The 72,089-nt window shown below is 32.3% G+C and overlaps 1 protein-coding gene and 2 long non-coding RNA genes across 3 annotated transcripts; 1 reads left to right on the forward strand and 2 right to left on the reverse strand.

The window, feature by feature from the left end:
• Positions 1-23,402: 23,402 nt before the first annotated feature.
• LOC139863135 (uncharacterized) lies at positions 23,403-24,851 on the forward strand. The gene is made up of 2 exons (XM_071851783.1): positions 23,403-23,768; positions 24,816-24,851. Exons 1-2 carry the CDS (start codon positions 23,403-23,405, stop codon positions 24,849-24,851), a joined length of 402 nt encoding a protein of 133 aa, XP_071707884.1.
• Positions 24,852-30,473: 5,622 nt separating this feature from the next.
• On the reverse strand, positions 30,474-33,106 carry LOC139861190 (uncharacterized). The gene is made up of 3 exons (XR_011763679.1): positions 32,879-33,106; positions 31,234-31,292; positions 30,474-30,665 (listed from the first exon to the last, which is right to left on the reverse strand). It is a non-coding gene; the product is annotated as an uncharacterized lncRNA (long non-coding RNA).
• Positions 33,107-36,683: 3,577 nt separating this feature from the next.
• Positions 36,684-39,381, reverse strand: LOC139861264 (uncharacterized). The gene is made up of 3 exons (XR_011763698.1): positions 39,148-39,381; positions 37,428-37,486; positions 36,684-36,859 (listed from the first exon to the last, which is right to left on the reverse strand). It is a non-coding gene; the product is annotated as an uncharacterized lncRNA (long non-coding RNA).
• Between the last annotated feature and the right edge of the window lie 32,708 nt (positions 39,382-72,089).

Below are 72,089 nucleotides of genomic sequence, written 5' to 3' on the forward strand. Positions count from 1 at the left end.
TTGAACACAGATTGTAATCGTTAATATACATTTGATGTTCTAACGCAGTTTTGAAGTCAAAATATAGCTTGTGAAAGATGTAAGGATCTAAGAGTGATGATTTTGGTCATATCTCAAGTTGAATTTTGAGATTTCAAAATCAGAATATGTAATTAAATTTTGAATGAGTATGGTTGTTTTGATTTCTATAAAAGAATGTATATTGTTGTGAAAGTAGGGAGTATAATGGATGATTTGCTGAATCAGATTCGAAGAATGTAACATATTAATTGTGAATTTATATATCTCTCGGGTATTACCTACCCGTTAAAAAAAAATTTCACAATTAATATTTTGTACAAAAGAATTTTATTACAGTCTTTATGAAAATATATATATGTATATTTTCTTCAGATGTAACATAGATTTAATGAGTTAATGTTAAATTAAACTCATTTGATTTACGGTTGAAACTAGAATTGAATAATCCCTAAAGGCTTTAAAAAGTACATAACTTTTACGCAGTATTTCTTTAATGACATTGAAATTATGAATCAATACTTCGTTATTTGTTGATGTATGATGTTCGGTTCGTGGAATTCTTGTGAATTTCGCAAAGTACGAATGATGTTATCTGAAAAGTTTCGGGTACATCGATGATGAAAGTGTAAAATCAAATATATACTTGATTTATTATGAATTGGAATTTGTTGAATTGCGACAGAGATTGTAGTTAACGCTGGTTAAGTTGCGGCCGAAGGACGTACATTATTGCATATTTGTAATATGAATTAACCGAGTTGTTAAGATTCACACACAATAGCTTAGCACGGAAAGATTTATTTCAAAATATATATATATATATATATATATATATATATATATATATATATATATATATATATATATATAAATATACATATAATTTCTTCAGAGGGAATGAGTTAATTCTTCATAACTCGTTGATACAATATACACGTTATTGATTCGTAATGATGTCCACAGTGATTCTTGAACTGACAGAGTTTGTGATGTTATCGGTGTTGTTGATTCGGATGTTGACTGTACTGACGATGCTGGTAACGCTGATGGTACTGTTGATGCTGTTGGTAAAGCAAGTTTAGCTTGTTAATCACACACCATTTTTGTCAGGGTTTCTACTCTTCCTTCTATCATTTTGGTTCACTTAACTGATTTATGGTTAGGGCTAGATTAGATAATCTCTAAGACTTTAGAGATTACATAATTGCCGCGGAATGTTTCTCCAATGAAGTTATGAATTAATACTTCGTCAGTTATTGTTGTTGGTACTCCTTGGTATCTAAGGTGCGTATGACGTTGATGCTCGTGGGACAGATTGTGAAGTTGAGGTTTACGACGCGGTTGTGGTTGGAGGTGGTAATGGTACTGTTGGCGTTGATGATGGTGGTACTGGTTATGCTGCTGATGCAGCTGCTGGTGTTTGTAATCTCTGCACCATATTCTCCAAAGCCACTACCCGAGCGCGAAGCTCATTGACTTCTTCTATTACACCGGGGTGATTGTCGGTTCGGACGAGCGGATAAATAAAATCTAAAATTTGATGTAATATATAATCGTGACGAGATACTCTGGAAATGAGCGAGAAAATGGTGTTTCGAACAGGTTCGCCGGTAAGTGCTTCAGGTTCTTCGTCAAGAGGGCAATGTGGTGGATGGAAGGGATCACCTTCTTCTTGTCTCCAATGATTGAGGAGGTTACGAACCCATCCCCAATTCATCCAGAATAGGTGATGACTGATTGGTTGATCTATTCCGGTCACACTGCTTTCGGAGCTTGAATGGGATTCCATTTCGGAATCTGAGTGACTTGAACTGATGACGAATTCCATTTCGTACGATTGGATAAAGGATTTTTTTTCGATATGAAATGATTTTGGCTAACGGATGGTATTCTAATTATATATATATATATATATATATATATATATATATATATATATATATATATATATATATATATATATATATATATATATATATATATATATATATATATATATATATAGATCAAAAGATTTCGTAGATTACGGAGGACTTTGCGGGATATGTCAGGCAGAGTTTAAAGTAACAGATACGATAAGATATGATTTAGCAGATATGCTAAGATACGAATTTTTGTCTATACACTATTCATGCAATCAATGCAGCAAGACGTGTCTTAGACTAAAAATGATAAGCAGGTAATTTCCTGAGGATGATAAGTAGTTAATTTTTGACACAAAATGATAAACAAAACTTTTGACATGCAGACACGGTCGAAGTCCAGACTCACTAATGCATCCTATCGACTTATCAGTTAGACACATTAATGCAGACCTGGTTCGCTAAGACCACCGCTCTGATACCAACTGAAATGACCCGTTCATATACATTATAAACGATTCACAATAGTTGATTACATTGCGAGGTATTTGACCTCTATATGATACATTTTACAAACATTGCATTCGTTTTTAAAAGATAAAATTTCTTTACATCGAAAATGGACAGGCATGCATACCATTTCATAATATCCACTATCCAACTATAAATTGATTTAATAATAATCTTTGATGAACTCAATGACTCGAATGCAACGTTCTTTGAAATATGCTATGAAAGACTCCAAGTAATATCTTTAAAATGAGCAAATACACAGCGGAAGATTTCTTTAACACCTGAGAATAAACATGCTTTAAAGTGTCAACCAAAAGGTTGGTGAGTTCATTAGTTTATCATAATCATTTATTTTCATCATTTTAATAGACCACAAGAATTTCATTTCCAGTTCTCATAAATATACGTCCCATGCATAGAGACAAAAATAATCATTCATATGGTGAACACCTGGTAACCGACATTAACTAGATACATATAAGAATATCCCCTATCATTCCGGGATCCTCCTTCGGACATGATATAAATTTCGAAGTACTAAAGCATCCGGTACTTTGGATGGGGTTTGTTAGGCCCAATAGATCTATCTTTAGGATTCGCGTCAATTAGGGTGTCTGTTCCATAATTCTTAGATTACCAGACTTTAATAAAAAGGGGCATATTCGATTTCGATAATTCAACCATAGAATGTAGTTTCAATTACTTGTGTCTATTTCGTTAAACATTTATAAAAGCGCATGTATTCTCAGTCCCAAAAATATAAAGGGTAAAAAGGCAAATGAAACTCACGCATATAAATATTGTAAAACAGTTAATAAAGCATTTGCATGTATTCTCAGCCCAAAAATGTAAAGAGTAAAAGGGGATCAATGAAACTCATCATACTGTATTTCGTAGTAAAAATACATATAACATCATTGAACAAGTGCAAGGTTGGCCTCGGATTCACGAACCTAAATTAATTATATATAATTATGTGTTGGTCAATATTTGTCTAACAAATTAGGCCAAGTCATAGTGTACCACAATCCTAATGCTCGAGACTAATATGCAAAAGTCAACAAAAGTAAATTTGACTCAAAATAATTTCCAAAAATCTATAAATGATTAATATATAGTTTAAATATCGTCGTTTTATATTTTTAAATATTTTTAAAATATTTATTAGAGTAAATAATATAATTTATTTATTAATAAATAAAATTTTATATTAAATTTATATAATATAATATACTTATATATATATTAAGTAATAATATTTATAGGGTTCATTTAATATCATAAAGATAATATGATAGGTATTATTAAAGTAAGTTATTACACGTAGTAAAATATGTTTGTATCACATATTTATTTGATAAAATAATATCTATAATGATAGTAAGTAAAAGTTGTATTATTTTGTAATAATAATAATTATTATAAAAATATCAATATTTATAATTACTAAGATGACATTATGATAAAACGATAATTCTAATTATGATAACTTTAATATTTACGATAATTTTTAATATTATCTTTAAAATAATAATTCTATTTAAAATAATAATAATAATGATATTTTATAGTAACAATGACATTTCTATTAAAATGATAATTTTTGTTAAAATGATAGTTTTAATACTAACGATATTTTTAATAATAATAGTAATGATAAAAATAATAAGAACGATAATTTTATCTAAATCAATATCTTATAATATTTTAATTTCATCATGATACTCTTACTCATTATTTCATAATCGTTTCGTTTAATAGCTTTTAATCGTCTTTTATATCGTGTTCATAATAATGATAATAATAGTAATCAAAATAATTAGGTGTTACAAATATTTGTTTTAATTACACTAATATTAATAATGATAGTTACTATAACATTTTTAACGATAATACTAATAATTATCTTAATGATAATATAGTAATAATAATAATAACAATGACAATATCCATTTTTAAATAATGATATATATATATATTAATAATGATAATAATAATAATAATACTAATAATAATAATACTAATAATTGGATAATAATAACAATAATACTAATTATAACTTTAACGATAATAACGATAGTAATAATAAAAAAAATAACAATTTTTAATGATAAATCCCTTTTATTGATAAAGATAATAATAATGATAATAATAATGATAATAATAAGATAAAACTAGAACGATGATAAAAACGACGATAATAATAATCATTTTTAATAAAAATATCGAAAATTCAATTGATTATAACTTCTAATCCGTTCATCGAAACCATTCGATATCTAAAGGAAAAGTCCTTAATTTTTCGCTAGCTTTCCAAGGACATGCATATCTTATACCTTATCTCAACCGCAAGTGTAACTAATTCAATATTCAACCTAACCTGTCTAAGGGAAATATCAAAAGTACAAGCATGCATAATCCTAAATACTCGAGCACTAGTCAGGAATACACTATTAGTATGTAAAAGTTAAATTATGAGTACTCACGTATCAATATTGAGATTCAATATTGCAGGAAAGGTACGTAGATGCAACGGAAATGATAAACACTATATTGACCTCACGAGCATACCCATGAACCATACTCAATCACCTCCATAGCTATAACCCATAATTTCCTTAATCCTATCCTACTCGAAAAACAATTTCGAAATCACTCGGACAGCACTCCGTCGTAATATTTTATGTATACTAATAATATCTTGAGATAATACAGAGTAAATATATATATGTAAATCGATTGAGAGAGTTTAGAGAAAAATATTTTCAAGTTTCTATGAAATAATGAAACCTATTGATACCTATTTATAATAGATTTTTGAATTATTAAATTATGAATTATTAAAGTGAATTATTAAAGTATGAATTATTAAAGTGAATTATTAAAGTATGAATTATTAAAGTGAATTATTAAAGTATGAATTATTAAAGTGAATTATTAAAGTTAAAGTAAAGTAAAAATAAAGTAAAGGTAAAGTTTAAGTATAGTAAAAGTATAAACTATGTACGTATAATACGCGTATAAATATATATAATATTAATTTAAATCGTTATATATATTTAATAAAATAAAATATAAATATCGTTATCTTTATCATACTAGTTAAGTAATGAGTTGTCAAAAGTGGTTCTAGATATTTATAAAAGTTATATACGTTTTAATAATAAAGTTCTTTTTAAACTGAAAACGTTTTTGTACGTTTGAAACTAAATAGATCAATCGAGTCTTTATGAGATTCAATCTTCCACTATCCTTTGTCTAGTTCTCAATGATTGACAATTTGTTCTTATTTATAAATCACTTTACTATTTTCCGAATATTGTTAAAACGGAAAGATTTCTCAAATCAACGTGGGCCTTTCAACAGAGACTTGTAATCATAATTCAATATATCTGATAATTCAATCATTTGATCTTATCTTTTAATTCCATTGATAAATATTTTGAAACAGATACAATCATATAAAGTATTTAATCTAATATTTTGTTTACGTTTCAAGTTATAATATATATACACATATACATATATAATCATATTCGTTTAATGGTTCGTGAATCGTTGGAACATGGTCGAGGTTGAATGAATGTATGAACATAGTTTAAAATTCTTGCAATTTAACTTAACAAATATTGCTTATCGTGTCGGAAACATATAAAGATTAAAGTTTAAATTTGGTTGGAAATTTCCGGGTTGTCACAATATATATATATATATATATATATATATATATATATATATATATATATATATATATATATATATATATATATATATATGTATATATATATATATATATATATGTATATGTATATATATATATATACATATATATATATATACATATATATATATATATATATATATAAAGTATACATATATAATTCTTTAGGAAGAATGAGTCAATACATCTTAACACCTTATTACTAATATTCCTAGGGGCATATGATGTTGATGTTTGAGGTACAGATTGTGGTGTTGAGGCGTGGAATGCGGATGTTGTTGTTGGTGAAGCTGATGATGTTGGTGGTGATGTTGAGGGTACTGGTGGTACTGGTTATGCTGCTGGTGCTGCTGCTGGTGTTCGTAGGTTTCGCACCATATTCTCCAGAGCCACCACTCGAGCGCGAAGCTCGTTGACTTCTTCTATTATTCCGGGATGATTGGCGGTTCAGACAAGTGGATGAATAAGATCTAGAATTTTAGATATTATATATTCGTGACTGGATATCCTGGAAATGAGGGTGAAAATAGTGTTCCGAACGGGTTCGCCAGTGAGTGCTTCAGGTTCTTCACCAAGAGGTGAATTCGGTTGGTGGAAGGGATTACCTTCTTCTGGTCTCCATTGATTAAGTTTACTACGAACCCATCCCCAATTCATCCAAAATAGATGATGGCTGATTGATTCATTTGTTCCGGTTACACTGTCTGTGGAGCTCAAGGAATCAAGTGAGAAATCCATGTTATGTGTTTGGAATTAGGGTTTTTGATACGAGTGGGTGTTGAATATTGAATGATATATTCGTCTCCTCGAATTGTATATATGGCAAAAGGATTTTCGTAATTTACGGAGAAAATTTAGGAAAAGTTTTAGACAAAGTCTATTGAGATAGATATGATAAGATATAATAAGATATGATGTGTCTATACTCCAATAATGGCAGTATGACGTGTCTAGATGATAAGTATGTAATTGGATACCCTTTTGATTAAAGATTTTCAATTCGCAATGGCCTATTCAGGTCTAGGGGCTTGAGCGATAGGATCCTTTAAATCGGTAATCCAAATCCTTCTATTTTAGAGTTTCGTAGACGCCATCCGTCAAAAAAATTCAATGATCAAAAATAACGAGAAATCAAAGATTTAAAAGTAATGAATATGAGTAGTGATTATAATGTCTTTGAGATTCTCAATAACTCAATGACATTTTCCGGTTCGCAAATCGATGCATAAAGGCAGGAGGCATATAGGTACGTGATATAACAGGAAGTTATATACGTTTTAGTATGAATAGTAACAAATATAGGAGTTTCAAAATTCATGGATAATATTTTATGTAATACATATGTAATACACAAACCATGATATATGACTTAGGAATGTCAAGAATTTCAGAAATCATAGTGTCGCATTTAGATGCTGTGGCATAATTGGATAATACTTAGGGGAATTAGCAGAGTTCTTAGATTGGCTCGGCATTCTAAGATAAGTAAAGTTCCTAAAGTATAGTGTAGTATTTAACAATTAATGGCAACAATTAAAGGCACTATAGTCAAGGAAAGTTGTAGTCCTACATTACTAAGGTACCTAATTGTATAAGGCACACTTAAAATGCAATCCTGGTTCTCTACAACAACCTGCTCTGATACCAATCTGTCACACCCCCAAATAGGGCCTGGGGTATTTGTGACTAATTATATCAAATCACAGTTGTATAAACGAGAATGACTCTATATGAGACGTTTTATTGAGTTTTGCAGCGGAAGATAAATAGATTACATTGTATTTAATAAACAACGCATTAAATGTCTTTAACTGATATGATATGTAATGAAGACTTCAAGCATAGCAAGCAATCATCATCAAATTAGCAAATGCAAGTCCTTCAAATTATCCATGAATGACTCGTTGAAATGTTGCTTTCAATTAGCAAATTCACAGCTGAAGCATTATGTAGAACCTGAGAATAAACATGCTAAAGAGTGTCAACCAAAACGTTGGTGAGTTCATAGGTTTATCATAAATAATGATTTCAATAATAGTGTTAGACCACAAGATTTAATAAAGTTGATATAGAAATATCAATATAAAGTGTTGATTGATATATAAATACCAATCTAAAAGTAATGCTGAGTTTGTAATATCGCGACTAAACAAAAGTTACCCCGTGACACTTATTATTCATGTCGTTGAATCATTATTATGTAGCCAAAGACCAACGGTCAACTGACTAGAGACGTCACTCTCAGTAGCGCTACTCACAATAACTAAGTTTGCATCTTATACCTCAGCAATTAACGATATTACGGTAGGGATTTAGCATGACAAAGCATGTATATAGCATAAAAGTTTGAGTACTTATGTCTAAATGTAAAACAGTTATAAAAGTTGCGCATGTATTCTCAGCCCAAAAATATATATATAAAAAGGGAGGTATGAAAACTCACGATACTGTATTTCGTATTTCGTAGTAATTACGCATATGATGGCACTAAACAAGTGCAGAGTTATCCTCGGATTCACGAACCTATATCAAGTATATATATTAACACGTATACTTGTAATCGAATAAGTTTGTATATATTATTTCAATTGTTATATATATTTCTATATATATATATATATATATATATATATATATATATATATATATATTCCATATATAAGTATTTGTTTGATAAAATGATCTTAATAATGATAATGAATAAATAGTTGTATTATTTTGTAAAAACAATAATAATACTAGTGGTAAAATGATAATAATCATAATAATGTAAAAATAATAATAATAGTAAAAATTAAAGTTCTTATAATACTATATGTTTACAATAGTAATGATATTAATAATTTTTGTAATATCTTAAATAGTAATAATAATAATAATGATATTAGTAGTGAAATAATAACAATAATAATAATTATTATAATGATAGTAGTTTTTAATGAAAATTATAATAATAATAATAATAGTTCTTAATAATAAAAATACTCATTTTAACAATAAAGTGATAATGAAAATAATAATTTGTGATAATAATACTTGATACTAATAATAATAATAATAATAATAATAATAATAATAATAATAATAATAATAATAATAATAATAATAATAATAATAACTATAATAATAATAACATAATAATAATAACTATAATAATAATAACAATACTTAATGATAATACTAGTAATGATAATAATGATAATTATAATGATAATACTAATATTTATAATGATACTTTTAATAATACTAATAATACTAGTAACAATAATTATAATAATGATTATAATTAATAATAACAATAATAAATATAATAATAATAATAATAATTTTGATAAAGGAAAACTACCTCAAAAAGCTTTTTCAAAAAAAAAAAATGCCATGGCCGGGACTCGAACCCGCGACCCCTCGCTCACCCGAACACCCCTTAAACCATTCTTCCATTTATGTTTTCCTAATTAAATACCCATTTTAATTTTATTTAACCCTTTTAAATTTTCTGTTCCATAGCTTCTTTTTCTCCTGACCACTTTAATCGACCCAGAACCAAAACTAGAATCATAACAGCTGATTTGTATTGTGTAATTTAAACAGAGATGAATGTATGTGAGTATTAAATGATCAACAGAAGAAAAAAAATAAAAATAATAAAAAATGCTGCTGCTGTTATGCCGTCGGTTTAAAAAAAATATAAAACTTGATTTAAATTTTGAGAACGTTTGAGACCTTGATGTCTAAATGAAATATCTTCTAAATCATCAATATAATGTACTAGAATCATCAATTTAACTGAAAACATATCATATAACTCGAATTTGATCAAAGAAAAATGTTTGACTTTTTGAATTCATAACTTTGACTCGAGAATTAGAAGTTGCTATGAGGAATTGAGATCTCAATCTTTGCAGAAAGTTTGAATGAAGGATTACTAACAAAACTGTATTTGTAGATTTTGAAATGGAAATCGAAATAAAATTTTGGCAAAAATCCTCAAGAACAGAGGTGTAGCGAACTGTAAAAAAATAGATTAATTGATATTGATAATTGATAATGTAAATTCGTATGGTATCTCTTAACAACTGGAATAGATGTATTTATGATAATGGAATTCGTTAGAGACAAGATCATAACCAGTAGAGATATTAAAAAAATAAATCACGATTGATAATAAAAAAAAGAAAAGCAGGCTTTTGATCCAATAATGCAGATTAAAATATATCAGGAAATTAATTAAATAAATAAAAAAATCTGCTCGTGATTAAAAAAAATAAAAGTAGATCTGAATCTATAAAAAAAATAAAGAAAGCAGATAAAAAATATATAAATCGTGGTCTGATCTTGACTTCTATATTTATTTATTTATTATTTTTTTAATTATTAATAGATATATTAATATAATAATAATAATACTAATAATAATAATAATAATAATAATAATAATAATAATAATAATAATAATAATAATAATAATAATAATATTAATAATAAGTTGTATTTATATTAATCTTATCACTTTTAGTGAAAGTGTTAATATTAATGATATGAATGTTATTAAAAATTATTAATAATAATAACATTAATAATATTTGTAGTAATAATACTTGTAACTAATGATTAGATATATATTAAAAAGTGATATTAATAATAATATCAATATAAGGAATTAATATTAATGAATAATGGTTCGTGAATCGTCGAAATTAGTCGAGGTTAGGTTTAAATTTAGTCGAAAATTTTTCGGTTGTCACACAGTCAAAGCTGGTAATGTCGTTTTGTAGTGTGTTGTACAGAATACAAGGTCCCGGGTTGGTGATTAAGTGTGTTCTGCAACGACCCAAATTGGGTGTCAAGAAGGTCCAGTTGATCTAGTTTCAGCTCTTGATTGTGAAGGTTATGTGTCTTTTGATGTTATTAAAAAAATATGGCAACAAAGGTAAATCGACATGTCGTTAGGAAAGAAAAACACGTGAATTTTTTGGAGCCAATTTTTTCTGAAAATTACCTTTTCGGACGACATGTTGTCGTCCGGCAAATTTGGTCAACATTTTAGGAAAAAGTGGGGTTGAAAAGAAATTTTTTTTTGTCGTGTAGTCTACTTTCTCGGACAACATATGTCGTCCTGAAAGGTGTCGTCTCGAATAAACGATTTTCTAGTAGTAGTAGTTGTCGCCCAGATTGAGCCGAAAAGAAATCTGAGACGACTTTCAATTCAAATAGTGGAAGAAATTCTTGTACGTGCTTCAACCCGTCTTGTGAAGGTTTTTTTCGAGTTTGATATCAATTATATAAAGGAAAGTCGAAGATTGTTGGTGATACGGCGTTGGGTTTGGGCAAAAAGAAGGCCCCAAATACAAAGTTGGGTTCGTTGTCTTTGCACGAAAACGATGATGATATTGACTTCGGCGATACGATACAAAATTGTTCGATGATGTTTGTGGAAATCTCAGGGGTAGTTCTTCGGATTGTATTGGTTACTCTACGGGTGCGCATAGTGGCTCGACAAATGTTGGGTTCTTCCAAAGTCTTCAAGATCGTGGCTTGATGGCTCCCTCTACAACGACAGTAACCGGTGACGGGTCCTCAAACATCTTCTCTTATACTTTTAAGAATCGGGCAGGCAAAAGAATTTTTTAAGGAATGGTGGACAACAAGTTGAAAAAGTGGTCCAATAGGTTGTTTTTGTATTTTGTGTGGTTATACTCGTGCTCTGATTGCTAGGTTTCGTTTTAGTGTGTGGTATCATTTTTATTGTTTATGGTTATTTTCGGTTATGTAGACGTGGCTTGGTGGTAGATGGTCGCTTTCGTTTATTTGTAGCCTTATAAGTTCGAGTCACATCCCGTTCTCCCCCTTTTGTATCCCGGTTGTTGGTGTTTTAAAATACTTTTTACATAAGTTCTCGTCTTTTTGGCCTAAAAAATAAGTTAAATTTACAAATCATCTTTGTATTTTAATGGCAGTTTTAAGAGTTATCATTATTTTTCAATCAAAACTTTAAGTGGACCTTTCGTTCAATAGATGACACATGGTTATACATATTTTTATCTATGTTTAGTCTGGTATGTGAATGAGTCGTAGAGGATTAGATAATTAAAGTATTTATCAAAATAATGAAAACTGTTATGAACTTGTCAAAAGTGATGGCTGCCAATTATCATAAGAATCCAAAGTCGAACAGTAATTATATGTACTATAAATATGTACCATGTGATATTACATAAGATACACTTCTGATATATATTTTCATATGTACTCTCTTTCTCTCTATCTTCTAATAATTATTAATAGTCCACGGTCAAGAGCCAGGTCATTAAGAAGGTAGTTATAAACACCAAATTATTAATAGCCCAAACCAGGGTACTGTTGGTGGTTCTAAAAGAAAGTCAGAATCAAGTGGAAGTGGTGCTAAGAAGAAAGCTAAGGAGTGATTGATGGAAGTGGAAGTGGAAGTTTTTTTTTTTTTGAAGTACTGTTATATATGTATGCAATGATGGTGAACAATTAGTTTAAGTCTTTTTTTGTTGTTTTTGGTATGTATGTATGCAATGAAGGTGAACAATCACTTTAAGTCTGTTATTTGGTGATTGTGCTTTGCATACACTTTTTGGTGAACAATCAGTTTAAGTAATGATATATGGTAATGTTTATCTTTATTTGAGTTTGTATTCAAGTTGCATACTTTATTGACCACATTGAAAGATGCATACTTATAAGACCATGTTTTGACCTCATAACCACCTCATGACCTTTATTGACCATATTGAAAGACCATTTTGACTGAATTTCATACCCATTTTGACTGAATTTCATACCCATTTTGACAAACATGTTAAAGTCTTATTTTGGTGTTATGTATGCAATGTTAATACCTGCTGTTAAGAACATGTGTTACAAACTTCATACTAACTTTAACAAACTGCATACTATAAGACCATTTTGACTGCATACTAACTTTACAAACTGCATACTAACCTTAACAGACTACTAACATAAACATATCATTATAAGAAAACAAATAACAGATCATTTCAATGCAATAAGAAAACAAATAACTGCCATTTCATTGCAATAAGATACTTGATACAACCTTGACTAAAAGCATACAACATGGTTCATCAATACAACATAGTTCAAACACCACAAACTGCACTACTATTTTTTTTTCCACAGTGCTTCATACAAACAAATTGAACAAACAAAAAATACAAATCATAATTAACCCAATTATAATTAACTTCATCTTCTTAACTTCTTTTTCTAATCTGTTCTTAGCCCTCAATAATTCGGGTATTATGGCGACAGCTCGATCACCCATTGGAGGATCTGCCTAATCAATAAAGCTTCGATTACAGAACTGCAAAAAAAATACAGATAAAAGCAATTAGTGCTCGTTTTGGGTACAATTGCACGATTTAACAAAAATAGGGTTAGGAAAAATTACCTTGTTGGGGCACGAATAAAACCTTCTACCAAGATTTGTGTCGGTCCAAGCTGTAACCTTTACTGCTCGTGCTCCACACCAACAATCGGCCATTAAAATTTTGATGGGGTGTTACGAATTGAACTAGGGTTCTATGTGTGAGATACTGTGCGTGAGAAAGGGGAATTAGATCTTGACGATGCAGATGACAAACTTCGTATTAATAAGAGGAGAAAAATTGAAAGCTATTGGATGATTATACCCTCACGTGTAACACATGTGATCTAACTAACGGGCTTTTTATGATAGAATTTTGAATGGGTGATCAACAATGAAGCTTTTACAAACTTGGGTGATCAACCATGTTCAAAACAAACATTAGTGGTTAATATGAAATTTGGAGTAAACATTAGTGACCTACAGCGTAATTTTTTCTATAAATGTACCAGAAACACACATGGTAGTTAATGAAAAGGCATGTGATCCTGTAATGATCAATCTGTGGCATGAAAGATTAGGCCACCCAAGATCAACAATGATGAAAAAAATAATTCAAAATACAAATGGACATCTATTGACGGATCAAAAGATCCCTCATGATGCAATTATCCCATGTACATCATACTCACTTGGAAAATTGATAATAAGACCATCACCTCTTAAGGTTGAAAAAGAATCACCAATGTTTCTTGAAAGAATTCAAGGTGATATATGTGGACCAATTCATCCACCTTGTGGACCATTTAGATATTTCATGGTCCTAATAGACGCATCTAGTAGATGGTCTCATGTTTGTCTATTATCAAGTCGAAACATGGCATTTGCAAAATTTCTTGCTCAAATTATTAAATTGAGAGCACATTTCCCTGATTATACTATCAAGAGGGTGAGATTGGATAATGCTGGTGAGTTTACATCTCAAGCATTTAATGATTTTTGCATGTCTATTGGGATTGTTGTTGAACATCCTGTTGCTCATGTGCATACACAAAATGGTTTAGCTGAATCACTAATTAAACGATTACAGTTAATAGCTACACCATTGATAATGAGAACAAAATTCCCACTATCTGTATGGGGTCATGCAATTTTACATGCTGCATCATTAATTTACATTAGACCAAGTGCAAGTCATACATATTCTCCCTTGCAACTTGCTTTTGGCCATCAGCCAAATATTTTCCACCTTAGAACATTTGGTTGTGCGGTTTATGTTCCTATCGCATCACCACAACGCACTAAAATGCGTCCTCAAAGAAGGATGAGAATATATGTTGGATATGAATCATCTTCAATCATAAGATATATTGAACCCATGATGGGTGATGTTTTTACAACACGTTTTGCTGATTGTCACTTTAATGAAATATTGTTCCCTAGATTAGGAGGAGAAATAAAATATAAAGAAAATGATGTTTCATGGTGTGAACCTCAATTAATGTATCTTGATCCTCGCACAAAAGAATGCGAGACCGAAGTTCAAAAAATAATGCATATGCAAGAACTTGCTAATAAATTGCCTGATGCATTTACAGATACAAAAAGAGTGACTAAATCATATATACCAGCAGCAAATGCTCCAGCTCAAATTGAAATTCCAAAAGCTGGCAATAATGTCACTCTTGAGTCTTTGCCACGCCAGAAACGTGGGAGACCAATTGGTTCCAAAGATAAAAATCCTCGAAAAAGAAAATCAGCTGATAATGAGGTAAAAGAAAGTGTTCAAGAAGAACCACAAATCAATACTCCTTCTGCAGAGGAGATTGATGAAATCAATACGGAATTTTCAATCAATTATGTACATTCAAAAATATTATGGAACCGAAATGAAATGAAAAATCTTGATGAGATATTTTCATATAATGTTGCATATGACATCATGAATGATGATGATGATCCAGAACCAAAATCTGTCATGGAATGTCAAAATAGACATGATTGGGATCATTGAAAAGGAGCAATACGAGCTGAATTTGAATCGCTCAATAAAAGAAAAGTTTTCGGATCTATCATTCTCATACCTAAAGATGTGAAACCTGTGGGATATATATGAGTTTTTGTGCGAAAAAGAAATGAGAAAAATGAAGTTACAAGGTATAAAGCTAGACTTGTAGCTCAATGTTTTTCTCAAAGATCAGGAATTGATTATGAGGAAACTTATTCTCCTGTAATAGATGCAATTACTTTTAGATACTTAATCAGCCTGGCAGTTTCTAAAAATTTAGAAATACATCTCCTGGATGTTGTGACTGCTTATCTATATGGATCACTTGATAGTGATATATATATGAAGATACCTGAAGGATTTAAGGTATCAGAAGCAACCAATGCAAAACCCAAAGAAATGTATTCAATCAAGTTACAAAGGTCTTTATATGGGTTGAAATAATCGGGTCGCATGTGGTATAAACGATTAAGTGATTACTTGATAAGCAAAGGGTATACCAATAATCTTATTTGCCCATGTGTATTCATTAAGAAAACAACATCCGGATATGTGATCATAGCCATTTATGTTGATGATCTTAACATCATAGGTACAAATAAAGAGATCCATGAAGCCATTCAACTTCTAAAGAAAGAATTTGAAATGAAAGATCTCGGAAAAACTAAGTATTGCCTTGGTTTGCAGATTGAGCATATGCCTAATGGTTTACTTGTACATCAAACAAATTATACGGAAAAGATTTTAAAACGTTTCAATATAGACAAGGCAAAACCATTAAGTACTCATATGGTTGTTAGATCACTTAATGTTGACACTGATCCATTTCGTCCATGTGAAGATCATGAAGATATTCTGGGACCAGAAGTACCATATCTTAGTACAATTGGAGATCTTATGTATCTTACAAATTGTACAAGACCTGACATTTTTTTTGCAGTTAATTTGTTGGCAAGGTTCAGCTCAGCTCCTACTAAAAGACACTGGAATGGGATCAAACACATATTTCGATACCTTCTAGGAACTACTGATTTATGATTATTTTATTCTAACGAATCAAAACAATATTTGGTTGGTTATGCAGATGCAGGTTATTTATCTGATCCACATAAAGCTAAATCTCAAATTGGATATGTATTCCTAAATGGAGGAACCGAAATATCATGGCATTCTAAAAAACAAACACTTGTTGCAACATCATCAAATCATGCCGAAGTGATTGCATTACATGAAGCTACTCGAGAATGTTTTTGGTTGAGATCAATGACACAACTCATTACTGATTCTTGTGGACTAGAATGCGATAAAAGTCCAACAACTATCTATGAAGATAATGCAGCTTGCATAGCACAGATGAAAGAAGAGTATATCAAAAATGACCGAACAAAACACATACCTCCTAAATTCTTCTCATATACTCAAAATCTCATTAAGGACAACCAGATCGATATGAGATATGTTCAATCTAGCAACAACTCGGCTGATCATTTCACCAAAGTACTTCCCACTGCTATTTTTAGAAAATACATTCACAATATTGGCATGAGGCATGTTCAAAAGATGTAACAGCTCAGCGATGTCTACTTGAGGGAGAGTCAACTCTATACTGCACTCTTTTTTCTTAGCTAAAGTTTTTATCCCACTGAGTTTTTCTTTGGCCAGGGTTTTTAACGAGGCAGTACTAGTTGATCTCTAATGAAAATAAATTGTCATCCAAGGGGGAGTATTATGAACTTGTCAAAAGTGATGGCTGCCAATTATCATAAGAATCCAAAGTTGAACAGTAATTATATGTACTATAAATATGTACCATGTGATATTATATAAGATACACTTCTGATATACATATTCTCATATGTACTCTCTTTCTCTCTATCTTCTAATAATTATCAATAGTCCACAGTCAAGAGCCAGGTCATTAAGAAGGTAGTTATAAACACCAAATTTATAACAAAAACTATTGAAAAATTGAATGGACGGTCCCATTTTGGAAACTGACCCCAAGAAATGGCTACATAATCATCAAGCTCAATCACTGTCACATTCTACAATTGGGTGAGCGGTTAGGAACTTATAAGTTGGTGAGTGGAGGATGGGTTCATCGGTTGAGATCTCCATTTTTTCTGGTCCATACTGTCCACATTTCATTCACGAAAGTTAACAGTTTTAGAGGTTGACTACTTTTATTTTCTTATATTCATTTTTTAAGTAAATGTATAATCCCGAGGGCAATTTTTAAGAAAATAATTTGTGCATTAATAATTGTACAAGATGATTAACGAGGAAGTTATTAACTAGTTTTTTTTCGGCGAAAAAATAAGAAAATTATATTAATAAAAAAACCTTTCATCAAAGGGAATTGCTAAAAAGTATCACATGACATAGGATAAGTGGTAATAAACGACACATTTTTTCATTTACATACTAGTTAATAATAAATTCTACCGAGTAGTTAATATTAATTAGTATTTTTTTTTTCTCATTACACCCTTTCAATTATTAATTTTTTCTAAGTTTTTAATGCCATTAAAGAATATTATTTATTCAATTAAAAATTTATATTTATTCATGTATTTAATTAAAGTGAGTGAATTTTTACCGCCGTGGTTGAACCAACATCGCCAAATCGACATTGAAGCTGGACAATTTTTACCCTTTTTAAAAAAAAAAATTTATCTTTAAAATTTATAATTTTTTTTTATTTTCTTTTTAATAAATTTTTTCACACCTATATAAACACATAAAACATTTCATACTTCTTTACACATTCACTCTCACTAAAACATACCTTATATACATTTTCGCTAACTTTAAAACTATCATGTTTACTAACATTGTTACTTTAGATGTTCATTCTGGTGAATATTTTACCGACGATATGAAGGAACACTAGAGTGGTATAAAACATACGTTGGATATCGTTGTTACTGCCGTTAACTTATTTACTTTGTTCAATTATGCAAGACGAAACGTTGGATATCGTTGGTACTGCCGTTAACTTATTTACTTTGTTCAATTATTTACTTTGTTCAATATATGGTTCGACCTTCCTCACGAGAGTAGTGGGGATGGATTTGTGAGTGACGACTCGATATGTACAATACGAGAATTTAGGAATTTATTTAATTCTATGTAATCGTATTTTAATATTATGTAATCGTATCTTGTAATATATTTAATTTACTATTAATGTAATTTTTTATTTATTTATATTTATTTAAGTACTGAATTTATTTTATCAATAAAATAGAAATTAAAAATATAAAATGTAAAAAATAAAAAATGGATAGTGAATGATACATCCAATTGCTCTCTCTTCAATTAATTTCAGTGTCTCAAATGGACAACAGACATCATATCGTACTATACGTTTATGATCATGGATTTCAATATCTACTAAATGTCACCAATTTTTTGATCGTTTAAGTAGTGTAACTTTTGCGTTTTGGCTAGGGGAAGGAAGAGTCAAGGGGCATAAAATTGTAGGGTAAAAGGTGAAACTTTGGAGGTGTAAAAGGTGTAGAAAGTTTAACTTCTAGGAATAGGAGGTGTAACTTTTCAATTTATATAATAATAATTAAATAACTTTCACTCAATTTCTTTTATCGAATTTATCTTTTTTGTTGTTGTTGCGAATTAGGCTTCTCCGTCATCAACATTCAACTCGAAATAATTTTACGAACAAAACGCAACTAATTATATTTGAAACGTAGCTTCTTCTTTTTTTAAGGAAAACATATTGGATAAATTATATTTTTTTCATATATATATATATATATATATATATATATATATATATATATATATATATATATATATATATATATATATATATATATATATATATATCAATTGATGGGTAGCGCAAGTAGTAAGTTCATAAGTTTGTAACGAAAAAAAACCTGAGTTCGAGTCCTAATGCCCCTTTTTCGCAACTTTTTTCTCAGTGTTCGCTCAACATTAGTTTCATAAAAGACGTTAAAATGTTTCACCGCGAAGCGCATGCCGTTAGGTATATTAGGTGCTAAGCAATGTATATCAAAATACCACTGTCGCAACACGCGGTCAGTATTTTTTCTAGTTAATTAGAAATAACGCAGAATCAAATATGAAAATCATTATTCAACTTTTATGTTGAACCGAACTGATCAAGCCAAAACTGACCTGAGTGCATCTTGTGGGGGAACCGCCTCTTTACACTCCGGGTGGCCGTGTTAACCCGTCGAGATAGTTCTCATCGAGGGTGGTAAAGAGGGCGATTTGGTGGTGGTAGACTTTTGCCGAGCCTCCATGAATATTGATGAGAGGAGAAGAGGTTCTCAATCTCATGTTGTATCTTGTGTGTTTGTGTAGAATGAGTAGAATGACTCCTGGAAAACCTCATAGTCTTTATTATATAGCAAGGAGTGGGCCAAGCCCACTAAAGATGGTTCACTAAAAGGAGCCCACCAATAAGTAGTCAAGTAATAAATAGTAGGCCAATGGTAGTCCTAGACTAAATAATATGGAAGCCCATCAAGGATGACCCATTAACATAGCGAGTTAAATTGGCCCGTGAGTATTTATGATACACACGTCATTACGAACTAATCATTTTTGTAATATAAATTACGAGTTTATATGCTTAAGAGACATGCATACACATATTATACGAGTTATGTCTCAAATGGGATCAACGACAATATTCTATCTACATATTTATAAGGAAGCAAAAGAAGATAATCCCGTCTCTGGATATGTCGATATTTGCTATTATTTTTAGTAATTACTAAACCCAATTTATAAAAAATTTGGTATAACAATTTTATTTTATTTTATTTTATTTTTGAAGGTCTTCCTAACCAATCAAATAGAGTAGATGTTTGGCTAAAAACAAATTTTAATAACTGATTAGAATGAACGGCCAAAACATGTCATTAGTGTTTTGTTGATACCAACTATTCTGTTTGGCTTAAACCTTATCATGCGTGATTAATTTTCTAACATCAAACCTCTACATCATGACTTAGTATTAAAGTACTCAAATAGATTAATTTGTCAAAATCAAATTAATGAAACATAATACTTAAGATTAAAAGTGAACATTTACAATGTCTTTTATCTCTTACAAAATTTTCAATTTTAATCAGCTTTGTTGAGATTATTTTAATTAGTTGTTAACCACATAATTATAGCCCTTACACTTACATTTAGCAAAAAAAAAAAAAACAATTTTTTAATTCCTAACAAATTCACACAATAAAAATTATCTATACATAGCTCTTAAAGCTATTGTTAAAAAAATCGTAATAGTGGTTATAAGGCTAACTTATACTACTATTGTAAAAGTTAATTAGTACGGAGTATATAACAATAAGTGGTTATCAGTATCATGATGGTTAACTATTTTTAAGGAAGTTAACGATTTTAAGGGGACATTTATGTTCTTAACTATTGCTCTAAATATTGGAGTTAATCGGTTAAAAAAGATGCAAAAAGCATCTCACATCAAAAGTTCGAAAGAAATATTGTCAGTATGTAAGTTTATGAGAACATCTCACTGTCGCTAATTGGTTTAAGAGGTACTAAGTGATTCTTGACTTATATGTTGGATGTGCTGTTGGGCTAGAAACGATCCTACAAATGATATATGTGTTGTGGTTGTTAGCAAACTTGTAACTAAACCGATTAAAGGGTGATTGTTCTTAAAAAATTATGACTAGAAATTAAGATATGTAATTTTAATTATCTTTTTAGCATATACATGGGACAATATCAAATGAAAAGAAACTTCAAACTTTTGTAATCATATTAAAAAATTTAATAAAATAAGAACACAGTTTTACAGTTAGAGCACTGGGAGTGGTGACCCAGGTCACTTGGCATGTCAGACGTGACTTGCTGAGTCAGAAAAAGTGAGGAGTGGTGACCTATGTCAGTTAGTGTATTAAAATAATATTTTATTATATTTAATAATTTATTCCTTTGAAAAAAAACAAAAAAAAAGTGGGTAACATCCGTCGCATATGCGACTAACTTGGGGGAAACGGGCAAAAGTGACTTGATTGGGAGTGGGTGACTAAGTCACTTGGGGTGTGACGCGAGGGAGACGTGCTCCCACTCCCACTCCCACTGCTCTTATATATCATCACTATAAAATCAAAGCAACCTATAACAAATAGGGATGACAATGGATCAGATATGGATCGGGTGATGCCGTATCCATATCCATATCCATTTTTTTTTTTACTTTTCATCCATCAATATCCATATCCGTCGGGTGAAGCGGGTTAATGAATAATTATCCATATCCGTTTAAATTTATTTTATTTTTAACAATTATAAGCGGTGGTTCACTATATACGATCAAAAGTAATATTTTTAATAGTTTATGCGACCGAAAGTCACATTTTACTAATCTATATAACAAATATTCAATAGATAACCTATTAAACGTGTAAAGATATCGACATGTAAGTTGCTTACTTTTAGTTACATGGAATCACATTTGAACCACCAAAGTAGATAAATACATTTGATTATTTAAACAAAACAAAATATAAGAAAAAAGTTATATTTTTAGAAAAAATATAAAGAAAGATGAATATGAATATAATTAATGAAATATCACTACATAAATGATATTAATTTGAGTGATAAATTTATATATTTAGTTATTTCGGGTGAAAGCGGGTTCATCCATGGATGAAATGTTTTCATCCACATCCATATCCATATCCATTTAGATCGTCCATATCCACGAATAATCGGGTGAATCAGATGGATATCTACTGGATCGGGTATCTATTGCCATCCCTATACTACTCTCTCCTTTCCACTTTTACTATTCACCATAGAATTTGTTTGTCTAAAAAAATGTCTACTTACATAAAATACTAAACTATTCAATTTATCTCATTTATTATTTACAATCATTTATTTTATAAACAATGTCAAGCAGATTTATTCTAAATAAAAAAAAATTAAAATTAACATCCATCGTCCCTGTGGTATACATTAAATAACACTCGCCTTTTTTTTGTGTGTGCAATCCTTGTACGTGTGGTATCAATTTATTACCCCCTTCGTCCATATGTCTAAATACCGTCAATTTCAACCGTTAAGTGCACTACATGTGATAATACTTTCATCATTTTACATATTTTATCTCCATTTTTATTGTCTTTCATATTTCATCTGGCTTTTGTTTTCTTCATTTATACCTAATGATCAAAAACCCTAATTAAACACAAATCAGAAATGTAAAATTTAAATTAACATCTAAAATCACATGGACGAAAAGTGTAATGTTATCTTTAATTTAAGGCGAAGTGAGGTTAGTTCTTTTTTTTTTTTTTACTAGTGTTACTATTTTTATTTTTTTAATAATTAAATTAAAGCAAATCCAAGTCTTGCCACTAAGGCCACTCCCTATCGTAACTAAACTATTCATTCTCTTAACCTTCCACATCAGCGCCACATCAACACCAATATCCTATAACCAACTCATAACTAAACACTCTCTATCATGGCTAAAACAATACTCCTCTTAATATACAACGTACAAGCAATAAAGCATCAAGTCCAACAATAAATAGTCACTGGGACCCACAATTCCTATAACTAACCTAAACACTTCCATTAAATCCATGGTAAAGGCGGGTAACTAAGACAGGTAACTAATGCGTGCCTATGGTTCATTTCGGGTAATGACGGATAACTAGCGGATAACTAGCGGGTAATTAACCATAGGGAGTGGTCTAATCAGCCTTTAAGTATCACGCATCAGAGTCTCGCCACTACTCTACTCTTCTATTTATAAAGCAACTCGTTATTCGATTCAGTTATTATTTCATTTCATATCGATCAACAAAAAAAAAAAAAAAAAACACTTTATTCTTATAAATAAAGTGTCTAAAGATAAAAGAAAAAATAAAATAGAAGATGGGTGAATTGATGAAAGCTAAAACAGTTCAAACAACATTAGCCATAGCAGATGCACTCTCTTTTTACTGTGCGATTGCAATTGTAACTCTCATGCTAACCGCTGATTTTCAACATGATCATAATTTCAGTTATTCTCTAATTAATAACGCTGATGTCGTCCAAGGAGGAAATAATAGGGTGCTCGTGATTAATAGTAATACACGCCCGTGTGACGAGATATATGTCGTCGCAGAAGGAGAAACGCTTCATACCATAAGCGACAAGTGTGGTGACCCGTTTATTGTTGAAAATAACCCGCATATTCATGACCCGGATGATGTTTTCCCTGGCCTTGTTATCAAGATCACACCTTCAGTTCTTCTGGTACATAATTATTAACTTCACCGATCACCGGCTTATTTTATTTTATTTTTTTTGATCTTTTTATTTTTATTGGGCTCCCTCGTTATGTAACAGATGTGGAGAATTGAAATTGTAATATATTATATCTTAAATATTAAATTATATAAATATAATACTCCGTATGTCATTATTGATATTATTATTTATTATTAATATAAATATAATATAATATTGAGCTTTTTAAACTTTATTAGCTTTTTTTGAATTTATTTATTCTTGAAATTATGATTTAGCTTATAACATATTATTGATTTTAAAGGTCATCGAATAGAAATTCTAGAGGAAGTTTGTTCTGATGTATCATTTTTCCTATTAATAATATCGTGCTTGCTTTAAAAAAAAAAAGAAATTAAGAAAGAAACGGAGTAGCTTAAATGAATGAAAAATCTAATAATTAAAATCAAAATGGATTGAAATTAGAAGGTTTCAAAATACACGTACACGTATGTTCTTGTAATGTTTGGCTGTTTGAACATAAACCTAATTAGAGGTTTATTTAAACATTTATGTGTCTTAATGTTTAAGTGAAAACTTAAAAATTTATTTTTGTCAGTAGAAATGTAACCTAGTTATATTAAATAAAATAACTAGGTTATATATGGGAGGTCTGAATGGAACAAAGTGATCGATCGTTCGGGACCTAACGTTTTCAAGAATTCAATTCTTTTAAATATACAGATACAATTGGAGATATGAAAAACACGAAAAGGTACTCAATACACAAAAAAAAAAAAAAAAAAAAAATCCACTAGCATCCATTTAGACCTTAGTTTAAATAGTTTATATTGGTCGTTATGGCCTTAAAGCTTTTTTTCATCTCGTACTAGGTACTTAAATTTTCGTGACCGACAACATGGAATTACTTTTTGCGGTTTTGTTGAATATAAAGCGGGTGTAACATGGTCATGAATTGTGAAAAACAATAAACATTGGTCAAAAGTACGTAATATTGGCGAAAAAAATGGAGGTAGTGGAGACATGAATAAGTTATTCCTTTTCCAATATCAGGATGATGTTACGAAAGTAGATTCCGTAGTTGGTTAGAATGTAATTTTTGGAATAACATGTGTTCATGCGGATAGTAGCCCATCTCAACAACAACAACAACAACAACAAAAAAATTCAATACCACGTAAGTGGTGAATGGGGAGGTGAGATGTAGACAATCCTTCTCCTATCCGAGAATAAAGACAAGTCATTTTTTCACTAAATACTATCAAAAGTAAAGAAAGTCATCCAGCAGCGTATTTTCGGACTAGTAGGGAGGGGTGCCGGCCTCTCCAACATTCTAAACAAGCGATGTATAAATTCATTCAGTTTAGGTAGAAAAAACGAAAATTATGTTTTAGTTTTAATGGATGAAAGTTCTTCGATGGAGGTGTAAGGAAGATGAAAGAGGTACGGAGTAAAAAGGAAGGAAGCTGACCAAATGTACTACTCAACTTGTACCTTTTTTTAACTATTAACTGCTAATAATGTATAATATTACATTCGAGTCCTTCTATTTATTTTATTTATTTAAACTACTTCTATATTGTTACGAATACTAGCAATACGTTTTACCAAAGAAGCTTTTCGTACAACTACGTTTTACGTATCAGAACATTTCGGCCCCCTCAAGGAATAGGTTCAAGATCCGCCACTGAAGTCATCTCTGTTTCTATTCGACGGATAGAGAGATTGCTTCCGAGTGGACTTTCGGCCAATAAGTAGGAAATTTTTTTTAAAAAAAATAAATAAAATTGAGACGCCATGAAAATGGTAGAATCAAATTTCCATGCATTTTAAATCCTGCCTGAAAATTTAATTTAGGATCTAAGAATCATTAAAGTCGCAAATAAATTAACGTTTGCTGTCAACTTAATAACTAGAGCCGTTATAGTCCATCTCAAAAACCTCTAGGCTTATTTACCTATTCATTCATTCCAAAATATATCGCGTTGAAAATTACTTTACTTTACCTACATTATTATTTAAAGGAATCTATTTTGAATTATCGTCGGATTATAAAAGGTCAGAATTGTTATTTCAATTAAATAATAAATATATTTTAATGGATTAAAAAGAAATTTTACATGCAAAGAATAAATTAGTAATGAATGAATTACAAAACTATCTATTCATTTAAAGTTGATATTTTGACTACTACAAAATAAGTAAATTAACAAAATTTAATCGAAATTAATTGTATTTTTATATTTAAGAAAAATTTTACTGGAAAGGATTTAATATGAGCTGTTAAGAATGAATAATCAGATCTAACTTTTAGGGCCTAATCAAAACATAAAGTGTATTCATCTATTTATAGTTAATATTAAAATCCTATAATGATTTTGTCATTATTAGGATAATTTATTTGTTAAGAAAAAATAAAAAAATAAAAAAGAAAAAAAATCTAAGCATGGTAGGTGATGTCATTAATTTAAATAATTTTGAATTAAAATTAAATCTTATTAATTAATTATTATTATTATTTTAATTATTAAAATTAAATAATTTTGAATTATTTTAATTAATTATTTTGAATTGAGTACGAAAAGGTATAAAAGTTAGGCAGAATGAACTAACTCTAAATTTATATTTTAATTTACACTTTTAAAATAAAATGACAACCAATATTTTATATTTTATGATTGGAGGTGAATTGTTTAATATGTATTTTAGGTATTTGATAAAATGTTCAACTCACGATTTTCTTAGTCGGACTCTATGATTCCACGGGTCATTAAACTAAATAATTTTAGCATTTACGTTCACTTAATACCTAAAACATATCATTAAACTGTTTCGTTTAAACAAACCCGTAATTTCACGGGTCATTTCACTAGTATCTTATAAACGTTAAAGTTTTCGATATATAATAAGTTTATTAATATTTCAATAAAGCAAATAAAACAGTTTATGGTTTACGGTTGTAAGTTCTTTTCCCTACTTGTAACTATGGGAATGACAAGTATAAATAATGTGTTTTTAAAAATTTGAGACCCTTTTATAAACGAATCTAATACACTAAGGTAGCGTTTGATTAAACTGAATTATTAAGGGCTCGATGGTTCGATATCTGAATTATTTAAAGGTTTTGAATGAGTTTGGTTCTGAATCACAATAAGGTGTTTGATAATTAAATCGGTTCTCAGTAGCTTGCCCTTGTACTTCTTCTCGTTGTTTCGAGCTCCCTCTGGCATCATCAATCTCCTCGAGAATAAACGTCGTAGGTTTTTTTGGGGTGGGGCGGGGGATAATTCAAAACTTTCTTGGGTAAAATGGGATAATATTCTTCGTACTTATCGGGAGGGTGGGTTAAATATTGGCTCTTTAAAATCAAAAAATTGGGCACTTTTGAGAAAATGGTGGTGGCGCTTTAGGGTTGAAAATAACTCGCTTTGGGTAAAAGTAATATTAACGACCCTTCCTAATCCACCTGAACGAATACATTACATTTGGTTACATCGCGAGGTACTTGACCTCTATATGATACATTTTACAAACATTGCATTCGTTTTTAAAAGACAAACTTTCATTTCATCGAAAGTTGACAGACATGCATACCATTTCATAATATATCAAACTATCAAAGACTTAATAATAATCTTGTTGAACTCAGCGACTCGAATGCAACGTCTTGTGACATATGTCATGAATGACTCCAAGTAATATCTCTAATATGAGCAAATGCACAGCGGAAGATTTCTTTCATACCTGAGAATAAACATGCTTTAAAGTGTCAACCAAAAGGTTGGTGAGTTCATTAGTTTATCATAATCATTCATTTTCATCATTTTAATAGACCACAAGATTTCATATATTGACACGCGTAACTCGCGAATTAAAATTCATTCATATGGTAAACACCTGGTAATCGAACTTAACAGGATGCATATAGAATATCCCCATCATTCTCGGACTCACATCGGACATGATAAATCGAAGTACTAAAGCAGTTCAAATTCTCTGACTGGGGCTTGTTAGTGCCCATAGATCTATCTTTAGGATTCACGCCAATTGGTGACAATTATAATAAACACCAATTCTTAGGCTACCAAGCTAAAAAGGGGCATATTCGGTTTGATAATCCAACCATATAATGTAGTTTCGATCACTTGTGTCTATTTCGTAAAGCATTTATAAAAGCAGCGCATGTATTCTCAGTCCCAAAAATATATATTGTAAAAGCATTTAAAAAGGGAGCAAATGAAACTCACAATACGATATTTTGTAGTAAAAATATTCATACTACGATACTGAACATTGCAGGATTGGCTTCGGATTCACAAACCTATATCAATTGTATATCTATTAAAACATATAATGGAAATCACATAATTTCATTTATTAATATATATTATTTATATATTTGTGGATTTATAGAATTTATACTAAATTCTATTTAAAAACGTATACTCATATTATATCTTAAATTACATGTTATATATAGTTATTCGTTAAAATGATAGTTTTGATAATAATGATTTTTTAATAATAATAATAATAATAATAATAATAATAATAATAATAATAATAATAATAATAATAATAATAATAATAATTATAATAATTATAATAACTTTATTGATAATGATAATACTAATAATAAAAATGATAATGATAATCTTTAATAATAATAATAATAAGTTATTTCATTTTTATAATGAAAACAATAATATTGATAATAATACCCAATACTAATAATGAGTAATAATAATACTAATCATGATAATAATGATAAAAATAATAATTTTACTAATAATGTTAATCTTAATAACATAATAATTTTAATTAATAATAATAATAATAATAATAATAATAATAATAATAATAATAATAATAATAATAATTTAACTACCTCAAAGAGTAAGCTTCCTAAAAATATTGTCATAGTCCGGGCTCGAACCCGTGACCTTTCGTACTCCAACCACACTCTCAACCATCCTTCCGTTCGTATCTATCTGATATAATACATAAATTAATTTTATTTAACTCTTCATCCGTTTTCATCTTCTTCTTCTACAACCCAATTCATTAACATCATTCAATCATTCTCGTAGTCACTGTATATCATCACTATCAAATACGTTTTACCATTCGATCAACATCACAGAAACACTATCATCAATCTTTGTCATTATCATCCACCATAAACTATCATCATCATCATCATCGTTATCATACATAAATCATACAATCTCGTCGCTGTAACATCATATATCATCTTCATTCGTCCAACATAGCAGCCCATCAGAACAATCTGAGCTGGGTTCACAGCCCAATAACGTTTTTAAACGAGCCCACATTAAAATCTAATTGTTTGATTAAATGGATCCTCCCACTAGCCCAACCTAGACACTAGTAAAATGAAGGAGTCCATTAAAAGTCCAATTGGCCTAATATTCCTTGCATAACTCGCTGGAAATATAAATAACCGTGTAACACCCTACCACTTTAACAAGTGGGTGTGGGGTTCGGTTTTAACCAATAGCATAAAGGAAACATCATCATCAATCTTATTACGATTACTACCATGTTACTCATTATCTTCACATCTTTGTTGAATAAACCGGGAAGGAATTGGAGTAACAATGGCTGCCATTGCAGCAGCCTTCGAGAAGGAAGAAAAAAAATATAATATATGAATAATAATAATAATAATAATAATAATAATAATAATAATAATAATAATAATAATAATGACAGTTTAGTGGCCTAAGGTGGCTGAGGATTGGCGGTTGTGAGGTGGTGGCGGTTTGGTTCAAGGTGGTGACGGTGGCTCCGGTGATGATGCTTGTCCAAGAGAGAGGATGAGTGAAGATGGTACAAGTGATATGAGTTATTCCATTATGTGTTTGTGAAGGTATAGCTTCATTGACAGAAACAAGAAAACAAGCCGGGTGTTGAGTGGGTTTTTGATTGTAAACGAATTCAGAAATGAGAAAATGAAAACATTAGATAGTGATTGTAAAGTGGCCGTTGGTTACGGCTATCGTGATGATGAAGAAAGGAGAAGAAGAAGTTTAGATTGTATATGTGATATGTTTAGGTGTCATATATATATATATATATATATATATATATATATATATATATATATATGTAAATTAAATTCTAATCTAATAATAATAGTTAATAATATAATGTAAGTTGCAAACAAAGTGTACGATTGATGAATTGATCAAAAACAGAAAAAGTGAGCAATAATAGAATAGTGTGGGTGCAGTGAATTCAAAAACAAGGTTCACAATTTCAATCTTACACAGTATCTCATATGTATATGATTTTAATTAGTGATTTAGTCAAAAGTAGGAATATAAATAATTAATATAATACTAATGATTAACATTCAAAGAAAATAAAAACGTGCATACACAGTAATCAATTTAACATCTCGTGAATCCAATTGTCCATATGTTACCGACAGTCTTATTAGGATAGTATCTCATACTATCAGTGGCGAATAATAGTCTTCAGAAATATCCCAAATTTTTAAATTAAAATTTCTTTAATTATTTTGGTCTTTATGGTATAAAATTTGATTATTAACTACTAAATAAAAATTACATCACTGTCCGCGCTCGATTCCAGGTAAAATATGAAAAGTATAACACCCTTTTTTTTTTCTTTTTTTTTTAAAGTCACAGCGGAAGTCCTGTTTATAAAATATGACACGTAATATACACGACACCTGTATTACATTACATTAATATTATATCAAATATTAGAAGTCTGTTACATATATAAAAACCATGTGTTACGTTAAGCAAAGACACTAATAACAAAAGACACGACATCAGAGTTTCGACTTGTCAAACATATCATCCCGCATCCCATCTTCACCCTGGTATCTAACATGCAATCGTACTGAACCTGCAAGGGTGGAAATGTGGGGGAATTAGCACAACTGCTAAGTGAATGGATCTATCTAACAGAGCAAGTTTAAGCATCAATCAGCAACCACATAAAAGTATGCTAACGTCCTAACAGCATACAAACAAAGACAATATGAGGATCGGCGGCTTGTACGAGCACACGACTCCTAGCTGATCGGGATAGAGTCTACCGATAGTCCTCGCTACTCGATTCACAGTATAGTCATTCGGATGCAGGGGATGCGTCATTCAAACTATAATCCACAATCAGTAGCCTTTGGACCCAACCTCCCCAGGCTCGGTTGACCTCATACGGACTCTAACCTCCCCAAGCTCGGTTATGAGTCCCCACCCTCCCCAGGCCCGACTGGCGTCAAACACAGTGCACATAATATCACACAATATCATCAACATGTAATAATTCACTAACATGTTAACCATTATCTAAACATGGCAATCAAATATCTAATCATGGCAATCGGATATAACCACAGTCTAATAAAATAGAGTAAACGACAGTAGCGCGGCTTGCTACTCAAACTCTATCCTTAGATAGACCCACTCACCGATCGTCAGCTAAACTCGGTAGTCTAATGTCACCGAGTCTTCTCCTCGTCTGTATCACCTGAGGACAAATACTGAACAAGTTAGTAAATCACATCACATTTACTAACAATATTACACTATGTATATACACATATATATCCTCTCTATATATAAACATGTATATAAAAATCACGTTACATCTTAATAATATATTTATATATATATTTCTCAACACATCATGCCCTTATACATAGATATATATATATAATGTATATAATAAATCACATACTAAAACATATATACATATATATATCCAAGTCGTTATAACGATGCACGAAATATTATAACGAACACGACAATGGTCAAAACGGGCGATCGCGCATATATACATATTTGCACATGTATATATCCATATATGTATATATACATATATATACACACACATTGCCAAGTCACACAAATGGGACAACTGGACACTAATGACCCATTTGTCCCACTTTAACCCAAATAAGCTCAAAATCGATTTTAAAATATCGAAACATGCATATACACTCGAAACGACATCGTGGACGTATCAAAACCAACAAATACCCATTTTGACACAATATAGTCCAAGCGGGTCAAACGGGGTTAAACGGATGAATAAATCAACACATGAACCATAGAACAAGTGCACGGGTCATCGGGGTGCAACCACGCCAAGCCGCTACGCGCTACGGTGGGCGAACCGCAGCAGAGCAACAGCATAAAGGGCTGCAAACGGCAGCCTTTTAGCTGCAAACCGCAGCAATGAAGCTGCAACAGCAGCAGCAAAATGTTGCAGCAGATAACCATCCGAACAACGACAAAAATGTTGCTGTCCAGCGCGTTTTTGACCCTAAAAATCGTGTTTCGAGCAGTTCTTTGATCAAGAAACAAGTCCACAATCATACACACATATATATACAAGAATATGTATACACATACACTTATATATAAATATATACATACACTAAACATGTCCAAACGAGTGGGTCGCCACACATTCACACAATATATATAACATATGCCATAATACATTATTACACTAATATTCACACGATCTCGTGCACATACCATTATACTTATTTCGACCCAATTACTAAAAGTCTCAAATTTATACAAACGGGTCAAGGTTTAAATGGTCAAACAAATTAACACAATATCATACAAACGAGTCACGACTAATTGGGCGAACCATTCAACACACGAACCACCAAAAAATATCAAAGGCACGAGCAACGAGCTGCGCACCACGCGGGCGAACAGCAGCGAAAACCGCTGCAAATCAGCAGCAAAATGGCTGCAACAGAAGCAGAAACAGCAGGCGGCAGCAGGCGGCATGCCACGCCACCACCGCTGCTCGCCAACGGTGGTCATAAACAGTCAAAAATAGCAGCAGAAGCTGCAAATAGCAGCGCTGTTTCTTTTTTTTTAATGGGTTTCAACCCCAATTTCAATGTTCTTGCTATTTTTTGTCAAATTACAAACATGCAATTAACCACTAACATGTATATAGCAATAATCAAACACAAAAACTAGATTAACAACTTAATTAGAACATGAATCAAGCAAAATTGCATTTTTCATCAATTAACTCAAGAACCTAAATTTTAAGAATCAAAAACTAAATAAAAGAAGACAAACCTTGTTTACATAATGACGATGATGATGCACAAAATGAATTTAGGGCTTGCACTTCTTATGATCTTCCTTAATTTAAGAAGCTAGGGTTCTTTGATGGTTTAGGGTCGATGGGAACGAGAGGAGGAGAAGAGAGAAACAGAAACATGGAACTAAAATGAAATAGGGGGCGGTCCTAACCTTAAATGGGTAATTAAACTCATACCCGATAACACACGGGTATTTAACCGTTTTTAGATATTTTTCATATTCTATTCGGTACACCAAACAATGTCATAAATAAATAATAAAAATGGTTTCGAGACCCTGGTCATAAAATGAACCCAATGAACTAATAAAACTATATAAACAATTAATAAATAATTATTTCATTTTAAGGCGCTTAAAAACTCTTAAGGGCAAAAAAGTAAATTTTACCTAAGCCCGAATCCAGGATGTTACAAATCTACCCTCCTTAAAGAGATTCTGTCCTCGAAATCTGGTCAGTCAAAGTCAACGAAGGTTATGGGTACCACAAACCACCACAACGGGTCACTACGAGACCCAAGTCATTTCACGTCTTACGGCCACAAACGTTACAATGTTCTATCCATCTCTCATTGGTCAAGTAAAAACTCACTAAGTCAATAGTCAAACACGATAATCTGATAAGACTACCGCCCAAGGGTCAAGACCCGCTAAATTTACTTATACTACATGATATCTGGATCGTTCCTCACACTCTGGTCTAAATTATTTTCTTCACCACTTGCAAAAGTAATTGAATACTGAAAACCTGCCGCTATCTAATAACTGAACAAGTCTAATTCCGCCCGAATTACAAACTTGATATGTCATCAATCTTACGAATTACCACCAAAATTTCACCGCAAGTCTAGGTTCTACACACTAACCTCTCGAGTCACCACTAATGACCCACTACATTATATCTATCACTCATGATTTGGGGTTATCCCCGTGTCACCGTTCATCGAATTTCCCAAATCAACTCAGTCTAAAACGTAGATTAATGGCTATCATTTACCTTAGAACACACAAACTTAGCAAATTTCATCACCACAGTATCGCTAAGTCATCCAGGATTACACTAAGTTACCCAAATTCCGTAATTTAATACCTGTTTCAAACCTGATATTCAAGAATTTGGTCAAAATTCGCTCAATCCTGCCGATGTTCACTCACTAATTCATTGACTAAATGGCATTCATGGTCCACTTATTCATCGTAAAACCACTTACTAACACAGTTCCAAGTCAAATCTAATCACTAAATCACGAATCCTGAGTATAGAATAACCGTCATCCTATACCGGGAGTAATTGTCTACTGGTCATTTCCCTCAAGAAACCTTAATTCATGCACCTGACATTGCTAAAGTTACATCATAAAGGTTACCACTAGGTTATGATTCCATCAGAATCCACAATTCAAACCTATATAACCAATAACTTACACAAAGTCTAGGTACATTACCTCGATCAGTACCAAGTCAGCTAGGTCAACTTTCGATCAAAATCCTCTAAAATTCAAAACAGACTATCAACCACTACATCTCCTTCGACTCCTGAAACTACTGTATGATTTACCATGATGTATTTCCATTGGCCAGACGTAATACATCATTCCAAATCATACCTTTATTTCGGGTATTTCGGAGCAAGACCCTAATCAAATTCGTCAATCCATCGCAGTCATATTTACTCTGATCACTGACAGTTATAAAATCCACTAATAACAAATATATTCTAAACTCGGGGTTTCTAAATTTGTTATCTGATTACAACTATCTTGGCACATTTTCATTGTTCAGATGTACCGAACTAATCCTTCTTTCGCAACACACTAGTAAATTCCAACAATTCTCTTTATGTCCTCTATAGTCACAATATTCTCGATCATGGTATTATCAATTACATCGATTCATCCTTAAGTAATACTAATCACAACTTCACTCACAGTCGGACACTCACCCTAGTCTTAGGATCAACTCACACCCAAAACTCACTCCTCGGTCTGGTCAAAGTTCGTCTCTATCTACTCAAGAGACCAATACAAGAGAACCACCTACATTTACATTCTAAGGACCACACACAAGGTCACGTCAGGGCAAAGAAAGAAAGACGGTTCCTTAGGACAACCGGGTCCTATACAACAAGTCCAGTCATACCAAGATACTACAGGCCTAGTCACATCTACTGGTTCAGTCACTTTCTTCGAACATAAAGACTACACGTCACACAGCCACAAACTAAGGATCAAGTCTCTGGTCAAGTCATAAGGGAACTACGACCCTAAAACAGTTCCTATGGGCACCACGTGTGTCCCGCCGGTTAATAGCCAACGATAAAGAAAAAGACTTCCTACAAGTCTTAATTCCCACTAACGGATCTTGCATAGCAGCATAAACTAAATCTGGACTAACGGGTCAATCGCATTCAGGATATCTATCCAATAGCTAAAGCATGGCACTTATTACAACAATACTAACACATCAACAGGTTGCATGCATGACAAATAACCTGTCTCAACTAGCATGGAAACCTATTACAATAATTAAGCCACTATGCACTACTAAGCAGGAAAATAGTCTAAGGCCATCTAAACAGTTCCCACTATATCAAGCAACAAATGTCTAGCATACATTTCCACATTGAAGACTTACTATATGCAACTACATATTACCAACTGTAATAAAAAAAATACAAAAATGTAATAAACACATACCGGCAGTCGAGTCGTCATATGTATCACTAGCCTCTGACACATCTAGTATGCTCCAACTGTATCCACTGTGGATTTCCTTCCCTCTTGTCCGACCACAAGAGCAGAAGATTACCCCGCTGAAGAAATATGTGCCCCAGACCCCGCCCGAGAACTCCACCTCTGCTCTGCTGAACACCGAAATGCTTCGCGTCACATACACTGATCCATTCATCCAAAACTACCTCTGAATGGTAATAACTGAAATTTCTAATCTATATTACCACAACTCACCTATTTCACCGTCAAAAGAATCATATCGCGAAGTAGGGTGACCCGTACCCATCACACCCTACTCCTCACATAGAACCCGTACCTTCCCGTCTTGGTCCTTCTACTGGGTTAAATACATAAGAGTTCCTTAATTACTGAATGATTTCAACCCGCAATACCTAAGGGGTCAACTACCCACCAACTGTCCAACTGAACCCCCTTTTCCCGTGTTATTATTACTATTTTATTATTTATTATTTATTTATTTATTTTTACCCTCTGCAGTTTTACCTTAGCAAAAATGAACACCCGCCCAACACTATCTAACCTTCTGATCCAAAGGTACATACTTGTGTCCACCTGCACTTACTATTCTAACTCATATTTAACTCATATTACCTGACCGGAATCCCTTGGTAACTGACCTTACAACCCAGACATCATTCCTTACAACCCTGAAATCTGTTTCTGAGATTCTTTACCTAATACACATATGTACTCTGAAGATCTGAGTGTTCCAGGGGCGTTGGGGGTCACAGCGTCACCGTCACTATCAGTCATACCTGTACTGCACAACATCTCACACCAAAGCTTAGTATAACATTGGTTAGCAACTAACAACTAACACCGTTATACCTATCTCATTCACTTAACCCATCCCCCAAGATATGTTTGACTCGACACACGATTTGGGAACATGTCACTTCCGTGAACACGCTGCTAAATCCACGCTCTGATCCCACAATTGTAACACCCTATTTTTTTTTCATTTTTTTAAAGTCATAGCGGAAGTCCTGTTTATAAAATATGACACGTAATATACACGACATCTGTATTACATTACATTAATATTATATCAAATATTAGAAGTCTGTTACATATATAAAAACCATGTGTTACGTTAAGCAAAGACACTAATAACAAAAGACACGACATCAGAGTTTCGACTTGTCAAACATATCATCCCGCATCCCATCTTCACCCTGGTATCTAACATGCAATCGTACTGAACCTGCAAGGGTGGAAATGTGGGGGAATTAGCACAACTGCTAAGTGAATGGATCTATCTAACAGAGCAAGTTTAAGCATCAATCAGCAACCACATAAAAGTATGCTAACGTCCTAACAGCATACAAACAAAGACAATATGAGGATCGGCAGCTTGTACGAGCACACGACTCCTAGCTGATCGGGATAGAGTCTACCGATAGTCCTCGCTACTCGATTCACAGTATAGTCATTCGGATGCAGGGGATGCGTCATTCAAACTATAATCCACAATCAGTAGCCTTTGGACCCAACCTCCCCAGGCTCGGTTGACCTCATACGGACTCTAACCTCCCCAAGCTCGGTTATGAGTCCCCAGCCTCCCCAGGCCCGACTGGCATCAAACACGGTGCAAATAATATCACACAATATCATCAACATGTAATAATTCACTAACATGTTAACCATTATCTAAACATGGCAATCAAATATCTAATCATGGCAATCGGATATAACCACAGTCTAATAAAATAGAGTAAACGACAGTAGCGTAGCTTGCTACTCAAACTCTATCCTTAGATAGACCCACTCACCGATCGTCAGCTAAACTCGGTAGTATAATGTCACCGAGTCTTCTCCTCGTCTGTATCACCTGAGGACAAATACTGAACAAGTTAGTAAATCACATCACATTTACTAACAATATTACACTATGTATATACACATATATATCCTCTCTATATATAAACATGTATATAAAAATCACGTCGCATCTTAACAATATATGTATATATATATTTCTCAACACATCATGCACTTATACATAGATATATATAATGTACATAATAAATCACATACTAAAACATATATATATATATATATATATATATATATATATATATATATATATATATATATATATATATATATATATATTAAAGTCGTTATAACGATGCACGAAATATTATAACGAACACGACAATGGTCAAAATGGGCGTTCGAGCATATATACATATTTGCACATGTATATATCCATATATGTATATATATATATATACACACACACATTGCCAAGTCACACAAATGGGACAACTGGACACTAATGACCTATTTGTCCCACTTTAACCAAAATAAGCTCAAAATCGATTTTAAAATATCGAAACATGCATATACAGTTGAAGCGACATCGTGGACGTATCAAAACCAACAAATACCCATTTTGACACAATATAGTCCAAGCGGGTCAAATGGGGTTAAACGAGCGAATAAATCAACACATGAACCATAGAACAAGTGCACGGGTCATCGGGGTGCAACCACGCCAAGCCGCTGCGCGCTACGGTGGGCGAACCGCATCAGCGTAACAGCATAAAGGGCTGCAAACAGCAGCCTTTCAGCTGCAAACAGCAGCAATGAAGCTGCAACAGCAGCAGCAAAATGTTGCAGCAGATAACCATCCGAACAACGACAAAAATGTTGTTGTCCAGCGGGTTTTTGACCCTAAAAATCGTGTTTCGAGCAGTTCTTTGATCAAGAAACAAGTCCACAATCATACACACATATATATACAAGAATATATATACACATACACTTATATATAAATATATACATACACTAAACATGTCCAAACGAGTGGGTCGCCACACATTCACACAATATATATAACATATGCGATAATACATTATTACACTAATAATCACACGATCTCGTGCACATACCATTATACTTATTTCGACCCAATTACTAAAAGTCTCAAATTTATACAAACGGGTCAAGGTTTAAATGGTCAAACAAATTAACACAATATCATACAAACGAGTCACGACTAATTGGGCGAACCATTCAACACACGAACCACCAAAAAATATCAAAGGTACGAGCAACGAGCTGCGCACCACGCGGGTGAACAGCAGCGAAAACCGCTGCAAATCAGCAGCAAAATGGCTGCAACAGCAGCAGAAACAGCAGGCGACAGCGGGCGGCAGCAGGCGGCATGCCACGCCACCACCGCTGCTCGCCAACGGTGGTCAGAAACAGTCAAAAACAGTAGCAGAAGCTGCGCAGTAGCTGCTGCAAATAGCAGCGCTGTTTCTTTTTTTTTTAATGGGTTTCAACCCCAATTTCAATGTTCTTACTGTTTTTTGTCAAATTACAAACATGCAATTAACCACTAACATGTATATAGCAATAATCAAACGCAAAAACTAGATTAACAACTTAATTAGAACATGAATCAAGCAAAATTGCATTTTTCATTAATTAACTCAAGAACCCAAATTTTAAGAATCAAAAACTAAATAAAAGAAGACAAACCTTGTTTACATAATGATGATGATGATGCACAAAATGAATTTAGGGCTTGCACTTCTTATGATCTTCCTTAATTTAAGAAGCTAGGGTTCTTTGATGGTTTAGGGTCGATGGGAACGAGAGGAGGAGAAGAGAGAAACAGAAACATGGAACTAAAATGAAATAGGGGGCGGTCCTAACCTTAAATGGGTAATTAAACTCATACCCGATAACACACGGGTATTTAACCGTTTTTAGATATTTTTCATATTCGATTCGGTACACCAAACAATGTCATAAATAAATAATAAAAATGGTTTCGAGAGTCTGGTCATAAAATGAACCCAATGAACTAATAAAATTATATAAACAATTAATAAATAATTATTTCATTATAAGGCGCTTAAAAACACTTAAGGGCAAAAAAGTAAATTTTACCTAAGCCCGAATCCAGGATGTTACAAAAAGTGTTCAAATTTAACAATTAGCTCATAAATACATTTTTAATAAGCCTATAATTTATATAACTCATTTTCGGATCACCGTTTATTTTAAAATCACATAAGTTCGAATTAAACTTCTCTAAATAATAATCGAAACATCCAACGAGTATTACAATCATTTAATATTTATTTTTAATATACTTTATTTATTTATAGATATGTTTGAAATAATAATTATTGTAATATTTATTTTTTTTTATTTTATTTCACATAATTACTTATAACAACAATATATAATATTTCAAATTACATTTCCAATTATTATTTATATATATATACACGCATATCTATTTACAAATAATTGTTCGTGAATCATCGGGAATGGTCGAAGGTCAATTGATTTCATAAAATAGTTCAAAATTTTTGAGACTTAACATTACAGACTTTGCTTATCGTGTCGAGATCATATGAAATTAAGTTTAAATTTGGTCAGAAATTTTCGGTTCATCACAGTACCTACCCGTTAAAGAAATTTCGTCCCGAAATTTGAGTGGGATCATCATGGTTCACAATAAGAATGTTTTCCTGAAGAATATGAGCTGATAAATAGAGTTTTATTACTGTTGAGTAATATGGATAAGATAATTCGACTACTCGAAGAGTACGAGTGAAACTATCACAAAAGAATGAAATGAGTAAATGCAAGTTCGTCTTAACCGGTGATGTAGTCACGGTTGATTTTCGGAATTTAAGGGATTTAAAGAAAATCTTCGTAATAAGATTTGGTTATTAAGATTCTCTTTGGTAAATGCGATAATCTGTTTTGATTGCTCTGTTGGATATTTCACTATAAATCTATTTCCTTCTTTTCCTTATTTCCACAACTCACACTTTCAATTCTTTCTCCCTCAATTCATACTTTTGTTTCCTCTTCCAGATTTTAAGTCAAGCGTATAATGGTCCAGAATTCGTAGATATGAAGTTTCGAATGAACATGACTGATGTTCTAAGAGAGAAATTGTAATAGCACGATCTTGATTGGTTAAATTACCAGAATTCAGGAGAAAAGATAGAACTATCAGGAAGATATGTTCTTGATATGTTCAGAGATTAGGTAGAATGTAAGAGTCGTGTAATATGGCATCTGATGACGTTATGGTCTGTGAATCATCAAGTTCCATTAGAAACACAGCATGACTTACTGTAATATAATCACGTTGATCAAGTGTCATTATATTATACTAACTCATACTTCAGTTCCCAACACTACTTCAATAACATTCATATATTAAGTTTGAATTTTTCAGAATTTAGAAACTAAAACTGTTTTCTTTCTGATGTAACACTGATATTGCGAAGAGATAAATGATTTCAGATAAGAATAGTTATGAAAATATCTTCAGAAATATCGAGGATATTTATAATGAAAGATACGATGATACCTTAGAATTTCTAATATCGTAGGATGATGAAGAAGATTTGTCTGCGAGAGTTTAGAGTCAGGAGTAAGGTATTCGTTAATGACTTCAGTAGATACTGAATCATTTAGATTCTTTGAATGCAGGTTTAGTCTTTGTGATTTGTCCACAACCTTCTTCATAGTTTGCTCAATCCGTTTTCCAGTTCCAACTTTTCTGAGCTTTGCCAACATACTATTTTTTATCATCAAACTTCCGACGGTTAAGGTCGTCTACAATTTCTGCTGCTTCATTCAGCCTTTTCAACATTTAGAGTATTGATTCATAGGCTGGTTGCTTTTTAGAATTTCAGAATTGATGATAAAAATTTCCAGAAGTTACACGTTATATATATATATATATATATATATATATATATATATATATATATATATATATATATATATATATATATATATATATAACTGTTGAAGTGAAAACGCTGCGAGATTCGAGAATAATGGTTGATAATTCTCGGTAGTTGGTATGGTAATTATCGTTACAAGATGCTGATAAGTTCATGATAAGACTTCAATAGATAAACATGGTGATTTGTCGGAGAGATTTAAGCCAAGAAGCAACGAGGTTGTTGGTACGTCTGCTGGTAATATGGTGGAATATAAAAGGTTCTCCGGTAACCATAAAAGAGCACGCATATATATCAAGGTTATAATAAGGTTGTTTTGAACGAAAAGTCGAAGTTGACTTGCTGGAGCTGTGACAAAACTGGCTATCTCGAACAGGAGTTGCAAAGTTATTTTCAGTAATAATAACGCTAAAGAAATTAGCACAGCTACGTGTTAAACGTTTACTCAGTTTCCGAGAGTTTTTCAGGTGCATAACTATATGCATAAATCTTTCCTTCCGTAGATGAGATGCAGTTGATTCATCCTTTCGATTGAGGTGTTTTCAAGAATCATGAAAGGTTTGAACGCTGATTGTAATCGTCAAGATACAAATGAGGTTTAAGATGAAATCAAGTGGCAAACTTGAAGAATTGTTTAGTTCCATATGTTATAATCAATATTTTAATTCATTTTAATTGTCCAATGTTGACAGTCCATAGTTAGCAGTCCACAATTTGTAGTTCAACAATTCATATATAGTTTAATATATAATATTCGAATTAATTAATACGTGTCGTGACCCGTTATATAGTGACCCGTTATATACATGTCTCAGACTCGATCACAACTCAAAGTATATATATTATTATAGAATCAACCACAACCCTGTAATAGCTAACTCGATCATTACCGCATATAGAGTGTCTATGGTTATTCTAAATAATATATATAGATGCATCGATATGATATGTCAAAACATTGTATACGTGTCCCGATATTTAAAGTGTGTAAAATAAATAACAGAAATTAAATGACCATAAACAAAATTGCGAGAATTAAAATTGCGATAAATAAATTACGATAAATAAATGTAATAAGGAATTAACAGTTAGCTAGAAACATTTAGCTAGGATTTTGTTAGCGTGGATTCTTAACAGAATTTCTCATAGTTAATTTGTTTGTTTCTAACAAATTTTATTATGTCAAATGTTTTATTCATTATGCCACTTGTTGGATTCTGGTAAGTCAAAATTCAAATATGAAATTGAATGAAAATGGTTATTTTGTGGTGAACGGATTCGTATATCTTGTGCATGTAAGTAGGATAGTAAATGACTGTTGAATCAGATTCGAAGAATGTACAATGTAACTTATTAATGTGAAATCTAAATATTCCTCGGGTATTACCTACCAGTTAAAATATTTTCACCATTAACAGTTTGTACGAAAGAATTTTTAATTACAATCTTTATAAAAATATACTTACATATATATTTTCTTCAGATGAAATCATAGATTTAATGAGTTAATATAATATTAATCTTATTTGATTTACCGTTAGAACTAGAATACATATTCTCTAAAACATTAGAGATTACATAATCGCCATGAAGAACGAAGATAATTGATGTAGAACGATACGTAGAATGATGATTATACTCGAGGTACATAATGAGGTGTTGAGGCATGGATTGTTAATGGTACTGGTGCTGTTTATTGATGGTACTGTTGGTGCCGATGATGTTGCTGAAGCTGGTAAGTTTTGCACCATATTCTCCAAATTAATTACTCGAGCGAGAAGTTCGTTGACTTCTTATATTATTCCGGGAGGATTGTCAGTTGGAACGAGTGAATGAATAAGGTTTAGAATTTTAGATAGAATATAATCGTGGCGAGATATTCTGGAAATGAGTGTGAAAATGGTGTTTTGAATGGGTTCACCGGTAAGTGCTTTATGTTCCTTGCCAAGAGGTGAATTCGATTGGTAGAAGGAATCTCCTTTTTCTTGTCTCCATTGATTAAGTAGACTACGAACCCATCTCCAATTCAAGCATAACTGCACACTCACACGATCTTTGCCGACAGATAGGAGCACTCGATGGAACCGGTGAACTACACTTGCTTCTGGATAGATGTGTGGGACAGAGGGCTCGTGGTACATGCTGCCCACCCTTCCTCCTCTGCTTTGAGAACCGTGTGATATATATATATATATATATATATATATATATATATATATATATATATATATATATATATATATATATATATATATATATATATATATATATATATATATATATATATGTATATGTATATATATATGTATGTATATATATATATATATATATATACATATGTATGTATATATATATATATATACATGTATATACATATATATATACATATGTATGTATATATATATATATACATATATATACATATATATATACATATATATACATATATATATATATACATATATATATATATATATATATACATATATATATATATATATATATATATATATATACATATATATATATATATACATATATATATATATATATATATATATATATACATATATATACATATATATATATATATATATATATATATATATACATATATATATATATATATATATATATATATATATATATATATATATATATATATATATATTACGAACCCATCTCTAATTCATCCAGAATAAATGATGGCTAATTAGTTGATCCATTCCGGTCACACTGTTTTCGGAGCTCAGATGAGTATCCATATCGGAATAGCTGTCGGAATTCGAGGAACTTGAACTAGTTGCGGGTTCCTTCTTGTACGGTTAGAGAAAGGGTTTTCGATATGTAATGATTTTCGAATATTAGATGATATTCTAACTACATAGAATATCTATATATATAGTACTAAAGATTTCATAGACTACGGAGGAATTTTCAGCATATGTCAGATAAGTCTACAGTAACAGATGCGCTAAGATATGAATTATCAGATACGCTAAGATATGAATTTTTTCTATACACTATTCATTCAGTCAATGCAGTAAAACATGTTTAGACTAAGAATGATAAGCAGGTAATCTCCTAAGGATGATAAGCAGGTAATTTTTGACACGAAATGATAAGCAAAACTTTTGACATGCAGACACGGTCGAAGTCCAGACCCACTAATGCATCTAAACAACTATCAGTTAGACACACTAATGCAAGACCTGGTTCGCTAAGACCACCGCTCTGATACCAAATTTAACGACCCGTCCTAATCCACCTGGACGAATACATTACATTTGGTTACATCACGAGGTACTTGACCTCTATATGATACATTTTACAAACATTGCATTCGTTTTTAAAAGACAAACTTTCATTTCATCAAAAGTTGACAGACATGCATACCATTTCATAATATATCAAACTATCAACGACTTAATAATAATCTTGTTGAACTCAACGACTCGAATGCAACGTCTTTTGACATATGTCATGAATGACTCCAAGTAATATCTCTAATATGAGCAAATGCACAGTGGAAGATTTCTTTCATACCTGAGAATAAACATGCTTTAAAGTGTCAACCAAAAGGTTGGTGAGTTCATTAGTTTATCATAATCATTCATTTTCATCATTTTAATAGACCACAAGAATTTATATATTGACACGCGTAACTCGCGAATTAAAATTCATTCATACGGTGAACACCTGGTAACCGACCTTAACAGGATGCATATAGAATATCCCCATCATTCCGGGACTCACATCGGACATGATAAATCGAAGTACTAAAGCAGTTCAAATTCTCTGACTGGGGCTTGTTAGTGCCCATAGATCTATCTTTAGGATTCACGTCAATTGGTGGAAATTATAATAAACACCAATTCTTAGGCTACCAAGCTAAAACGGGGCATATTCGGTTTGATAATCCAACCATAGAATGTAGTTTCGATCACTTGTGTCTATTTCGTAAAGCATTTATAAAAGCAGCACATGTATTCTCAGTCCCAAAAATATATATTGCAAAAGAATTTAAAAAGGGAGCAAATGAAACTCACAATACGATATTTTGTAGTAAAAATATTCATACGACGATACTGAACATTGCAGGATTGGCCTCGGATTCATGAACCTATATCAATTGTATATCTATTAAAACATATAATGGAAATCATATAATTTCATTTATTAATATATATTATTTATATATTTGTGGTTATATAGAATTTATACTAAATTCTATTTAAAAACGTATACTCATATTATATCTTAAATTACATGTTATATATAGTTATTCGTTAAAATGATAGTTTTGATAATAATGATTTACTAATAATAATAATAATAATAATAATAATAATAATAATAATAATAATAATAATAATAATAATAATAATAACTTTATTGATAATGATAATACTAATAATAAAAATGATAATGATAATCTTTAATAATAATAATAAGTTATTTCATTTTTATAATGAAAACAATAATATTGATAATAATACCTAATACTAATAATGAGTAATAATAATACTAATCATGATAATAATGATAAAAATAATAATTTTACTAATAATGTTAATCTTAATAACATAATAATTTTAATTAATAATAATGATGACGATAATAATAATAATAATAATAATAATAATAATAATAATAATAATAATAATAATAATAATAATAATAATAATAATAATAATAATAATAATAATTTAACTACCTCAAAGAGTAAGCTTCCTAAAAATATTGTCATAGTTCGGGCTTGAACCAGTGACCTTTCGTACTCAAACCACACCCTCAACCATCCTTCCGTTCGTATCTATCTGATATAATACATAAATTAATTTTATTTAACTCTTCATCCGTTTTCATCTTCTTCTTCTACAACCCAATTCATTATCATCATTCAATCATTCTCGTAGTCACTGTATATCATCACTATCAAATATGTTTTACCATTCGATCAACATCACAGAAACACTATCATCAATCTTTGTCATTATCATCCACCATAAACTATCATCATCATCATCGTCGTTATCATACATAAATCATACAATCTCGTCGCTGTAACATCATATATCATCTTCATTCGTCTAACATAGCAGCCCATCAGAACAATCTGAGCTGGGTTCACGGCCTAATAACGTTTTTAAATGATCCCACATTAAAATCTAATTGTTTGATTAAATGGATCCTCCCACTAGCCCAACCTAGATACTAGTAAAATGAAGGAGTCCATTAAAAGTCCAATTGGCCTAATATTCCTTGCATAATTCGCTGGAAATATAAATAACTGTGTAACACCCTACCACTTTAACAAGTGCGTGTGGGGTTCGGTTTTAACCAATAGCATAAAGGAAACATCATCATCAATCTTATTACAATTACTACCATGTTACTCATTATCTTCACATCTTTGTTGAATAAACCGGGAAGGAATTGGAGTAACAATGGCTGCCATAGCAGCAGCCTTCGAGAAGGAAGAAAAAAAAATATAATATATGAATAATAATAATAATAATAATAATAATAATAATAATAATAATAATAATAATAATAATAATAATAATAATAATAATAATAATAATAATAATAATGACGGTTTAGTGGCTTAAGGTGGCTGAGGGTTGGCGGTTGTGAGGTGGTGGAGGTTTGGTTCAAGGTGTTGACGGTGGCTCCAGTGATGATGCTTGTCCAAGAGAGAGGATGAGTGAAGATGGTACAAGTGATATGAGTTATTCCATTATGTGTTTGTGAAGGTATAGCTTCATCGACAGAAACAAGAAAACAAGCTGGGTGTTGAGTGGGTTTTTGATTGTAAACGAATTCAGAAATGAGAAAATGAAAACATTAGATGGTGGTTGTAACGTGGCCGTTGGTTACGGCTATGGTGATGATGAAGAAAGGAGAAGAAGAAGTTTAGATTGTATATGTGATATGTTTAGGTATCATATATATAATATATATATCTAACGACCCGTCCTAATCCATCTGGACGAATACATTACATTTGGTTACATCGTGAGGTACTTGACCTCAATATGATACATTTTACAAACATTGCATTCGTTTTTAAAAGACAAACTTTCATTACATCGACAGTTGACAGCATGCATACCATTTCATAATATATCCAACTATAATTGGCTTAGTAATAATCTTGATGAATCGACGACTCAAATGCAATGTCTTTTGAAATATGTCATGAATGACTCCAAGTAATATTTCTAATATGAACAAATGCACAGTGGAAGATTTCTTTTGTACCTGAGAATAAACATGCTTTAAAGTGTCAACCAAAAGGTTGGTAAGTTCATTAGTTTATCATAATCATTCATTTTCATTATTTTAATAGACCACAAGAATTTTCATTTCCATTTCTCATAAATAAACATCCCATGCATAGAGACAAAAATCATTCATATGGATTGAACACCTGGTAACCGACATTAACAAGATGCATATAAGAATATCCCCATCATTCCGGGATATCCATCGGACATGATATAAAAACTCGAAGTACTAAAGCATCTGGTACATTGGATGAGGTTTGTTAGGCTCAATAGATCTATCTTTAGGATTAGTGTCAATTATGTGATGCCCCGTACTAAATCATCATGTACGGACCATCAGGTGACGTCATAACCAACGTCAAATGTTTTACATCAAAAGTATGCCTCAATGAACAGAAGCAATTAGAAATAGTACGTGACCCTCAGGTCATTACAAATCATAGTTAAAAAGTATTAAAGTTATGAATGCAAGATAAACAGTTCATGCGGTGATAACTCTAGAGCAGCGGGTGTCTACAGCAAGACTAGTATACAGCGGAAGCAACCTTAAGCACCTGAGAAAAACATGCTTAAAAACGTCAACACAAAGGTTGGTGAGCTATAGTTTAAGTATAACAGTAATGTAAGGTAGGCCACGAGATTTCAGTGCTATAAAGAGCGTTTCAAAACAGTATGTTAAAGTATATGTTTAACCGTGGGCACTTGGTAACTAACTTAACGTTTATACCCCCTGAAAGTACACTTGGCAAGTGCGTATGTATACGAAGTATTAAACACTTGTTAAATGCTAGCGCGACTAGCCCGAGTGGGGATGTCAAACCCTATGGATCCATATCTAAGATTCGCGTTCACCGGTTCAAAAACCAATTACTAAACGTTACCGAGCTAAAGGGAATGTTTATGCCGTTGTATAACCCACACATATATAAGTTTAAGTACTCGTGCCTAGTATGTAAAATGTAAAATGCGCATGTATTCTCAGTTCCCAAAATAGTTAAAGTAAAAAGGGATGCTATAACTCACAGTGGTAAAGTAGTGGTAAAGTCGAGTCAGGAAATAAGCAAGTACGTAGGTCCGGAAAGTCCTCAACCTAAGTCAAATAGTACTAAGTCAGTAAATCATCCCAATAGGTTTAAGAGTACATAAATAAGGTCTTAAAGGTCATCATCATTCATCATCAAACAAAAGGTGTAAAGTAAGTTTCGTTCTAGAAAAGAGTTTAAAACAAAGGCTGACTTGGATCAGTCACCACGGCCTCTATACCTACTGAAATAAGGTGAGACCAGTGGTCATGGCTCCGTATATGAGTCCTTTAGTTGTGGTAAAAATTCCAAAAGCAAACTCTTCTTCGTTTGACCGTGGCGATGGTCTAAGTACGAGTAGGTCAAAATTTTCAGCACAACGTTAAAAGGACATAGTGACGATCGGAGGGCCATAAATCCTAAACCGTAACTCGGATTAAGACGAGTCCTAAATGAAAAGTTATCTAATCGAACAGAGTTATCTGAATATTTACATTAGCCCAAGTCGTACGGGTCAGACACAGAAACAATAAAACAGTAGGTTCCGGGGTTTCTTGGTACTCGATGCTTATCACGGTTCTCATCCTTGATGCATATAGCTTCAAGTGTACAACTCGTTGATGTGTTTACATCATCTTTATCAAGTTTTGACCATAATAACCCAAATGTAAGTCTAAGACAAGTAGCACAACTCAATTAAGTGTTGCAAGTGTCTTGATGAATCAAAGTTGCATCAAAGTCTTAGATTTAACACATACATGAAATATAAAGGTAATATTGAACTACAAACTTGAAAGTAAACTAACTAATCAAGATCTTAAGATGTAGAACATAGTTCTTAGTTAGATCTTGAAGATCCAAGACTCAAAAGTCTAGATCTAAGGTTATTAAGTTAAATCCTAAGTATTAATACTTGAATCTTTACTTTAATGAAACCATAAGTTACAAAACTTAGATTATCATCTTGTAAAGTGTATGTAAGCTCATAAGCTCTTGATTATGACAAATTTAGAAGACCATAAGCTACATAAACTTAGATCTTACATAAATATATGAAGTTATAACTAAAGAGTTACACTTCCATGTTCTTGAAATCTTAAAGTTAACTTTTAGTTCCAAGAAGTATGAGATCAAGACTAACTTGTAATACTTGACCAAATCACAACTTTAAAGTACATAAAATAAAGAAATAATCTAAATACACAAGTAATAAGTTCATGGGTTTCATACTTTTAAAGATTCAAGCCTAAGTCTTGATCTTTAGAAAGTAAACTTTATGTTTACTTCATGAATTTCAAGTATGGTTTTAACTCATGAACTTTAATCTTTTAAAACTTTAAATGTAGAACATAAACTTGAAAGTTTAAGCTCTCTTATGTTCTTGTAAATACAAGATAAATGGAGAACAAACTAAAGAGTTTGATTCTTAAATACTAATAAGTAATAACTACAATAACAAGTAAGTAAGCTACAACAAAGAACAAGTAATCAAACAACAACAAAGAATGATGATGATTAGTGTTGTTGGTTTCAGTTTTTGTAAGAAAAAGAAGAGAAGAATAAACTTGTTACTTACAAGAATGGAGAAAAAAAAAAGAGAAAAGTTGCAAGTAATTTTTGTGTGTGTGTGAGAAATGAGGATACAAGTGAGTATGTAATCAAGATTTGAAAACAAAAACTTCTCCCAAGGCCATATGGACATCGGCTTTTGCAAGGGGAGAGGGGGAGAGAAAAATCCACAAGGTCTTTACATGCATTTGACTAAAAAGATGGTTAATAGATGAGCTTGCATGGGGATCATGGTGTAATGGTGTTGTAACTAGATTCCTTATGTATTTATTCATCTAGTTAGGTTTGGAAGTAATACTTGCAATATGTGATGGGCTAACTTAGTCCATTAAAGATGTAGGGTGGGCTCTTAAGTCCATTAACTATTAATAAAAGCCCATGTTCAAGTAATTAACAAATAAATCCAACAAAAGCCCAAGTAATTAACTAGTAACCATAGTTAATTAAAATGATTAATAAATTAATCATGAATGTAAATAATACTCAAAAATATTATTCGTGTAATGTATGTGTGTCACAAAGACGTTTCGGGCATTCAAAAGTTAAGTATGATCAATCATGGAAACAAGTAAATGTATAACAATACATTCGTTTAATCACAAGTATTAATAATAAATATTAATAAGTAAACGTTAGAAAATCCAAGGTCGTTACATTACCCACCTGTTAAAGAAAATTTCATCCCGAAATTTAAGCTGAGGTAGATAGAAGAGTCGGGAAAAGGTGAGGATACTTCTGCATCATTTGATCCTCTCGCTCCCAAGTAAACTCAGGTCCTCATTTGGCATTCCATCGTACTTGAACGATCGAAATCTTGTTGCATTTCAAAGTTTTGATCTCACGATCCATAATTTCAACAGGCTCTTCCACAAAGTGGAGTTTGTCATCAATCGTAAGTTCCTCAAGTGGTATGATAAGTTCAGGTGCAGCAAGACACTTCTTCAATTTTGACATGTGGAAGGTAGGATGAACTGAGCTCAATTGTGCTGGTAAATCCAAACGGCAAGCAACGGGTCCAACACGCTCCAAGATTTTGAAAGGACCAATGTACCGCGGGTTTAACTTTCCGCGTTTTCCAAAATGAATCACACCTTTCCAAGGTGCAACCTTCAACATAATATGGTCACCAACGTTGAATTCAAAGTCTTTACGTTTAAGATCGGCATAACTCTTTTGACGATCGCGGGTAGTCTTAAGTCTCGCTTGAATCTGAGCAATCTTCTCTGTTGTTTCATGGACTACCTCGGGTCCGGTGATTTGATTTTCGCCTACTTCAGCCCAACAAATAGGAGATTGTCACTTGCGGCCATACAATGCTTCAAAAGGTGCAGCATAAATGCTTGAGTGATAACTGTTGTTGTACGAGAATTTGGCTAACGGCAAATGACTTTCCCAAGCCTTTCCGAAATCAATGACACATGCACACAACATGTCTTCCAAGGTCTGAATTGTTCGTTCACTTTGCCCGTCGGTCTATGGGTGATATGCCGTACTCATGTCGAGACGAGTTCCCATGGCTTCTTGCAAAGAATGCCAAAATCTAGAAGCAAAACGGGGATCGCGATCTGAGATGATCGATAAAGGTACACCATGACGAGATATAACCTCTTTGATGTATAATTGAGCAAGTCTCTCCATTGTATCCGTTTCCTTCATGGCTAAAAAGTGTGCAGATTTGGTAAGACGGTCAACAATAACCCAGATGGTATCGTGTCCGCCCACCGTCTTTGGCAGCTTGGTAATGAAATCCATTGTTATTCTTTCCCACTTCCATTGTGGGATTTCTGGCTGTTGAAGTAATCCAGAGGGTCTCTGATGCTCGGCTTTAACCTTCGAGCAAGTCAAACACTTACCAACATAAGTTGCAACGTCCTTCTTAAGATTCGGCCACCAATACTGTTCTTTAAGGTCGTGGTACATTTTGCCCGCTCCGGGGTGAATCGAATATCTCGATTTGTGTGCTTCATCAAGTATAAGGTTCCCTAGATCTCCATAAAGAGGTACCCAAATCCTTCCGGCATAACATCGGAGTCCAGTCTCCCTAACCTCGAATCGAGAGACAAGTATGTTCAAATGTTCATGAGTTATATTCTCCTTCTTGAGAGCCTCATCTTGGGCTACTCGGATCTGGCTGTTAAGGTTCGAATGGATGGTGATGTTCAGAGCCCTAACATGAAGAGGTACCATCCTCTCCTTTCGGCTCAAAGCGTCAGCTACAACATTGGCCTTGCCAAGATGATAGCGAAGTTCACAATCATAGTCGTTTAGCATCTTGATCCATCGACGCTGTCTCATATTCAATTGCTTCTGATCAAAGATGTGTTGGAGACTCTTGTGATCGGTGAAGATAGTGCTCTTAGTTCCATACAAATAGTGCCTCCACAATTTAAGCGTAAAGACAACGGCTCCAAGTTCGAGATCATGAGTAATGTTGTTCCGCTCGTGAATCTTCAATTGTTGGGAGGCATAAGTGATAACCCTTGAGCGTTGCATCAGTACACAACCAAAACCACTTTTCGATGCATCACAATAAACGACGAAATCGTCACTGCCTTCAGGAAGAGATAAGATAGGTGCGGTGGTCAACTTCTTCTTCAAGGTTTGAAATGCTGATTCGTGTACGAGTTCCCAAATGAACTTCTTGCCCTTGTGAGTCAGCGCGGTCAAAGGACGCGCAATCAGAGAGAATCCTTCAATAAACCTTCGGTAGTAACTGGCGAGACCTAGGAATTGGCGAATGTGAGTCGGAGTAGTGGGGGTCTCCCACTTGCTGATAGCTTCAATATTGGTGGGATCAACTTTGATACCCTGGTAGCTCACAACATGGCCCAGAAATTGGACTTCCTTCAACCAAAATTCACACTTGGAGAATTTCGTATAAAGTTGCTCTTGTCTCAAGAGTTCAAGCACTAGTCGGAGGTGTTGCTTATGCTCTTCTTCGCTCTTAGAGTAGATGAGGATATCATCTATGAAGACGATAACAAACTTATCCAGGTATGGCTTGCAGACACGATTCATAAGGTCCATGAACACGGCAGGTGCGTTGGTTAATCCGAATGGCATCACGAGAAACTCATAATGACCATAACGAGTTCTAAATGCAGTCTTCATCACATCACTTTCCTTCACCCTCAACTGGTGATAACCGGATCGCAAATCGATCTTAGAGTAAACACTCTATCCTTGTAGTTGATCAAAAAGATCGTCAATGCGGGGCAGAGGATACCGATTCTTGATTGTCAATTTGTTGAGTTCACGGTAGTCGATACACATACAGAATGATCCATCCTTCTTCTTCACAAATAACACAGGTGTGCCCCAAGGCGAGAAACTTGGTTGGATAAATCCTCGATCTAACAGTTCTTGTAGTTGGCTATGTAATTCTTGCATCTCGGAAGGTGCGAGTCTATAAGGTGCGCGAGCTACAAGTGCTGCTCCTGGCACTAAATCGATCTGAAACTCTACGGCTCTCGGCGGCGGTAATCCAGGCAATTCTTCAGGAAAGACATCGGAAAACTCGTTCACAATTCGAACATCGTTCACGCTCATTACCTCAGTTTCTACCGTTTTTACATGCGCTAGGACAGCAAGAAGTCCCTTCTTTATAATCTTTTGTGCTTTCACGCAACTAATGAGGTTCAACTTCGAGGTACATCTCTCTCCGTAGATGATCAGTGGCTTACTGTCTCCGTGTGGTATACGAAGAGCTTTATCTCCACAAATAATATCGACCCTTACTTTCGTCAGCCAATCCATACCAACGATCACGTCAAAACTTTCCAGTTTGATAGGTATTAAGTCAATTTTGAATTCCGCACCAGCTATGTTGATAATAGCTCCTCGACTAATATGGTCAACTTTCTCAAGTTTTCCATTGGCGACCTCGACAAGCATACTCTCTTTTAACGGGACTAACGACCAATTAATCTTATCGCAAAAGTGTCTACGTACATAACTTCTATCGGCACCAGTATCAAATAGGACAGAAGCTAAAAGATTGTTGATAGTGAATATACCTGTCCCCAAGTTGGGATACTCACGTGCATCCCTTGCATTAACGTTGAAAGCTCTACCACGGGGTGGTCTGCCATCTTTTCTTTTGTTGGGGCACGCATTTCTGAAATGGCCCGTTTGTCCGCATTCGTAGCACTTTTTCGGTCCATTGAGGTTCGCTTTCACATTCAGGGTGGTGACCTTGCAGTCTTTACCGATATGTCCAGTCCGTTGGCACTTTTCACAAACAACGTTACAATACCCAGTATGGTGCTTGTAGAACCGCTTGCATTGAGGTAAGGTTCCCTTGTAGTTCGAGTTTGAGCTTATGTTCGGATTGGGGTTTCCACCATTGTTGTTTCCTCTGAAACCCTTATGTCATTTCGCCGGGTTCTGATCATAGGTCTTTCCCCTGTTGTTATCCTACTTGCACTTATCACTACTACCCGCTTCGGACTTAGACTTCTCCGGTTCATCGATGATGATTTGGTTCATTAAAGTATGCGCCATGCGCATTGCCTCCGGGACATTAGGTGGCTTGGACGAGGTGACGTTTCCCTTAATGCTCTTAGGAAGTCCCCAGAAGTACCTTTCCATTCGCTTGAATTCCGGGGTGACCATTGTCGGACACATTAGGGCTAATTCCAAAAATCTCCGGTTCTAACTATCCAGGTCATTCCCAACAGCCTTTAACTGCATAAATTCCATCTCCATCTTCTGGATCTCGGTCCTAGGGCAATATTCCTCAATCATGGCCCCTTTGAATTCCTCCCATGGAGTAGCAAACGCCTCATCAATACCTTTTGCTTGAGCCAACGTGTTCCACCACGTTAGTGCGCCATCAGACAGCGTGCATGAAGCAAACTTGGTCTTATTCTCCTCTGAACAGTTACTAACTCGAAACACAGATTCTAACTTCTCGAACCATCTAGTGAGACAAACTGGCCACTCCATTCCACTGAAGTTATGAGGTTTACAGCTCTGAAACTCTTTGTACGTACACCCATTACGAATGGGCGGGATAACCGGTGGCGGTGGCGGTGGAGCTTGGCGGTTCCTTTCCGCTAAAGCTGCGGTGACTCGTTCATTGATCATATCCTCGATTTGGGCTGCGGTAGGTGTGGATCGTCAGTTGGCCATGGTGTTCTAAACAAAAATTTTGACTCAAGTCAAAATCCAGTATGCAAATAGTAATAATACAGTATATGGTAACCAACATGGAATCAACACATCACATGTTTATTAAGTAATGCAATCCAGGTACAAATACTACAGAATCATCATACAGTAATGTAAATAGAACATCGTGCAAGAATTAAATAACGCAAAGTTCCATTCATTAATAATAAGTTGCATACATCTGTATTAGTTCGTACAATACATAAGTGAAATATAAAACTACAACTAGATTACATAATGAAATCTACTACAAAAGTCCTACGGTGATGGTGGGTGTAGGATGTCCAATACATGGGACATCTGGTCCTCGAGCTCAGTTACCCGAGCACGGAGGATCTCCACCTCCCTTATCAGTTCGTTGACCGAGGGGGAGGGTGGGGCAGGCGGTGCAGTCGGTACGGGTGGTGCTGGTGGAGCTGGCGATGCAGACGGTCCGGCTCCAGAGGTAGAGGCTGCTAAGCGGTAAGGCTTACGGATGAAGGGATCAGCAGGATATGGCACAAGCCACTTACGGGCAGTAACCCTACGACACCGACCAAATGCGTCAGTGAATGCTCGTCCTCCATTGATCCCTGGAATAATGGTACCGTCGAAGCAATACCGCTTCTTCAGCGGGGTGGAGGGTGGCTGAACAGGTGCATCATCGGGGTCCTCCTCGTCGGAGTCATCGTCACTCGAGTCGTCTGTGGATGTGTCGTCGGATGACGGGTCATCTGAATCATGTGGAGGTGGCTGCACGGGTGGCTGTACTGGCTCTCCTCGGGCGGCCATCATCTGTTAGTATCTAAAAGGCGGGATCGGCACGAGTCGTCCATCAGGAGCGCGTCGGCACCAATGATGATACTGATTACGGAATGGACCTTCCCCAAATTCCGCTAGAATTACAACACCACCGGGATGGTGCTGTGGCTCCTGAGGTACCGGGGCAAGTGGAGCTGGAATCTCCGGAGGGTCCTGGGCTCCGTCTGCAGTACCCACTTGGGCAGGCGCATGGATGCTAGCTCCGGAGGATGAAGCGACGGGGTCACTGGTGGGTAACGGGATCGGTGTGTCGGCAGCAGCAGTAGGTGAGGTGCCTGACGAGTCTGAACTGCCCAAAATGATAGCAGGTGGAATATTCGACATCTGAACAAGGAAAAATAAATTTTCCATGTCAGTAAGTCATAAAGCAAGCACGTATTAGGCCAACAGTCTAAATCATGTATAACAGTAAGTAGCATGGCAATAACGACAAGTATCATGCAATTGAAAGCAGAAAATAACATGCAGTAGTGAAATCATGTAATAGCATACGGCATATCGCAGTAAAAGTAAGCAGCAACATGCAGTAAGTTCAGCGGAAACAAGTAAACTAGCAAGTTGTAGATTAGTCCTATTAGTGAATCCTACTCGGGTCAGTCTTAGACTCACTAATGCAACCTAATTCCCTACAACCAATGCGTTGATACCAAATGTGACACCCTGTACTAAATCATCATGTACGGACCATCAACAACAGGATCATTACAAGGTCAAATACTATATGCGTTTTCAAAACAAGTTTGCATTCATGATAAAAGGTGACGGCATAACCAACGTCAAATATTTTACATCAAAAGTATGCCTCAATGAACAGAAGCAATTAGAAATAGTACGTGACCCTCAGGTCGTTACAAATCATAGTTCAAAAGTATTAAAGTTATGAATGCAAGATAAACAGTTCATGCGGTGATAACTCTAGAGCAGCGGGTGTCTACAGCAAGACTAGTATACAGCGGAAGCAACCTTAAGCACCTGAGAAAAACATGCTTAAAAATGTCAACACAAAGGTTGGTGAGCTATAGTTTAAGTATAACAGTAATGTAAGGTAGGCTACGAGATTTCAGTGCTACAAAGAGCGTTTCAAAACAGTATGATAAAGTATATGTTTAACCGTGGGCACTTGGTAACTAACTTAACGTTTATACCCCCTGAAAGTACACTTGGAAAGTGCGTATGTATACGAAGTATTAAGCACTCGTTAAATGCTAGCGCGACTAGCCCGAGTGGGGATGTCAAACCCTATGGATCCATATCTAAGATTCGCGTTCACCGGTTCAAAAACTAATGACTAAACGTTACCGAGCTAAAGGGAATGTTTATGCCGTTGTATAACCCACACATATATAAGTTTAAGTACTCGTGCGTAGTATGTAAAACGTAAAACGCGCATGTATTCTCAGTTCCCAAAATAGTTAAAGTAAAAAGGGATGCTATAACTCACAGTGGTAAAGTAGTGGTAAAGTCGAGTCAGGAAATAAGCAAGTACGTAGGTCCGGAAAGTCCTCAACCTAAGTCAAATAGTACTAAGTCAGTAAATCATCCCAATAGGTTTAAGAGTACATAAATAAGGTCTTAAAGGTCATCATCATTCATCATCAAACAAAAGGTGTAAAGTAAGTTTCGTTCTAGAAAAGAGTTTAAAACAAAGGCTGACTTGGATCAGTCACCACGGCCTCTATACCTACTGAAATAAGGTGAGACCAGTGGTTATAACTCCGTATATGAGTCCTTTAGTTGTGGTAAAAATCCCAGAAGCAAACTCGTCTTCGATTGACCGTGGCGACGGTCTAAGTGCGAGTAGGTCAGAATTTTTAGCACAACATTAAAAGGACATAGTGACGATCGGAGGGCCATAAATCCTAAACCGTAACTCGGATTAAGACGAGTCCTAAATAAAAAGTTATCTACTCGAACAGAGCTATCTGAAAATCATCTTTACAGTAGCCTAGGTCATACGGGTCAGACACAGAAACAGTAAAACAGTAGGTTCCGGGGTTTCTTGGTACTCGATGCTTATCACGGTTCTCATCCTTGATGCATATAGCTTCAAGTGTACAACTCGTTGATGTGTTTACATCATCTTTACCAAGTTTTTACCATCATAACCCAAATATAAGTCTAAGACAAGTAGCACAACTCAATTAAGCATTGCAAGTGTCTTGATGAATCAAAGTTACATCAAAGTCTTAGATTTAACACATACATGAAATATAAAAGTAATATTGAACTACAAACTTGAAAGTAAACTAACTAATCAAGATCTTAAGATGTAGAACATAGTTCTTAGTTAGATCTTGAAGATCCAAGACTCAAAAGTCTAGATCTAAGGTTATTAAGTTAAATCCTAAGTATTAATACTTGAATCTTTACTTTAATGAAACCATAAGTTACAAAACTTAGATTATCATCTTGTAAAGTGTATGTAAGCTCATAAGCTATTGATTATGACGAAGTTAGAAGACCATAAGCTACATAAACTTAGATCTTACATAAATATATGAAGTTATAACTAAAGAGTTACACTTTCATGTTCTTGAAATCTTAAAGTTAACTTTTAGTTCCAAGAAGTATGAGATCAAGACTAACATGTAATACTTGACCAAATCACAACTTTAAGTACATAAAATTAAGAAATAATCTAAATACACAAGTAATAAGTTCATGGGTTTCATTCTTTTAAAGATTCAAGCCTAAGTCTTGATCTTTAGAAAGTAAACTTTAAGTTTACTTCATGAACTTCAAGTATGGTTTTAACTCATGAACTTTAATCTTTTAAAACTTTAAATGTAGAACATAAACTTGAAAGTTTAAGCTCTCTTATGTTCTTGTAAATACAAGATAAATGGAGAACAAACTAAAGAGTTTCATTCTTAAATACTAGTAAGTAATAACTACAATAACAAGTAAGTAAGCTACAACAAAGAACAAGTAATCAAACAACAACAAAGAATGATGATGATTAGTGTTGTTGGTTTCGGTTTTTGTAAGAAAAAGAAGAGAAGAATAAACTTGTTACTTACAAGAATGGAGAGAAAAATGTGAGAAAAGTTGCAAGTAATTTTTTTGTGTGTGTGAGAAATGAGGATACAAGTGAGTATGTAATCAAGATTTGAAAACAAAAACTTCTCCCAAGGCCATATGGCCGTCGGCTTTTGCAAGGGGAGAGGGGGAGAGAAAAATCCACAAGGTCTTTACATGCATTTGACTAAAAAGATGGTTAATAGATGAGCTTGCATGGGGATCATGGAGTAATGGTGTTGTAACTAGATTCCTTATGTATTTATTCATCTAGTTAGGTTTGGAAGTAATACTTGCAATATGTGATGGGCTAACTTAGTCCATTAAAGATGTAGGGTGGGCTCTTAAGTCCATTAACTATTAATAAAAGCCCATGTTCAAGTAATTAACAAATAAATCCAACAAAAGCCCAAGTAATTAACTAGTAACCATAGTTAATTAAAATGATTAATAAATTAATCATGAATGTAAATAATACTCAAAAATATTATTCGTGTAATGTATGTGTTTCACAAAGACGTTTCGGGTATTCAAAAGTTAAGTATGATCAATCATGGTAACAAGTAAATGTATAACAATACATTCGTTTAATCACAAGTATTAATAATAAATATTAATAAGTAAACGTTGGAAAATCCAAGGTCGTTACAAATTATGTAGCGACCCGACAAAATCGTCATTGATGGCGCCGTCTACTTAGGTCCCGTTACGTGGTCATAAGTCTTTAAAACAACGTTTGACCAAAAGTATGTCGCATTCATTTCAAAAGTAAAGATGTTTCAAGGTTTACAAAGTAGTTCGACAACTAGTTACATTACAAAGTTTAAAGTACAATTGAAACATATGCGACACAATTTAAAAGTAGCCAAAATACGCTCCATGTATGCATGTATACTCGACATCCAAGCAAGTATCAAAAGTAATGAGCGGAAGCATGTATCACAAAACGTTCAAGGACCTGAGAAAAACATAGAAATCTGTCAACGAAAACGTTGGTGAAATCATAGGTTTAAGTAAGTAAGTACAAGTGAACCACAAGATTTGTAACATTAAAATAATAGTAATACATTCTAAAAGTTAATATTCACGAGCACCCAATTATCAATGCTTAACATTCCTTCAATAGAACCCCGTCACAATAGTGTTAGAACATACACTGTTTCTCGAAAATATATTTCATTCGTAGACGGTAGCGAACCGTCTGAATGAGGGTTTGTCAAACCCATATGGATCCATACAACATAAGTTCTCGCTTACACCCAGCAAGTGTAACTAATGATAATCGAATTGAGGATTTTGTTCTAAACTCGTATGTAGAATGTTTGTTTTCCTGTACTTGTGTTCACTTAGTAAAAAAAAACGTTTATGTTTTCTCATCCCAAATGTAAGTTCAAAAGAGTAAAAGTGGGACTATGATCTCACCTTGAGTGTACGTATGTAAAAGTACTTCAACAAGTAAACGTATGTAAGAACGAACGCTAGTCTTGACCTAAACAAATAGGTTTGTATCAATAACGGTAAACACGGTGGGTCAAAGTGTTCAATTAGTCCTATGGCTCATTACGACTCGATTACTATAGTATGTGAGTCAAGTTGTCACATTTCATGCAAGATACAAGTATAAAAGCATGTTAGAACGATTGCACAAACATTTGGTTAAGTTTGATTTAAAAGTCAACTTTGGTCGGGTCAAAGTCAACGAAAAGTCAACACATTCGGGTCGGGTCCCGAACTATTTTTCTGAGGTTTTTAATCATATATGAGCATGTTAGAGCAAATTACATGTGAATCGGAGGTCCATAGCATGGCAAACATTTTTCATAAAATGACCAAACCAAACAGATTCTGATAGTGCATCTGGACGGCGTTCAGATTTGCTGGACGGCGTCCAGCATTGAAGGCCTGGACGGCATCCAATAATCTGGATGGCGTCCAGATTGGTATACAGGTCTGCTTATGCTGAAAACACACAAGTGCACGAACCAAAACGCAACCAAACACAATTTATGATCCGCAAACACTTAAAACATGTATCTTATATCATCGAAAAGGTATTTTGACAAGGAAAACAACTAAGCACATTTCATCAATCAATCTACCACTTACAACAACCAAAATCACATTGAATGCTCAACATTTATTACATTCAAGTTCATAAATGCGGTTTGGTGATTCGGGAACTTACTACCTACATACAATGCGCCATTTCGTAGGTAATCAAGCATACAATTCAACTAAACACTTACCAACAACAATTCATGGCATTCAATGCATCAAATGTTCACATTTAGTTCTATCAAACCCTAACCAATCATCACCAAAATCAATAATCAAGTTTATGAAGTTTTCTAAAGTAACCTACACATCAAATTGAAGCTAGTGATACTAGTAACACAATTAAAACATGCACTTATAACATTTAACAACATTCAAGCAACCAAGTCACCAAATCAAACATACTAAAATTCAAGTTCATGCTAGTTGCTTACCATAACGAGATCAAGCATACAAATCATATATTCATGTTAGACTTGAGCCATAGACACTAATTAACACTTCTATAAGTTAAAAACATCAAGAACACAAAATCTAGTGATTTTAGAAAGTTACCCAAATGTAATGAAATCGGTATGGAATCGAAGAGGAAGTTGCAAGGATTCCAAATATGTAATTTGTTTGGATTGAAGCTTGCTCGATTTGAAATAGATGATGATTCTTGTTTGAAGATTTGAGAGTAAAAAGTGGAAGTATTGGAAGAGTTAGGAGATGAATGAATGGATGAGGAAACTGTTGACCATTTGACCTAGTCACACTTTTGGTCTCTTGGCAAAATTGGTCCCTCAAGTTTCATTCGGGTGCGCGAATTACCTAAACGAGATAATTTAAACGCGTATCAACGGGAGATGTTATAAATATATAACGGACTTTAAAAATGAATAAACGGAAAAAGGCGGGATGTTGCAAATTAGGGGTGCACTAATTCTCAAAATTAGTGATGTTCCCTAATTCTTAGGCTACCAAGCAAAAAGGGGCATATTCGGCTTCGATCATTCAACCATATAATGTAGTTTTAATTACTTATGTCTATTTCTTAAAACAGTTATAAAAGTGCATGTATTCTCAGTCCCAAAAATATATATTGCAAAAGCATTTAAAAAAAGGAGCAAATGAAACTCACTCTACTGTATTTTGTAGTAAAAATACATATGACGACATTGAACAATGCAGGGTTGGCCTTGGATTCACAAACCTATGTCACGTGTATATATATTAATACACATATTTGCAATCGAACAATTTTTATATGTGATTTTATTGGTTATATCATATTCATATTAGTAATATATATATATATATATATATATATATATATATATATATATATATATATATATATATATATATATGTTTCATATATTCATTTCGTATATAAAAATATAAATTTTGTTATGTTATATGTATTAAATATATTTATATATACATATGTATATATATATATATATATATATATATATATATATATATATATATATATATATATATATATATCATTTGTTTGTTAATGAAGATAGTAATTAAAATAATATCAAGTATGATAATAATTATAATACTTAAGATTTTTAAGAAAAGTAGTAATGTTAATAATTCTATTAGTGATGATAATAATAATATTAACTATAAAAATATTAAATTTTATTGTTAATGATAGTTATGATAATGGTTTTAGTAATTACATAATAATAATACTCATGACAATATAACTAATAATACTCGTTTTAATGATAATACCATATATTTGCATTTTATATTTTTACTAGTAATTAACTTAACCACATTAATAGTAATAACCATGTTGATATTGATAATCTTTTTAGTAATAAAAATTGTAATATTAATAATAACATTTATATTAATAACATCGATAGTAATGATAATAACATTAGTAAATATAATGATAATACTAATTTTAATGGTACTAATAATAAATTCAGCATGATAGTTATAATAATACTTATCTTAACAATAATACTAATAATAACAATAATTAATCATAACAATAATAATAATAATAATAATAATAATAATAATAATAATAATAATAATAATAATAATAATAATAATAATAATAATAATAATAATCATAATAATAAATATAATAATAATCATAATAATGGATAATAAAAGATTATACCCTTTAATAGCTTTCCTAAAAAAAATTGCCTCAAACCAGGATTGAACTCGAGACCTATCGTTAACCCAACACCCATACAAACCAACACGTTGCTGCTTATGTTTCTGTTTTATTTTATAACTTAAATGTATTTAAGCCTTTTTCTGTGTTCTTCATCTTCTTAAAAAGATTTCGACCAGAGGACCTTCCATAATTCATCAAACGAATTTTTAAACAAGAGTTAAGAGATTGAAATTTATTTATAACAATCTGTTTTGTAAAATTAATTCAACAGACACACAAATAAAAAAAATATATAAAAAAATAAAAGAGACAGCAGCTCTTCGTCGCTGTTGTAAAAAAAATGTGATTTCAACTTGTGGATCGTTTTAGATAAAAGTTTCTTCATGAAGTAGATATAAAATCGTTCTTAAAAACTTCCTGAATCATTAATTGGTCCAGAAACATAAACACAAGTTCGAATTTCTCTATGAACAAATTTCCTGACTTTTTATTTTGAAACTTTGACCTCAAAATTCGAATTCGTTAAAAGGAATTGGGACCTAAAATTTTGCAGTAAGATTGTTTAGGGGATTCCTAACACAATAGCATTTATAGATTTTGAAAAATAATTTAAATTCGAGCTGTTGCCAAAAAGGAACAAGAACAGAGAAGAAAGAGCTTTATTTCATTATTTCTCTTTTTAATTTCGAATTGTAGTTGTGAATTAGCTGTATATACAGATGAGGATCGAATAATTGAAGATAGTACCATGATAGGATCGATTTTTGTTTCGTAATGAAAATTAAGGTCGATGGAATATTGAGCAGGAGGGAAAAAGAGGAAAAAAAATATAATTCAATATCTAATTCTAACAACTCTGTACAAATTTGATTCTCATATCTCACAGATTTCGACCAAAAGCTTTAATCAGGAATCGGATCACAGAAAGTAAAGAGGAAGGATAGTGACTTCAAACAAACTTTGTACACATATGTGTTAAATTTTTAGTGAATATATATAAATGCTAAATTTATTAAGATTAATAATAATACATATTATTAATAATTATAGTGATAATTCTAATAGATAATAATAATGGTAAAAATTGTAATAATGATATTATTAATGATAATACTCATAAATATTATTATTTTCTAATAACTATAATAATAATGATAATAGTAATAATTTGAAATATTAAAAATAATAATTTTAATTATAATGGTAGTAATAATATTTACTAATATTAATCATAATACCTAAAATTATAATTTTACTACTTGTTATAATGGTATTAATAACTATAACCATAATAATAATAATAATAATAATAATAATAATAATAATAATAATAATAATAATAATAATAATAATAATAATAATAATAATAATAATAATAATATAATAAATCAAATGTAACAAATTTCATATTATAACTTTAAATGATATTAATAGTATTGGTGTTATTAATGTTAATAATAATAATGATATAATAACTATAATTAAACTTGTAATTATATATATAAATTTTACCATTTTATTACTTATGTAATATTTACTAATTGTAAAATATATAATTAAGTATCTACACTATATGTCTATATCTAATAAGAATACATATACATAGAATCATATATATATATATATATATATATATATATATATATATATATATATATATATATATATATATATATATATATATATATATATATATAATAGTTACACTTTTATATTTTTTTTCTGAAATACATCCTGATAATTATTTTCAAAAATCATATACACTTATATATATAGTTTTATCTTTAATAATCACTTTATTACCTTATGTTTTATTTTACATATTCAATTTTAAAGATTTATATTTTATGACTTTCTAATTATTATTTATACTCACATTCATCTATATATACAGGTTTATTTACAATCAATTGTTTGTGAATCGTCGGGGTAATGTCAAAGGTCAAATGCATTCATGAAAGAAATAATTCAAACACTTTGGGGACTCGGTTTAATACACTTTTGTTTCCTTTATAAATTCACTATAAATTCACCCCTTTCGTTTCCTTTATATATTGGAGTTCCATCCTTTTGTTTTCTCTTCTCGACATTAAGTCAAGTGAATAATGGTCCAGAATTCGTAAGTATGAAGTTTCGAATGAACATGACTAACGTTCTAAGATAGAAATTGTAATAGCACGATCTTGATTATTTAAATTACCAAAATTCAAGAGAAAAGATAAAACTATCAAGAAAATATGTTCTTGATATGTTTATAGATTAGATAGAATGTAAGAGTCGTGTAACATGGCACATGATGACGTTATGGTCTGTGAATCATCACGTTTCATTAAAAACTCAGCATGACTTACTGTAATATAATCACGTTGATCAAGTGTCATTATATTATACTAACTCATGCTTCAGTTCCCAACACTACTTCAAAAACATTCATGTTTTAAATTTTGAATCTTTCAGAATTTAGAAACTAAAACAGTTTCCTTTATGATGTAACATTAATATCGCGAAGAGATAAATGATTTCAGATAAGAATAGTTATGAAAATATCTTCAGAAATATCGAGGATATTTATAATGAAAGATACGATGATATCTTAGAATTTCTAATATCAAAGTATGATGAAGAAGATTTGTCCGTAAAAATGTAAAGTCGAAGCAAGGTATTCATTAATGACTTCAGCAGATACTGAATCATTTGGATTCTTTAAAGGCAGATTTAGTCTTTGTGAATTGTCCACAGCCTTCTTCATGGTTTGCTCAATCTTTTTCCAGTTCCAACATTTATGAGCTTTGCCAACATACAATTCTTTATCATCAAACTTTTGGCTGTTAAGGTCGTTTACAGTTTTTGTTGTTTCCTTCAACTTTTCAAAATTCAGAGTATTGATTCGCAGACTAGGTGCTTTTTAGAATTTCAGAATGGAAGATTTATAATTCTAAGAGATAATGTTATATGTATACATATATCAGTTGATGTAAAAACGCTGCGAAATTCAAAATACTGATTGCTGATTTCCAGTGATTAGTATGTTAATTCTCGTTACAAGATGCGGATGAGTACATGATAGGGTTTTAATGAACAAATATAATGATTCTTCGGAGAAACTTAAGTCGATGAGTAATGAAGTTGCTGGTAAGTTTCTGCTAATGTGGTGAGATATAAACGGTTTTCCGGTAACGATGATGAAAGGCAAACTTATATATCAAAGTTATAGTAGAGTTTATTCGAATGAAAAATTGAAGTTGATTTGCTGGAGCTGTGACAAAATTGGCTAATTTGGAGAGGGATTATAAAGTTATTTTCGGTAATAACAATGTCAAAAGAGCTAGCACAGATACGTGTTAAACGTTTACTCAGGTTCCGAGTGTTTTCAGGTGTATAACTATATGCATAAGTCTTTTCTTTCGTAGATGTAATGCGGTTGGTTCATCCTCTCGATTGAGGTGTTTTCAAGAATTATGAAAGGTTTGAACGCAGATTGTAGTCGTCAATATACAAATGAGGTTTAAGATGAAATCAAGTGGCAAACTTGAAGAAATGTTTAGTTTCATATGTTATAATCAATATTTTAATTCATTTTAATTATCCAATGTTGGTAGTCCACAGTTAGTAATTCAATAATTCATATATAGTTTAATATATAATATTCGAATTAATTAATACGTGTCGTGACCCATTATATACATGTCTCAGAATCGATCACAACTCAAAGTATATATATTATTTGAGAATCAACCTCGACCCTTTATATGCGAACTCGAACATTACAGCGTATAGAGTGACTTACGGTTATTCCAAATAATATATATAGAAGACGCTGATATGATATGTCAAAACATTGTGTATGTGTCCCGATAAAGTGCGTAAAATAAATAACAGAAATTAAATGACGATAAATAAAATTGCGAGAATTAAATTGCGATAAAATAAATTGTGATAATTAAAATGTAATAAGGAATTAACAGTTAGCTAGGAACAGTTAGCTAGGATTTTGTTACCGTGGATTCTTAACAAAATTTCTCATAGTTAATTTGTTTGTTTCTAACAAATTTTATTTTGTCAAATGTTTTCTTCATTATGTAGTGACCCGAACTTTTCCATGTTTATGTATATTAATTGATATTGATATTTATATGACTAAATGTTTCCAATGTGTTAAGCAATCAAACTTGTTAAGACTTGATTAAATGAAATAAGTTTCATATAGACAATTAATCACCCAAGTTGACTGGCAATTCACGAACGTTACAAAATTGTGAAAACTACATGTTGTGGTATATATAGACATATATATATGGTTGACATGAGATTATGATGAGTAAGTATCTCACTAAGTATATTAACAATGTGTGATATACATAAGAAATGAGATTACTAAGTTAAGAAACTCGAAATGATATATATATATATATATATATATATATATATATATATATATATAACGATTATCGTTATGATAACGTCTACTAAATACATATGTATCATATTCAGATATTGATACACTATATTTAACATGATAAAATGATATTTAAATATATCATTAAGTGTGTTAACAATGAACTACATATGTAAAAACAAGACTACTAACTCAAGAATTACGAAACGAGACTTATATGTAACGATTATCGTTGTAACAATATTTTAATGTATGTATCATATTAAGAGATATTCATACATCATAATATCATGATAATATAATAATTTAACATCTCATTTGATATAATAAATATTGGGTTAACAACATTAAATGAGATCGTTAACTTAAAGGTTTCAAAACAACACTTACATGTAACGACTAACGAAGACTTAACGACTCAGTTAAAATGTATATACATGTAGTGTTTTAATATGTATTCATACACTTTTGAAAGACTTCAAGACACTTATCAAAGTACTTCTACTTAATAAAAATTCTTACAATTACATCCTCGTTCAGTTTCATCAACAATTCTACTCGTATGCACCCGTATTCGTACTCGTACAATACACAGCTTTTAGATGTATGTACTATTGGTATATACACTCCAATGATCAGCTCTTAGTAGCCCATGTGAGTCACCTAACACATGTGGGAACCATCATTTGGAAACTAGCATGAAATATCTCATAAAATTACAAAAATATTAGTAATCATTCATGACTTATTTACATGAAAATAAAATTACATATCCTTTATATCTAATCCATATACCAACGACCAAAAACACCTACAAACACTTTCATTCTTCAATTTTCTTCATCTAATTGATCTCTCTCAAGTTCCATCTTCAAGTTCTAAGTGTTCTTCATAAATTCCATAAGTATAGTTTCATAAAAATCAAGAATACTTCCAAGTTTGCAAGTCTACTTCCAAGTTTTCTGATCCATTCCAAGTAATCATCTAAGATCAAGGAACCTTTGTTATTTATAGTAGGTTATCTTTCTAATTCAAGGTAATATTCATATTCAAACTTTGATTCAATTTCTACAACTATAAAAATCTTATTTCAAGTAAAAATCTTACTTGAACTGTTTTCGTGTCATGATTCTGCTTCAAGAACTTTCAAGCCATCCAAGGATCCTTTGAAGCTAGATCCATTTTTTCTTATTTCCAATAGTTTTATCCAGAAAACTCGAGGTAGTAATGATTTTCATAACATCATTCGATTCATACATATAAAGCTATCTTATTCGAAGGTTTAAACTTGTAGTCACTAGAACATAGTTTAGTTAATTCTAAACTTGTTCGCAAACAAAAGTTAATTCTTCTAATTTGACTTTTAAAATTAACTAACCACATGTTCTATATATATATATCATATGCTAACTTAATGATTTAAAACCTGGAAACACGATGAACACCATAAAATCGGATATACGCCGTCGTAGTGAAATCGGGGGCTGTTTTGGTTTGGATAATTAAAAACTATGATAAACTTTGATTTAAAAGTTTTTCTTCTAGGAAAATGATTTTTCATATGAACATGAAACTATATCCAAAAATCTTGGTTAAACTCAAAGTGAAAGTATGTTTTTCAAAATGGTCATCAAGATGTCGTTCTTTCGACGGAAATGACTACCTCTTTAGTAATTGACATGTAACTTAAATTTCCGACTATAAACCTATACTTTTTATATTTTGATTCTTAAATTAGAGTTCAATATGAAACCATAGCAATTTGATTCACTTAAAACGGATTTAAAATGAAGAAGTTATGGGTAAAACAAGATTGGATATTTTTGATCTTTTTAGCTACGGGAAATGTTTAACAAATATATACAAATCATATCCTAGCTAAATTATATTGTATTATACATGTATTCTAATATATTATGTAATCTTGGGATACCATAGACACGTATACAAATGTTTTGACATATCATATCGACCCATGTATTTATATTATTTGGAACAACCATAGACACTCTATATGCAGTAATGTTGGAGTTAGCTATACAGGGTTGAGGTTGATTCCAAAAATATATATACTTTGAGTTGTGATCTAGCCTGAGACGTGTATACACTGGGCCGTAGATTGATTCAAGATAATATATATCGATTTATTTCTGTACATCTAACTGTGGACAACTAGTTGTAGGTTACTAACGAGGACAGCTGACTTAATACACTCAAATCTTTAAAACATAATAAAAATGGTTGTAATTATATTTTGATCATACTTTGATATATATGTACGTATTTTTATAGGTTCGTGAATCGATCCGTGGCCAAGTCTTATTTCCGAGGAAGGAAATATCTGTGAAAGTGAGTTATAGTCCCACTTTTAAAATCTAATATTTTTGGGATGAGAATACATGCAGGTTTTATAAATGATTTACAAAATAGACACAAGTACGTGAAACTACGTTCTATGGTTGAATTATCGAAATCGAATATGCCCCTTTTTATTAAGTCTGGTAATCTAAGAATTAGGGAACAGACACGCTAATTGACGCGAATCCTAAAGATAGATCTATTGGGCCTAACAAACCCCATCCGAAGTACCGGATGCTTTAGTACTTCGAAATTTATATCATATCCGAAGGGTGTCCCGGAATGATGGGGATATTCTTATATATGCATCTTGTTAATGTCGGTTACCAGGTGTTCACCATATGAATGATTTTTATCTCTATGTATGGGATGTGTATTGAAATATGAAATCTTGTGGTCTATTGTTACGATTTGATATATATAGGTTAAACCTATAACTCACCAACATTTTTGTTGACGTTTAAAGCATGTTTATTCTCAGGTGAATACTAAGAGCTTCCGCTGTTGCATACTAAAATAAGGACAAGATTTGGAGTCCATGTTTGTATGATATTGTGTAAAAACTGCATTCAAGAAACATATGTCGATGTATTATATTTCTATTGTAAACCATTATGTAATGGTCGTGTGTAAACAGTATATTTTAGATTATCATTATTTGATAATCTACGTAATGTTTTTAAAACCTTTATTGATAAAATAAAGGTTATGGTTGTTTTAAAAATGAATGCTGTCTTTGAAAAACGTCTCATATAGAGGTCAAAACCTCGCAACGAAATCAATTAATATGGAACGTTTATAACCAATATGAACGGGACATTTCACATTATGCCACTTGTTGGATTCTGATAGGTCAAAATCCGAATGTGAAATTGAATGAAAATGGTTATTCTGCGCTGAACGGATTCGTATATCTGTGGATGTAAGTAGGATAGTAAATGACTGTTGAATCAAATTGGAATAATGTACAGTGTAACTTATTAATGTGAAATCTAAATATTTCTAGGGTATTACCTACCCGTTAATATATTTTCATCATTAACAGTCTGTACAAAAGAATTTTTAATTACAATCTTTATGAAAACATATATACATATATATTTTCTTCAGATGTAACCATGAATTTAATGAGTTAATATGATATTAATCTCATTTGATTTTCGTCTGGAACTAGGATAAATAATTTCTAAGACTTTAGAGATTCATAATCGCTACCGAATGTTTCTTTAATAATGTTATAGATTGATACTTCATCGGTTGTTGTTGTTAGTACCCCTTGGTATCTATGATACGTATGACGTTGATGCTCGAGATACAGATTGTGATGTTGAATCACAGGATGTGGATGTTGTGGATGGTGGTACTGGTTATGCTGCTGATGGTGGTACTGTTGGTGCCGGTGTTGCCGCTGGTGCTTGTAATCTTTGCACCATATTCTCCAAAGTCACAACCCGAGAGCGAATCTCGTTGACTTCTTCTATTACACAGGGGTGATTGTCGGTTCGGACGAGCGGAGAAATAAAATCTAGAATTTGATGTAGTATATAATCGTGACGAGATACTCTGGAAATGAGAGAGAAAATTATGTTTCGGGCAGGTTCGCCGGTAAGTGCTTCAGGTTCTTCGTCAAGAGGACAATGTGGTGGATGGAAGGGATCACCTTCTTCTTGTCTCCAATGATTGAGGAGGATACGAACCCATCCCCAATTCATCCAGAATAGATGATGGATGATTGGTTGATCCATTCCGGTCACACTGCCTTCGGAGCTGGAGTGGGATTCCATTTCGGAATCCAAGGGACTTGAACTAATGACGAATTCCATTTCGTACGATTGAATAAAAGATTTTTCGATATGAAATGATTTTCCGGCTATC

The sequence above is a fragment of the Rutidosis leptorrhynchoides genome, chromosome 8, assembly GCF_046630445.1.
Source record: "Rutidosis leptorrhynchoides isolate AG116_Rl617_1_P2 chromosome 8, CSIRO_AGI_Rlap_v1, whole genome shotgun sequence".
Taxonomy (NCBI): Eukaryota; Viridiplantae; Streptophyta; class Magnoliopsida; order Asterales; family Asteraceae; genus Rutidosis; species Rutidosis leptorrhynchoides.

What these genes read in the sequence shown, in the direction of transcription:
- LOC139863135 (XM_071851783.1), top strand. Translation starts at nt 23,403, where the DNA reads ATGGGTGAATTGATGAAAGCTAAAACAGTTCAAACAACATTAGCCATA. An exon ending in TCACACCTTCAGTTCTTCTG is followed by an intron (nt 23,769 to 24,815) that starts GTACATAATTAT and finishes TTCCAATATCAG; the next exon opens with GATGATGTTACGAAAGTAGA.